The 65,527-nt window shown below is 41.8% G+C and overlaps 2 protein-coding genes and 1 pseudogene across 3 annotated transcripts; 1 reads left to right on the top strand and 2 right to left on the bottom strand.

The window, feature by feature from the left end:
- Positions 1 to 3,257: 3,257 nt before the first annotated feature.
- Positions 3,258 to 4,196, top strand: LOC112816501 (olfactory receptor 7D4-like). The gene has a single exon (XM_025863020.1). The coding sequence runs from the start codon at positions 3,258 to 3,260 to the stop codon at positions 4,194 to 4,196; it is 939 nt and encodes a 312-aa protein (XP_025718805.1).
- A 12,187-nt stretch (positions 4,197 to 16,383) lies between these two features.
- On the bottom strand, positions 16,384 to 33,679 carry ZNF317 (zinc finger protein 317). 2 transcript variants are annotated; one of them, XM_073887737.1, is made up of 8 exons: positions 33,501 to 33,679; positions 31,517 to 31,577; positions 23,305 to 23,415; positions 22,483 to 22,622; positions 21,893 to 22,019; positions 21,354 to 21,449; positions 19,998 to 20,080; positions 16,384 to 19,495 (listed from the first exon to the last, which is right to left on the bottom strand). In XM_073887737.1, the coding sequence occupies exons 3-8, from the start codon at positions 23,333 to 23,335 to the stop codon at positions 18,176 to 18,178; spliced, it is 1,797 nt and encodes a 598-aa protein (XP_073743838.1). In that variant the 5' UTR covers positions 23,336 to 23,415; positions 31,517 to 31,577; positions 33,501 to 33,679; the 3' UTR covers positions 16,384 to 18,175. The 2 variants fall into 2 exon arrangements, with proteins under 2 accessions (XP_073743838.1, XP_025718733.1); XM_025862948.2 differs by lacking the exon at positions 31,517 to 31,577.
- Positions 33,680 to 41,016: 7,337 nt separating this feature from the next.
- On the bottom strand, positions 41,017 to 41,996 carry LOC112816465 (olfactory receptor 7G3-like; annotated as a pseudogene).
- Between the last annotated feature and the right edge of the window lie 23,531 nt (positions 41,997 to 65,527).

The following is a 65,527-nucleotide window of genomic DNA, read 5'->3' as shown; positions in this document are numbered from 1 at the left end:
ACATCTTCTTTATCCATTCATCAGCCAATGGACATTTGGGCTCTTTCCGTAATTTGGCTATTGTTGATAATGCTGTTACAAACATCAGGGTGCATGTGTCCCTTTGAATCAGTATTTTTGTATCCTTTGGGTAAATACCTGGTGGTGCAACTGCTGGATCATAGGGTAGCTCTATTTTAAACTTAAAAAAAAAAAGATTATTTATTTATTTGACAGAGAGAGACACAGCAAGAGAGGGAACACAAGCAGGGGGAGTGGGAGAGGGAGAAGCAGGCTTCCCGCAGAGCAGGGAGCCCAATGTGGGGCTCGATCCCAGGACCCTGGGATCATGACCTGAGCCGAAGACAGATGCTTAATGACTGAGCCACCCAGGTGCCCCTATTTTTAACTTTTTGAGGAACCTCCACACTGTTTTCCAGAGGGGCTGCACCAGTTTGCATTCCCACCAACAGTATAAGAGGGTTCCCCTTTCTCCACATCCTTGCCAACACCTGATGTTTCCTGTGTTGTTGATTTTACTCAGTCTGACAGGTGTGAGTGATCTCTCATTGCAATTTTGATTTGTATTTCCATGATGATGAGTGACGTTGAGCATCTTTTCATGTGTCTGTTGGCCATCTGGATGTCTTCTTTGGAAAAATGTCTATTCATTTTTTAACTGGGTTGTTTTTTGGGTGTTGAGTTTAATAAGTTCTTACTGTTTTTAAAAGCTTTCCAATATATTAAACTGCATTTTTATATTTCCTTATAAATTTTCCCTCTCTCAGACTCTAATTTGCCTTTTAATGTCATTTGGTATTATTTTTTTAAAGAAGATTTTATTTACTTGAGAGAGAGAGCATGAGTGGGGTGAGGGATGAGGGGCCGAGGGAGAAGCAGACTCCCCACTGAGCAGGGAGCCCAACACGGGGCTCGATCCTAGGACCCCAGGATCATGACCTGAGCTGAAGGCAGATGCTCAACCGACTGAGCCACCCAGGCACCCTGTCATTTGGTATTATTGATAAACACATAATTTATTGTATATACCTTAAACAACTGATCTAATTCTTTGTAATCTTTATTCTGCTTTCATACAGTGTAATATTAGTTTTAGGTTTAGAATTTAGTGGTTCATCTTTGCATACACTTCTTCTTAAATGTATATAAAATTGAAGACAACTGTCTCTGAGTTTAGAAACTCCCTCCTGGGGTGTTATGCTGAGTGAAGTAAGTCAATCAGAGAAAGACATGTATCATATGACCTCACTGATATGAGGAATTCTTAATCTCAGGAAACAAACTGGGGGTTGCTGGAGTGGTGGGGGGTGGGAGGGATGGGGTGGCTGGGTGATACACATTGGGGAGGGTATGTGCTATGGTGAGCGCTGTGAATTGTGTAAGACTGTTGAATCACAGATCTGTACTTCTGAAACAAATAATGCAATATACGTTAAGGAAAAAAAAAAGAAGAAGATAGCAGGAGGAGAAGAATGAAGGGGAGTAAGTCAGAGGGGGAAACGAACCATTAGAGATGATGGACTCTGAAAAACAAACTGAGGGTTCTAGAGGGGAGGGGCCGGGGGATGGGTTAGCCTGGTGATGGGTATTAAAGAGGGCACATTCTGCATGGAGCACTGGGTGTTATGAACAAACAATGAATCATGGAACACTACATCAAAAACTAATGATGTAATGTATGGTGATTAACATAACAATAAAAAATTATAAAAAAAAAAGAAACTCCCTCCTGTCACAGAGACCTAATATTCAAATGTAAACTAAGGCTTTTTTTTTTTTTTTTAACAGGGTGAAATAAAAGGTAGGGCTCTCATTCCCTTTATGCGAGTTGAAAAGCCTTCATGATAAATGGTGTCTCTTCCTGGTTAAAGGATTTTATGATAGGGAATTGTCTCTACTATACCCTGAAAATTTCTTCTGTCACTCTCTCAACCAAAATATAGAGAGAGCATCAGGTACTGTGTTAAGTGCTTGGGATATGAAATGAAAATGAAATAGAAAAGGCATAGTCGTCCTAACCTAAAGAAATGGAAGGAACTACAAAATGAACTTGCAGGATATAATTAGAATGTATGGTTTGGGGCAGGGGGAGGGTATCTTATTTAGTCTTTGGAACTGAAGCATATTATGGTACCTTGATCATTAGGATGGTGAGAGAGGGACAAATTGGGACAGCAATGGAGGAGTTACTATAATAACGAAAGAATTATCTATAAAATCTTTGCACAGCATCCTTCTCTGACTCAAACTTCAGACAGAGAATGTGCTGTTCCTAGATACTGATAAGATACCAGACAGACACTGGTGAGCGTCATGAGATCAAAAAATATCACTAAATTCTTCAAGTCCTAATGATCTCCCTCTTCTGTTTCCCTGGACTTGAAGAGACCACAGACACAAGGCAGAATGGAGGTGTTCATGAGGTTAGTGGTCCTCTTATAGGAATTATACAGCAGAGGTTGCACAACCATGAGTTGGGGATGATGCAGAGGAGACCCCCGCATGGTATGGGATATTCATTTTATTATTTTATTTTATTTTAAAAAGATTTTATTTATTTGAGAGAGAGAGAGAGAGAGCAGGGAAAGTGGCAGGCAGAGGGAGATGCAGGCTCCCCACTGAGCAGGGATCCCCATGCAGGGTGTGATCCCAGTACCCTGAGATCATGACCTGAGCCAAAGGCAGATTTTTTTTTTTAAAGATTTTATTTATTTATTTGACAGAGAGACAGAGAGAGAAAGCACAAGCAGGCAGAGCGGCAGGCAGAGGGAGAGGAAGAAGCAGGCTCCTGACTGAGCAGGGAGCCTGATGTGGGGCTTGATCCCAGAACCCTGGGATCATGACCCGAGCCGAAGTCAGCTGCCCAAGCAACCGAGCCACCCAGGCACCCCCCAGAGGCAGATTGTTAACCAACTGAGCCACCCAGGAGCCTCTTTATTTTTTTTAAGATTTTATTTTTAAGCAATCTCCACACCCAACATGGGGCTCGAACTCATAACCCCAAGATCAAGAGACCCATGTTCTGCTGACTAAGCCTACTGGGTGCCCTGGGCCATTCATTTTAAAGAGGTGATCCTGGTAATAGTGATACAAACAGGAAGGGGAGGGTGCTACTGAAGAGAGTTTGGTCGACTAAAGAAATCACGATTCTTAGGTAAGACATAAGACCTCATGAGTTTGAAATGTATGGCATGCTCTTGTTTTGTCATTGTTTTAACATTATTCTTGCCTCTTTCCAGGCAATTTCCATAAGTCATATGGAAGCAGGGAACCAAACAGGGGTTTTAAAATTCATCCTTTTGGGACTTTCAGAAGATACGGACTCGCAGCCCCTCCTCTTTGGGCTGTTCCTGTTCATGTTGCTGGTCACCGTGCTTGGGAACCTGCTCATCATCCTGGCAGTCAGCTCTGACTCTCACCTCCACACCCCCATGTACTTCTTCCTCTCCAACCTGTCCCTCAGTGACATAGGTTTCACTTCTACCACTGTCCTCAAGATGCTAGTGAACATCCAGACACGGAGCAACACCATCACGTATGAAGGCTGCCTTACCCAGATGTATTTTTTCATGATTTTTGCTGGACTAGATAATTTGCTCCTGACAGTGATGGCCTATGATCGGTTTGTGGCCATCTGTCACCCCCTGCGCTACACGGTCATTATGAACCCTCACCTTTGTGGTCTCCTGCTTCTGCTTTCTTGGTTAATCTGCCTGACATATTCTTTGTTGCAAAGCTTGATGTTTTTGAGGGTGTCCTTCTGCAAAGGGACAGAAATCCCCCACTTCTTCTGTGAACTTACTCAGATCCTCAAGCTTGCCTGCTCTGACACCCTTGCCAATGACATCCTGCTGTATTTTGTAACTGGCCTGCTGGGTGTTATTCCCCTGACTGGGATCCTTTTTTCTTATTCCAGAATTATCTCCTGCATAATGGGCATTTCCTCTATTGCAGGGAAGTATAAAGCCTTTTCCACCTGTGGGTCTCACCTCTTCGTTGTCTCCTTGTTCTATGGTGTAGGCCTTGGGGTCTACCTCACTTCTGGAACAACTCATCCCTCCAGAAAGGGCTCAATAGCCTCAGTGATATACACAGTGGTCACCCCCATGCTGAATCCTTTCATCTACAGTCTGAAGAACAGGGACATGAAAAGGGCTCTGAGGAGACTTTTCAGGAGAGGAGCTTACTCTCAGTGAGATAACCAAAGCTAAGGACAGACAACAGAGATCCAAGGTGCTGATAACTGGTGTTCCTGAATATGTAATCTGAAGACAGAACATAAATAATATTCATGATTTACTAGAAGAAAAACATCCCTGAACCGAAGACAGACTTGAGGCAGCACACCAAAAGTCTTATCGTCCATCCAAGAAAAAGAATGGTCAACCAATAACTAAACTTCTCATGAAAATACACTATTTCAAGGACACAGACTCCTGTAAGCATCAAGGGAGAAGGCAAATCGAGGAGTGCATTGGGGAAAACGGGAGCAGGAGTGACAAGTGTTTCACGTTACTGACTCAACTTTACCCTTCTCAGTTATGTTCTAGCTTCTAGCACTGTGAGTGCTGGACCATGGGTTTCCCTGGTCTCAGTGTGGAAACCATTACCTATCTGGATGGGGTCATACTGACCTCCCTCACCCCATAAAATTTTACTTACTAAATCTTGTTTTGGTGGTGGCCATTGACCTATACTTAGGATGTTAATAAGAAGCTTCCTTAGGAAACTCATTGTAGTGTCTATTTTAACTGAAAGAAAATCCTGGGCTTCGTTGATCCATATAAGAAGCAATCTACTTGCTATCTTCCTTGCCTGGCATACACTTTGCCAAATCTTCACATGCCTGGCTCCTTCTCAAAACCAGGCTTCAAATCAAAACCGTCAGCTCTTAAGAGGCCTACCCTGACCACCAACCCCCTACCAGTCCAGATTTCATAGCACTTGCCATATTTTGAGGGGCAGCAGAGCACAGTGACTAAGAGGGTTCTGAGTGCAAATCTGCCATTATTCACAGTGGTGTGATCTTACACAAGTTACTTCTCTGTGCCTCTTTGCCCTTATCTGTAATAATGATAATACATTTCTTGAAGAGTTCTGGTGGGGATAAAATATTACGCATAATGGCACTCAGAACAGTGTCTGGCATAAGCACTCAGACGTGTCAGCCATCATGATCCATGAGGGCCACCAAGGTCTATGTTGGCCACTAAAAAGTGCAGAGACTGTGAACAGTCGCCATCCCTTTAACCATATTAACTACAATAGCTTGCACTGCCATGGAGCGAGAGGGGAGGGGACAGTACAGGGGAGGGATCCATTACCAGCAGGACAGATTTGGAAAAACTGACTAGAGAGGATTGAACAGGCTATGGGTTAAGATGGAGCTGAGTCCATCTCCAGAGCTGACTCAGGGCACCAAGGAAGCCACATAGGAGAGGGGTTCTGTTCAAAGCTGAGCCCTCTGAACAGCCCCAGGAGTACCACCACTGGAGGTCAGATCCGCACAGACCAGGAGAGAACTTTCCTGAACCTAGAGATTAAGGATTAGAACAGAAAGTGGCCCCAGACAGAGACTCCCCATAATCGGGAACTGAGAGGGCAAAGCATCCTTTATACTGGTTGAGCTAGATTGGGTAGAATGGGTAGATCTCTTGAACTGAGAGCAAAAAATGTCTAAGGCCGATTTGAGGACTGTTGAACCCTCTTGGTGATCACTAGATTTGGACTCAGGCAGTTTCCAATGTTTGAATCCTAACTTTACCATTTACTAGGCTATTTACTCTCTGCCTCTAAGCAACCTCAAATTCTTCATTTGTAAATAACTGTTGGGGTGATTATAGAAAACTAGTGTTAATTCTCTTTATATAGGGATTCTCACAAAGTAGTGGGCACCATATTTATAAACACAGCATTTATTTATTTGTGTCCCTATCTTGTGCCAAAAAGTTAGACCTATTGGCAGGATCCTGCCCCCTGGAAAGCTATGCCCAGCTGCGTTCTTCCCAGCAGGTGTCTGAGGGTGTAATACAAACTGACTGCCTCTCAAACAAAAATCACTTTATTCAGTGCAATAAGGTCTTAGCTTCCAACCTTTCCATGAAACTCCTTCCCTGGGGACCTGGGCAGAATTAGATGAAGCCAAGAAGACAGGACCATCCTAATGAGCCTGGAACAGTATCTGATTGCCTTCTGTCTCTCACTTAGTGCTTATTATAGAAATTATTACTCTAACACTGGGTTTTTCAACCTGGGTACTGTTGACATTTGGGTCCAGATTATTCTTTGTGGTGGAGGCTGTCCTATGTGTTGCAGGATGCTTAGCAGCATCTGTGGCCTCTATACACTAGACGCTAGCGGCATCCTCCCCAACCCTAGTCATAAAGATAAAAAATGTCTCCAGACATTGCTAAATGTCCCCTAGGGGCAAAATCACTCCTGGATGAGAACCATCTGGTCTGTCATGACACAAAGGAGTCAAAGAAAGGAAAAATGCGGGAAATATAAAGTGAGGGGGGAAGACGCTAGCTTTCCTAAGGCCCAGGATAGAATGGACTCAAGATACTGGCCTCTAGTCAAGAGTGTTTGCATGCAGGAGGCCATAGGTCAGGAATGGAAGCACCAGGGCAGATTTGTTGAGTAAACAGATGAACACTTTCCGTGATCTCAAAACCCCAGGGGAAAAGAACCTTGTCTGTTCTTATTATCTGCTTTAACTCCAATGTCAAGTGTGTGGAACATCTCAGTAAATACTTGTTTAAATTGACTGTTTGGTGCTCACAGTATGCCAGGCCATTAGTCCAGCACCTACATGTATTAACTCAGTTCATCTTTACAACCACCTTAAGGAGGCAGATGCTAAAAGTGGAAGAGCAGCAGAGACTGCTGATTCACAGAAATCACTGTAACTGTATTATCTGAAAATGTCCTCTGCTGATCTCTGAGGTGAGACATTCCTATGAGTTCTGTCTCCAAGTGGATTCCTTTGGGGGAAGGCATTATCTCTCCACCTGCTGACCTCCCTTCTTGGAGGAGCTCTGACCTCCTTAGGTCTGAGGCAGGACGGATGTCCCGACAGCCAATAAGGTGCACTTTCTCCCACCAGCTGAAGGGCTAAGAGGTTCTTTTGTACAAAGTTGCCTGAGTCTCTATGGCCTTGTCTCAGGGATATGGACACCACCCCCGCTTTTGTCCTATCTAGTGGCCAAACCCAACTCCATCAAGAACTATTGCCTAAACTTATCATAAATCCCATTGCAAATGACTGGAGACACACCCAGGAAAAGAAAACATAGGATCAAAGGCTGCTCTCATCCAACTGATTCATACTTCTCTACTAAAAAGGGACTTCTATCAACCAACCAGATAGGATGCCATCCATAGACAACACCTACCATTTCCAATGCCCAGAAAAGAGATATAAAGGCTCTTATGTCTCTAAAAACACAAATGAATGGCGGGCCTCCGGGAGAACCTGGCTGGAAAGTGCTGCTTTCACCTGCCTCCATCAAGACTTCAAGGTACAGAAACATAGAGCCAGTGATCAGAGCTTGCAGGGTTTACTCTGCACCAGAAGTTCACAGGAGACAAGGGAATTAGCCAGATTTATGGTTTTTGAGGCCCTTCAGATAGGAGCTGCTTATTGCCAGGGTCTTAGCGGCTGTACAAAGAATTTCAGTCTCATAAAAGACTGTGCTTTGGTCTCCTGAGGTGATCAGCTTCTCACTGGTAAGCCGAATTTTCTCCTGTTCCAGCAGTTTGTTTCCCTGCCTATATACCACGAGCTGTTTCCACATGTGACTCTAAGGCACTCCAACCAAGTGCCTGCTCAGATCTCTGCATCTTCCACCAGAGGGCATGAGCACCTCCACCTTGAGTTCTGTACCCAAGGCCAAAACAGCAAATTGTTTAAGCATGTGCAGTTCATTATATGTCAGTTACATCTCTATAAAGCTGTTCTCTCATTTGGACTTTTTTTTTTTTTTAAGATTTTATTTATTTAAGGGCGCCTGGGTGGCTCAGATGGTTAAGTGTCTGCCTTCGGCTCAGGTCATCCCAGGGTCCTGGGATCAAGTCCCGCATCGGGCTCCCTGCTCCTTGGGAGCCTGTTTCTCCCTCTGCCTCTCTCTCTCTCTCCCTCTCTTTCTGTCTCTCATGAATAAATAAAATCTTTTTTTTAAAGATTATTTATTTAAGAGTGAGAGACAGAAAGAGAGAGAATGAGCAGGGGGTGGGGTAGAGGGAGAGGCAGACCCCCCACTGAGCAGGGAGCCCGCCCTGGGACTCCATCCCAGAACCCTGGGATCATGACCCGAGCTGGAGGCAGATGCTTAACTGAATAAGCCACCCAGGCTCCCTCTCATTTGGACTCTTGCAATTAAAACACTGGCTCTGTGGAGACTCCAGAAATGGCCACCACCCCTTCTAGGTGACTGATTCCCCCTCCCCCTCCCCTCTGGGCCCAGCCATGTGATTGCACTGGTCAATGGAGTGCAAAGATGACACAAACAGGGACTTGACCAAAACTTGCACAGGGGAGCTCTTGATCTTCTGGAATGCTATGGCAGGGCAGGTCCAGGCCTTGTCTGGATTGTAGGAGGAGGATGTCTTGAGTGAAGGTGCTGACAAGCCAAACTGGCAGGCCATGGCAGACATGAGGGAGCCTCGCCAGGGACAGCCAAAAACTGTCAACCAACAATAAACCATATGGTGGTGGTTTTAAACCACTGTTTTGGGTAGTTTATTATGCAGCAAATATAAATATATTCTACTAAAGGGCCCAGGTTACCTTTCTAAACTGCAGATCTCATCAAACATCAGTGGATTTCCATCAACTTCCAATTAATGTTTGAGACTGATACATAAAATGTTGATGCATACGTTGTGTATTATATAATCCATCCCACGTTACCCCTCCAGCTTTATCTACCATTTCAAAGAGAATTCTGTTACCTGTCAGAGAATGTGATTTCTGTCTGTGCCTTTGCACCTGGGATTGGCATGTTTAATCAATTCTGATCACGAACACTATACATAAGCCATCTACACTTAGCTTACATCACCTCTATGTGGCTTTCATTGTCAATATACCCTCCTTGGGACTTCCTGAATGGACTAACTGCCCACACGAGTGATCTGTTTACATTATCTCTCTTCCTAGACCTTTATTTCCTTGAAGACAGTACCTTTTCTTATTGTCTCCCTTCTCAAAGTCGAATTCAGTGTAAGGCACTTCACTGATATTCGTTGGCTCCCTGGAGGGTAACCTGAGTGGACTGGAGTTACCCAAACATTAGAGAATAGAGCTAGTTCCTATTGGAAAAACCCAAAGCACAGAAAGCTAGAGTGAGACATGAAGACTGGATAAGAGTGATTACAGGGCCCCTCCAGAGAGATCATGTACAAGACGATGTTTGTCCTGACAATGGCAAGGAAGTGCAATGAGATGCAAGAGTTCCAGGCCGCTTAGGTGTCACTGGGAATTGAGTTTCCTTCTACTCTTTTAATTGATGTGATGGAGGGACTGCACAGAGTGTAGCTGAGCTGAACTCCCAAGGTTCCTAATTAAAGACACAGCCCCATTTTCATCAATGCAGAGAAAGTGCTCTCCTCTCCCGTGGCCTGGCCTCTAGGGTATGCATTTTTTCTTCCCCCAGACCTAGGCAAATGCCAATGACTGCTCTTCTCTAATGAGCCTGGGAAAACTTTCACCAAGGCCTGTGGGACGATGAGCACCTCTGCTCACAGATGTGCAAGTGCCACCACTGCTCACACACTCATCGGCATGGAGGCACTACAAGTGGAATGGAAGGGTGCAGGGATTTCAGGAAGGCAAATGGAGGACGCAAACCCATGACCACGCACCCCTCTGCATCATGCACCGTCAGCCAAACTGATCCACCAGTGTAAGCACCTGACACAATGGTCTGTTTCCAGCAAGTGAGCACTCTTCTCCCCTGGGTCTCCTGTAGGCAAATGACAACCTGGTGTGTGGAAGACAGCAGGTTAATCTGTGTAAAGTATTCAAATCTGCCCTCTTCTTGGATAAGGTAGAGAAACTTTAAAAAAATTACACCAAATATTACGTCAAAACAACTGTCAAAGGCCCAAGGCTGGAACTTATTTTTAGGAAGTGTATCTATTTATTTTATTCTCAAGGAATAATTGGTAGGCTTAAAAAAAATCAGCTTTTATCCTGAATTCAGAAAAGTAGCAGTGGGCTAAAAACAAACATAAAGGAACTCTTGTTGCTTAAAACTGAAGAATGAGAAGGATCTTCTTGGATCCTGTATAAAGGAGACTCCAATTAAGAGTTGCTAATCAGGGCGCCTGGGTGGCTCAGTCGTTGAGCATCTGCCTTTGGTTCGGGTCATGGTCCCAGAGTCCTGGGATCGAGCCCCGCATTGTGCTCCCTGCTCAGTGGGGAGCCTGCTTCTCCCTCTCCCACTCCCCCTGCTTGTGTTCCCTCTCTCGCTGTGTCTCTCTGTGTCAAATAAATAAATAAAAATCTTTAAAAAAATAAAAGAGTTGCTAATCTTAGCCCAGATTTAAGGAATCTCTAGAAGAACTCAAAGGAAACAGGGACACCAGAGGAAACTCTGGCCTCTCACACACAGCACCCCATAAACACAGGCTAACCTCTAGCCAAAAAAACTAAAACACAGTGAGGGCCTATTACTGCTGATCCTTTTACCTAACACATCATGTCAAACTTTCAAAAAAAACCCCAAAATTGCAAGGCTTGTTAAAAGGCAAGTAAGAATAGTCTAACATGAGATAAGCAAGCATCGGAACCAGACTCAGTTACGGCAGAGATTCTGGAATGCTCAGACCAGGAATCTAAAATAACTACAGTTAATATGCTACATGTTCTAATGGAAAAAGCAAACATGCAAGAACAAATGAGTAATGTAAGCTGAAAATGAAAACTAAGAATCAAAAGGAAATGCCAGAAATAAGAAACACTGCAACAGAAATGAAGATTGTCCTTGATGGGTGTGGCAGACTGGACCTGGCTGAGAAAAGAACTTGATGATGCTTCAACAGAAACTTCTAAAACAGAAATGCAAAGAGAGAGAGAGAGAGAGAGAGAGAGAGAGAGAGAGAGAGAGAGAGGAGAATGAAAAAGACAAACAAAATATCCAAGAACCATGGGACAATTTACAAAAAGTGTAACATATGTGTTATGGGAATACCAAGGGAGGAGGGAGAATAAGAGAAAACAACAGAATATTTTAAGTAATAACAGATGAGAATTTTCCAAAATTAGACACCAAACCACAGATCCAGAAAACTGAGAGATCATCGAGCAGGATTAATACCCCCCCCAAAAAAACACCTCCATCTAGGCCTATAATATTCAAACTGCAGAAACTCAACATACAATAAACCTAGAATTTACGAACAAAAATGAAAGAAAAAAAAACCTCTTGTACCAGAATTTAAAAACCTCTACTAACTCCTGAATGAAAGGGGAAATACAAACTGAAATTATAGAATTTCAAAGAAATAGTGAAACTATTATTAGATCGAAACTACATATTAGAATCCATGAAATGCACTTTAAAGCAGTAATCAGAGGAAAATTCAAGATAGGAAGCACTTGTCTATAAAATGAAAGATTAAGAATAAATTAACTGCTGGTCAAGAAAAAAAGTGGAAAAAGAAAAATAAACCAAAACAAAGCATAAGGAAGGAGTGGAGATAAAAGCAGAAATTAATGAGGAAAACAGAAAAATAATAGATCTAATTAGTCAAAATTCCATTTTTTAAAAAAACAAGCAGACAAACCTGTAGCTCACTTGATCCAGGAAAAGAGAAAGCAAATATATAAAAAGTTAAGAGGTGATGACCACTGAATCAGAAAACATTTAAAATCATAAGACTACTTTGCTGATCTCCATGCTGAATGAAATAGACAATTTCCTAGGAAAACAGATTACCAACACTGATTCAAGTTAGAAAGCCCAAGAAAGACCATTTCTAAGGAAGGAAAATTCCTAAAGAAATATACCACTAAAAAGCACTTGACTCAGATGGTTTCACAGGGAATTCGACCAAATCTTCCAGAACCACACAGTCCTAATGCCATATAAATGATCCCTGAGCACTGCAAAGGAAAAATTCCCAATACCTTTTATGAAACACGTATAATACTAATACCTAACCAGACAGAGACAGCAGAAACTACAGACGAATCATCATACATGAATACCAATGAGAAATGCTAAACAAAATACTAGCAAAAAGGATCCAGCACCACATTGAGAAAATAATACATCATGAACAAGTGAAATTCACTCCAGAAATGCAAGATTTGTTGAATATTGAGATATTTATTAATATCATATACTTTATTAATAAGTCAGAAGAATCATGATCCTCTTCATAGATGTTCAAAAAAAATGACAAAATTCAATACCCATTCATGACAGAACATTCAAGAATATAGGATATTTTCTCAATATGATAAAATAAATATAATACCTTAGTTCTAAAAGACATTATCCTAATTAATGGGAAAATAACAGGGGCACCTCCTCTAGAACAAAGCAAGGATGCCCACGATCTCTGCTACTATTTGTCATTGTACTAGAGGTTATTAGCCAACGCAATTAGACAAGCAAAAACAATTAGAGGCGTAAAAACTGGTAAACAAGTAGAGATATCTCAATTTGCAGGTGATACGGCAGTATACCTGGAAAGCCCAGAAAACCAGTAATACAGCTAACTCAAAAAATAATTCAGTGAAGTAGCCAACTTACAAAATTAGTAGCTTTCATGTACAAAAACTGTGAACAGGAAACATAAAGGTAGAGAAAAGCTCATTTATAATAAATGACTAAATACTTAGAGAAAACTTAACAAGAATGTATAAAACTTGTATATGGAAAACTTTTACACATTCCAAACACGAAAATAGACCCGAACAAATGGAAAGACATCCTCTGTTCTTGGATAAGATGACTTTACATTATAGAACAGTTCTCAAGTTAACTTATAAATTCAAGGGAATGACAATAAAAATACCAACAAGCTAATTTTATGGAGTTGGACAAGCTAAAAGGAAAGTGCGTATAAAAAACAAACAGGGCACCTGGCTGGCTCAGTCAGTAGAGCATGTGACTCTTGATCTCAGGGTTGTAAATTTGAGCCCCATGTTGGGTATAGAGGTTAAAAGAAAAAAAATCTTAAAAAAAAAAAGAACCAAGCAAGAATACCTAGGAAGACACTGAAAAATAACAACCATGAGAAGGAACTAGACGTTCCAGACATTAAAGCTTATTATAAAGCTTCTTATAATTTAAACACTGTGGTATGGTACATGAACAAATAAATCAGCAGAATAAAAAGCTCAGAATTGTCAATATATGACAAAGGTGACATCTCAAATTCCTAGAGCCAAGATGTACTTTTTGTATAAATAATGCCGGGTCAATATGGAAAAAATAAAAGATTTTAAGCTCACCCAACACATACAAAAATCAGTTTCACATGGACTGTAGATCTAAATATAGATCTATAGGTACATACTAAAACCAAAAACCAAAACCAAAACCAGCTTGTAGAAGAAATCATAGAATGTCTTGCCTTCTGGATGGCAAATATTTCTGGGGCGCCTGGGTGACTCAGTCGTTAAACATCTGCCTTCGGCTCAGGTCATGATCCCGGGGTCCTCTGCTCAGCGGGAAGCCTGCCTCTCCCTCCCCTACTCCCCCACTCCCCCTGCTTGTGTTCCCTTTCTCACTGTCTCTCTCCATCAAATAAATAAATCTTTAAAAAAAATAGTGGGTGGCAAATATTTCTTACACAGGAACAGAAGAGTGCTGTCCATAAAATTAAAATTAGGAACTCATTTCAATAATAATGCTGGGTCAATATGGAAAAAATAAAACTAACAGCTCACACAATACATACAAAAATCAATTTCACATGGACTGTAGATCTAGATATAGATCTACAGGTATATACTAAAACCAAAATCCAGAACCAAAACCGACTTGTAGAAGAAACCATACAATGTCTTCTTGCCTTCTGGGTGGCAAATATTTCTTAAACAGGAACAGAAGAGTGCTGTCCACAAAATTAAAATTAGGAACTCATTTCAACCAAAAGCACCATTTAAAACACTGGAGACAAGCCACAGAATGGGAGAAAACATGCAAAACATCCATCCAGAGGGCTCATAATGGAATATGTAAATCACAGTAAGAAAAAGGCAGGCAACTTTAGTATCTTTTCCAACTCTATAAAATAGCTTGTTGGGAAACAAATTTGCACAACCACTTTGGAAATTTGGCATCATCTACAAAATGAACATATGCACCCCATATGACCCAGCAATTTCAGTCCAGGGTATACACCCAAGAGAAATACATGCACTTGTGCACTATCAGAAATGTTAAAGGATGTCCATAGCAGCATTATTCACAATAGCCCCCAACTGAAAAGTGAAATGTCAAGCGACACAAACTGCTTAAATAATTGTGGAATAGTCAGACAGAACACACACAAAAATGTACTAGCTAGAGATACTCTAAATAATAAGGATCAATTTCACAGAAATAATGGGTCAAGTCAGACAAACACAAAAGAACATACTGTATGGTTCAGAGCTCAAAGACAAAAAAACCAAAAAACCCAAAACCCAAGCCATGTGGTCAGTCAGAATTCTGGTTCCCCATGCAGAGTAGGGCAGGATTTGTCGTGGGCATGAGGCAAAGAAGGGATGTCAGCTACGCTGGTAGGATTTCTTCTTGCCTGCTGATTACATGGATTTGTTCAAAGAATTAAGCTGTACATGTGTGAATTAAGCAGTTTTGTGTTTCAGTCAAACCTGTTTTAAACGGTAACACACACATCACTGCAGAAATGGTTTTGGCATCAATACTGTTAAGTTGAACGTGCACAGACCTTACACCAGCAATTCACACTCCTGGAATAACTCATGGACACTCTAGAAAGTATGCACACCATCTCTTTAAGTAGCAGCGTTTGTAACTGGGGAAAACGGAAACAACTAACTCTAAGTCATGTCTGGCAATATGAAAGGTACACTGCAGGGAACAAATGATCGCTGTCTGGAAGTGAAAATTACAGCTACATTCATCCATGTGCTTCTCAAACCTCCCCTACTACCACCAATCTGGCCCCCAGTGTATCTAACTGTAATTCTGCAACTACTTTCTAACAGGCTTGTTTGTACATTGCCCTTCCTTAGCCTGTCAACCTGGAAGCCAGTGATTCAAAGAGAAATTGGACAGTTGCCACCCTTCTGTTCAAATCCCTCCACCGACTTCCTACCACATGGAGAATAAAAGGCAAAGTCCTTCCAGTAAACCCACAAGATCGGGATCCTGACCCAGCTCTAGCCTCATCTTCTGTGAGTCCCAGGCTTGCTCCACTCTAGCCACACCGGCCCCTTGGCTACTGCACGGCGGTCCCAAGCAGTTTTCTTTTTCACGGCCTCTGAACTGCCAAGGGTGCGCTTCCCCAGAATACAATATGGCGCACTCAAAGTTCATGGACATCTCTGCTCAAATGCTCCCTTAAAGGCGGGCTTTCCCTGCCCACCCAACAGGTCTGCTGAATCCCTGCATACCCTCTCAGCAGCACCATGCTCAATTTTTCCTCCACTGTGTGTACCACCATTTGATATACAACATATTTATTTACTCATTTGTTCTTCAGGTGCCTTACCCTAAGCAGAACATAAGCACCATGAGGGCAAAAATCCCAATTCACTGTTATAGATGTAGGGCATAGACAGAACAGGACCTGACCTAAGAGAAGGGGGACTAAAATACAAGCACTACTGGGGCGCCTGGGTGGCTCAGTTGTTAAGTGTCTGCCTTCGGCTCAGGTCATGATCCCAGGGTCCTGGGATCAAGCCCCGCATCAGGCTCCCTGCTCGGCAGGAGGCCTGCTTCTCCCTCTCCCACTCCCCCTGCTTGTGTTCCTGCTCTCGCTATCTCTCTCTCTGTCAAATAAACAAATAAAATCTTTAAAAAAAAAATATGGGTTGACCTCAGACAAGCAACCTAAACTTGCTTGCCTTTGATTCTCCACATGCAAAAGGGAGATAGTGATGGTACTTGCTTCTTAGGGCTTTTGTAAAAACTGATACACTTACTTTAAGTCAAGAAAATAAATACTCATGTCAAAGACTTGAAATACAATTTTAAAACATGGCTTAAAGATGTAAAAAAAACCCATATCCAACGGTTAAAAGTATAAGCAGATTCTATCCACACACAAGGCAGTTATAAAACCTCACTAATGAACGAGTGTATGTATTACAGACGGCAACCACTTGGGAGTAGCAGAACCCTCCCCCAACCAAAAAATTATTAAACTGATCAACAACGAAATATCCAAAACCACTTACGCCAATAATGTTTTATTTTTTTCCTCCTGTGATAGGAAGGCTGGAAATAACAAATCCATGGCTAGTGTAGACAAAGAAGCTACTGGGGAGGCCGGGATCATTGCGACTTTTCTGCAGGATCCTCTTTAGCCTGCAGCTTGCATCCTCATGGTCACAAGATGGATCTTTGAACACTAGGTACCTGATCTCCTTGCAAGGTGAGAAGTAGGGCAAACAGCAAAAACAAAACACGTAGAAGAATCCAGGTAAGAATAATCCCTTTTCTAGCTCTTTCTCATCTGTTTATCGGTCAACGGCCAGGCTGAGACAAGGACTGTACTGGCTGCAGAAAACTGGTGAGAGACTTTTAAAAATAGCATATGTTAGTAATTGGACAAAAGCTGGATTTTCTTGACATGAAAGAGGAGACACTGGGAGAGCAATGAGATGTGTACGTCACTCTTGGTTGGACAGGAGACGAAGAACATTCCAGAGGATCCATCTAATGGAAGACACCGTGCGCTGAGCCAAGGCATTTGAATCAGACACTCGTAACAAACAGGTATTAAATATACCCACGTTACATGGTATTTTTAACACAATTCCAAATAGTCCACTGGTCCAGTAAGTTATCCAGAAGGAAATTAACACGTATCAGGAATGAAATTATAATAAAAATACTATATACAAACCTTGTGGGATGAAGCCTAAGCGTTAGAGGAGCAAAATCTTAAAAACAGAGACTACGAATTAATGAGTATGGGTCTGTTTTCATGATTAAAGACTGATAAATTTCATATTCACTAGAAAATTCCATCAGGGTATGAATTCTCATAAGCACAAGTGAGGGAGCTGTGGTTAAAATCATTTCCGCGTGGGGATTGTCTACAGTGTGGGTTCTCATGTTTCCTGAAAGAATTACACGGATTATATTTTTGAAGTTTTAAACAGAAACCTCTCCTAGCATGAGTAACATTTCACAAAAACTGAGGGGCTATCTCAGGCTAAGTTTCTCAACCTCAGCAATACTGACATTTTGGGCCACATACTTCTTTGCTGCGGGGGCTCCTGTGCGTCATGTGCCAGAAGCATCTCCCCCCACCCCCGAGCTTTAACAACTTAAAATGTCTCCGGACAAGCAAAATCACCCCCAGTTAGGAACTGCTGCTGTAGACCAAGCGGTGGGCAAGTTTTTCTGTAAAGGACCAGAAAGTAAGGATTTTAGGCTTTGTGAGTTGCATGTGGTGTATGTCACACATTTTTCTTCTTTAAAAACGGAACAACTATTCTTAGCTTGCAAGCCATAGAAAAATAGACAGTTGGCCAATTTGCTGACCTGTTACAGACCTTCCCACACTCCTACTTTACAGAATTTATCTCTTTAGTATGATTTCTTTCATGAAGAATACAGGGTGAGACCAGTAAAGGTTTGCCCAGAGAGTGAATTTACAGATTCTCCCTAGTGTGCTTACTCGTATGCCCACAAGGTGCCGGGTGGTGCTAAAGTCATTTTGACATTAAATACCAAGCTACGGTTTCTCTCCCTAGAGTTCTCCTTTCCTTTGAAGAGCTGAATGTACACTGATGGCTTCTGCACACCATAGGTATGTTTTTGCCCCCAGCGTGTTCTCACAAAGCCCCATAGTAATGAGAAAAAACAGGTCTTCCCCAGCCAGGACACAAATGGATTTCTCCTGTTACAGGAACTCTTTTGTGCCCAGGTGAGTGCATCAAAGTGCTCCTGCCTTCCTTACACCAACGAGGCTGTCTCCCAGTCTGAGCTCTCGTGCTTCCCCTAAAGGAGACCCATCACTGGAGCCTCTTCCACACGGATGACACGAAGAGCTTCTCTCCCCGGTGAGTTTTCACATGGCTCCGAAGGGATGAATGGTCACTGAAGGCTTTCCCACAGGCCAGGCATTCGTAGGGCTTCTCCCCAGTGTGTATCCTTCTGTGCACATTAAGGTTGGAGCCGATGCTGAAGGCTTTCCCGCAATGATCGCACTCGTACGGCTTCTCTCCTGTGTGACTTCTCATGTGTGTCTTGAGGGTCGACTGGTTTCTGAAGGCTTTCCCACACTGCCTACATTCAACACGTTTCTTTACCAGATGAATGCTCATGTGCCTCCTCCGGGATAAATAGTCCCCAAACACTTTCCCACAGGCGGCACATTCATAGCGTCTCTCTTGAGTGTGGATTTTCCTGTGTGTGGTCAGGTTTGAGCTCGCACTGAAGGCTTTCCCACACAGATCACACCCATAGGGTTTCTCTCCAGTGTGAGAATTCATGTGTGTCTTAAGGATGGATTGGTTCCGGAACGCTTTCCCACACTGTCTACATTCAATGGGTTTTTTTACAATATGAATTCTCATGTGTTTTCTCCGTGACAAGAGATCACCAAAGGATTTCCCACATTCTTTACATTCGTATGTTTTCTCTACCATGTGGTTCTTCTTGTGCAAGTTGAAGTTCGACTTCCATCGGAAGGCTTTTCCACACTGTGTGCATTCATAGGGTTTCTCTCCGGTGTGATTGCGGACATGCTCTTTGAGATGGGAGGGATGCTGGAACGCCTTCCCACAGTCGTGGCATGCGTAGGGTCTCTCTCCGGTGTGTGTTCGTTTGTGTGCAATGAGGTGGCAGCTCCTGCCATACGCCTTCCCACACTCGTCACACTTGTAAGGTCTCTCCCCAGTGTGAACTCTCATATGTATCTTCAGTGAGGAGAGGGTTCGGAAGGCATTTCCACACTGACTGCAGTCAAAGGGCTTCTCTGTGAGGTGAGTTCTTGCGTGACTCCTGAGGGCGGAGGGATCGTTGAAGGCTTTCCCACAGGCACTGCATTCGTAGGGCTTCTCCCCTGTGTGTATTCTCCTGTGCCGCGTAAGGGACGCGCTCGTGGTGAAAGCTTTTTGGCACTGGTGACATTCATGCATTTTCCTCCCATTGTAAATGCTCACATGTTGGGCGAGATGTGACCTGTTCTTGAAAGCTGCCCCACAGTCCCGGCGGTGATAGGGCCTCTTGCCAGCGTGCCTTCCCATCTGCTGAGTAAGATGAGTGCCCATGCTGAAGACTTCAAACAGGTGAGTGTACTCGGTGGATTTCTCTCCGAGACGTGTTCTTTCCTGTTAAGAGAGGAGCGCTGACTAAGGCATTTCCCACAACTCATCACATACCTACAAATCATCTACAGTAATCCCCACACGAATTACCGGAAGTAGAAGCACATCACTGTGACGAATGACGTCATGATGTGCAGTGCCAAAACCCTGCTCCTGCCCCATCTGGGCTCTAACAAATAAAAAGGTGGACGCCATCCCCTAAGGCTCCATGGCTGTAACTTCCCCAAAGCTTTTTGCATATGTACCTTGTTAACTGTTTAAATCTGAATTGAGCCCCAACACTCACTAGCTGAGGCACAGTTACAGAAAGATTTGGTTGCCACAACTCTTAAGTTAAGAAATTGAGGCTCGGTTTACAGTTTTCCCCCCAAAGCTGTGATATTCAGTGTCTGAAACAGCTGCCTCTCAGGGAAGGCCACTCGCTTGGTTCTTGAGCTGCTTTTCTGAGACTGCCCCTGTCTCCTCCCAGCATGGGAGACCTGGGATTATCCCAAGGAACTCTTACCACTGTCACACCACTGGATGTTTCCTTCCCAAAAATGCCTTCCATGAGAATGGACCATTTGCTTTTAGATGGAGTCTCCCAATCTGAAACAAATTGGTAAAATATTAACCTGAGGAGAGAAATATTAGCTGGAGAAAGATGGTGAGATGGTAGTGACAAAGATGGGGTGGTGTGTGGGGTGGAGAGGAGGAAATTTCTTTGCGATACTAACCCTAAAGAAGGAAAGGTGATGTTAAAGGGGAGAAACACACATGTAGGTTAAAATGTCCGTGAACTGTGGCTGTGTGAGGCATCTGGCAGTGACAGGGGAGACGTTTAACTTGATTCACTAAGGAATAAATTCTTCGAAGACTGACACTGATAACAACAGAAACAGTATGCCCAGGAATGCTGAGTGGAATGAAAGGATGGCACAGAGTTCATGTGGACATGTTGGATTTAAAGAGGACATCAAGCAATTCTGCTTCTGGGTATATATTCAAGGGAAACAAAAACACTACCTTGAAAAGATAGCCACACACCCCCCATTCACAGTGGCATTATTTATAATAGCCAAGGCAATGGAAGCAATCTAAGAGTCCCTCGAGAGATGAACGGATAAAGAAAATGTGGTATATACACACAATGGGGTATTATTCGGCCATAAGAAAGGGACTCTTCCCATTTTAGACAAGGAGAGAGGGCACAATGCTAAGTGAGATAAGACAGAGGAAAACATACCATAGCTCACTGAAGTGTGGAATCTAAAAACAAAAACCAAACCACCCCCCCCAAAAAAAAAACAGAACAACTGAGCTCGTGGATACAGACTGGTGGTGGTTGTCAGAGGTGGTGGGTGGACAAATGGGTGTGAAGGAGGTCAAAATGTACACAGAAGGTACAAACTCCCAGTTACGAAATAAGTTCAGTCCTGGGGATGTAACGCACAGCATGGTGACTACAGTTAATGATACTCTAATGCACTGAAAGCTGCTAATAAGACAGTAAGTCTTAAAAGTTCTCATCACAAGGAAAAAACATTTTTCTAACTGTGTGGTAATGGATGTTAATGAGATTTACTGTGGTGATCATTTTGCAATAGATACAAATACTAAATCATTATGTTGTACACCTGAAACTAACAGTGTCATGTCAGTTTATCTCAACAAAAACTAAGTAGATAGACAAAGGCAACAGAAGAACAAATACACACACACACACGCACACAGGAGAGGACATTGGGACCAAAGGACTTGCGAGAGAACAGAGAAGGCTCATTCTCAATTTCCCTGGGTGACATTTCCGAATGGATCTCCCTCCATCCCATCACTGAATACGGCAGGTACCCAGAAGTGCCTGAGTCTGCCTGGTGCTTACCGGGAGATGTGGCTTGGTGAAGTGCCCTCTCCTCTGTCCTCAGCTCCTCTTCTTGCTCCAAGTGGGAGATGAGGCTGGGTTTGCCCACCTGATACCCTACTCACGGGGAAAGACACATGTTGAGGGAGGATCGTGCAGAGGACAACCCCTTCCGTTAGGCTGGGGTCAATGTTTTGGTCTTCAGTGTTCTGAAGATGGACAAGTCTGACTTAGGAGCAGCAAAATGATGGTGCCAAATTTCTAAGGAACACAGCGAAAGACTTTCATAAAACACAAAACCACAAAGACCCACACGCTTCGCCCTTCAAAGGAATGAGGATTTCTTAACTCAGAAACCTATGCCCAAACTCAGAAACACGTGACAATGTCCAAGGTCAAGGCATTGAACAGGTCTCAACAACCACTAGGAGACACTGTGAGCGGGGCACCAGGTTGGCTTGGTCACAATTACGTTCCAAAACCCCACAGTCCCTGGGTCACAGCAAGTACTCAAAACAAAAACATCTGATACTCAAATAGAAAAATGATTCCAGCCTTACCCACTGAGGCGAGGTTGCTGTAGTTCTCCAACATCACATCTTTGTACAGTTTTCTCTGAGAAGAATCCAGCAAAGGCCACTCCTTCTCAGTGAAGTCCACAGCAACATCCTGGAAAGTCACTGACTCCTGAATCACCACACACATTTGGGGTCAGTAAGAAACCAGCCTATCCGTGTTCACAGAAAGATGGCTGGGGCGGAAGCCTGGGCACTAGACTCCAAACACAGGATTTTCAGATGGGGTTCTGGGGTCTCAAATGTGTTCCAGAAGCCAGTCCTCAAGGCTCTTCACTATGAGGTGATCCCATCTCTTCAAATTCAAACTCTGCTAACACAGGACCAAAGCTCTCTAGCTTTGAGCTGAGCATTCTGAGCTCTGTTATGAGAGAAGCACCTGCGACACAAGTTCATTTCCCCTAACCGTGTCCCTGATACCAGGAGAGCCTTACAACAGTCTCTGGCTTTTTCTCCTGTGCCCTGTTCAGGCACTGATCGGCCTAGGGGAGGCTCTCAAAGAACTCTAACAAGTGGTGCTGAGGGCATTCTAGGGAAGTGCCTCTCCCACCCCCAGGGGCCCAGAGATCTCATACCTGAGAACCAACACCTGCCAGCATAGGGGGTTCTAGGCCACTGCAAGCAAACAGGTCCACATCCTGAGAACAGGAATGGTCTTTTGAAGAAGGAGAAACTTCTGACTCCTGGATATAGGCAGGGTCCTGGGTAGACACAGCTGGAGAAGAGCAGATCCATGAGGATTAGAGCCTGCCCGACACTCAGAGATCAGGAAAATGCCCCACACCCACTGTAAGTGTGCAGTGCCTATCCCTGTTTCTCTTTCACACATGCAACGTCTTGTAACGAGCCAGAGCAGCCCTGCTCCACTCATGGACGGAAAAAGGACGGTGGGCTTTCATACCCACAAAGTGACATATGTTCTCAATCAATGAGTGAAGAAATTAAAGCTCTAAGAGGCAGACCTGTCACTCTGCTCAGATTTATCACAATAATAAATGGATAAAAAAAATAATAGGGGCACCTGGCCGACTCAGTTGGTGGAAGCTGCAACTCTTGATCTCAGGATTGTGAGTTTGAACCCCACGCTGGGTGAAGAAATTACTTAAAAATGAAACCTTTAATAATGGTAATAATAAAAACTAACAGAGAGTTACCCATTACAGTTCTTCCTTATATACCAACCACACACAATCCCTACTTCACCCAAATTCACAAAGACCCCAAATCAGACAGTCACTGGGAGGCTACCAAGACTTTGCTCCCACCTCTTTCCAGTTGCTCCATCCTCTCTGGCAGCCCTCCCTCTGGCCATGCACACCCTTGACCTCCGTGAAGTCCAGGGGCCACTTAATAAGCTGGACTTCTGAGGGCATCCATTCATCACCCCAAGAACTTACCACATGTGGGAGACAGACCAAGAGCTGCCATCCCGTGAGAATGAAGTCGATTTGTCCGAACAACAGGGCACTGGCAGCAGGAAGCTGTCACGGGACTCCTGGAGCAGGCATCTGTAGTGAATGAGAAAAGGACTAGCAGCAGCAGTCCTGCCTCTCGGGCTCACAGGAGAATTCTGACTTCTGCTTTCCTGCATCTCCTCTTTGGAGCAGCAAGTTCTATCTTGGGCCCTGTCACGGGCCTTTGTCTTCCCAGGAAATCCTCCAGGCAATGTGGGGAAGGTCCCTGATGCGCCTCAAGTAAGATTCAGATCCATTATCCCAGGTAACCTGTCCCCAAACACAACTTGTCTGACTCTCTTACTCGATAAACACTTGGGCTGCAGACTTCTCTTCTTCCTTCCAACTTTAAGGCTCACCATGACTTAGGATGGTTCTAGTAGCCACGAGGATGGTCCACTTAGAACCACGTGTTCCAATCTCCAGTGCCTTTTGGCCGCACACTCCACACCAACACATACACCTTGGCCACAGACCAGCCCTTGTCATCACTGGAATCAGCTTCACCTTGCAGATAATGATTCAGAAATCTTGCTCTCTACAAAATCTCCTCTGTAACACTTCACACAAACTCTCCCACTTGAGAGAGGATTCCAGGCCACCCATGCTGTTACCATCTTGCTCCCTAACAGAAAATTCATTTTTTCACCACCCCACCTACCCAGCTGGAAGTCATTATGGATCTATAACATCTACTACTCTCTGCGCATTATAACACCTACTGACCAAAAGAGCGGCCTTGGATGGCTCCAACCATTTACCTCCTCTCTTGAAGGTACCTGGCAAGACCACTCTGCACACAACCCCTAACCTTCAGCTGCGAAAGGAGCACCTACATTCGAGAAAAGCATACTATGAAACCTGACCTTCCAATCTCCCCAAAACCATGTACAAATCTTGCCAGTTTTTCCTGAATCAAAAACTGTTTTACCATTATTCTTACTTTTACCAAATAATCTTATTTGCATTTCACAGTAATCTCAACTAAAAAAACATACCTCAGCAAAAGAACTGGAAAATGAAACTTTAAAAAAAAAGCCATTTATGATAGCCTAAGACATATAAAATATCTAGGAATAAGTTAGAAGCTGTGTAAGACCTTGACAACAAAAAATGTGAAACATTGCTGAAAAAAAATTAAAGACCTAAATAATATCCCCTAGGCAGGGATATCACTTTCAGAGACTACAAGAATCATTATTATTAAGGTAGCATTTATTCTCCCTGAATTCACCTGCCAATACAATGCAATCCCTATCAAAATCCCAGCAGGCTTTTTCTCTAGAAGTTTCAAGCCAAATCTAAAATGTACACCACGGGTGCCTGGATGGATCAGTTGGTTAAGCATCCAACTCTTGGTTTCAATTCAGGTCTTGATCTCAGGGTCGTGAGTTCAAGCCCTGCATTGAAAAAAAAAAAAAAGATAAAAAATAAATAAATAAAATGTATAACAAAATGCAAAAGATCTAGAGGAGCCGGAACAATGTTAAGAAAGAAAAACAAATTTGGAGGATTCACACTACTAAGTTCACCACAGTAATGAAGAGTTACTGGAATAAGTAACAAATAGGTCAATGGAATAGAACAGAGTTAGAAACAAACCTACATGTGCACAAATTATATTCAGTAAGAGAACAAAGAGATTCAGTAGGGAAAGCAGTCTTCTTAATAAATGAAGAATAAACTGAAAGAACTCAATGGGTAAAAAGGAACTGCATTTTCTATTATCACTGCATAAGCAAAAATTTAAATTAAAAACTTTTGAAATCAATCAGAAAACAAAAAATAAAACCCACAGAAAATATTTTAACCATCTCTACTTACACAACTGTATTTTAGACTAGATACAAGTAGAATATTTTAAAAATATCAATAAATCGACTTTCCCCAAATTGAACACCTTTAGTCAAATAACATCAAGAAAATGAAGTCTAGCATAAAACACATAGATCAATGCAACAAAAATGAGACCAGAAGTCACACATACAGTCAATTACTTTATGACAAAAAAATCTAATAATATACAATGACAGTCACTTTAATAAATAATGTTGGCACAAGTACATGGCCACATGCAAAAGAAGGAATCTGGATCACTATCTTACACCACACACAAAAGTTAACTCAAAATGGATTAAAGACATGAATGAATATAAGACCTGAAACCACAAAACTCCTAAAAGGAAACCTAAGCAGTAAGCTTCTTGACATTGGTCTCAGCAATTATTTTTTGACTTGAAACCAAAAGCAAAGGAAACAAAAGCAAAAATAAGTGGGACTACACCAAACTAAAAAGCTTCTGAACAGTAAAGGAAACCATCAACAAAATGAAAAGGCAACCTACCTAACAGAAAAAAATATTTGCAATATCTGATAAGGAGTTAATGTCCAAATATATAAAAGACTCATACAACTCAACAGCAAAAAACCAATCCAATAAAAAAATGAGCAGAGGATCTGAAGAGACATTTTCCCAAAAAAGAAATACAGATGGCCAACAGAACCCGAGAAGATGCTCAACATCACTGAACATTAGGGAAAAGAAAGTCAAACCACAATGAGATAGCACCTCACACCTGTTAGAATGACTATTATCAAAAAAGACAAGAAAATGGGGTGCCTGGCTGGCTTAGTCAATAGAGCACACAACTCTTTTTTTTTTTTTTTTTAGAGCACACAACTCTTGATCTTGGGGTTGTGAGTTTAAACCCCACACTGAGTGTAGAGATTACTCAAAAAAGAAATTAAAAATTAAAAAAAAAAAAAAAAAAGGAAGACAAGAGGGGCACCTGGGTGGCTCAGTAGGTTAGGTGTCTATTGATTTCAGCTCATATCCTGATCTCAGGAATGTGAGATCGAGCCTGCTTGGGGTTCTCTTTCCTTCTCCCTCTGCCCCTCCCCCCACTAGCACTCGTGCTCTCTCTCTAAAATAAATAAGATCTTAAAAAAAAGACAAGATATAACAAGTGTTAGCGAGGATGTGGAAGAAAGGGAACCTTATGCACTGTTGGTGGGAATGTAAATTGGCACAACCACTATGGTAAACAGAACAGAGGTTCCTCAAAAAATTAAAACAGAACTACCATATGATCCAGCAATTCCACTTGTGGGTATTTACCTGAATGAAACAGTAATTTGGAAAATACATCTGCAGCCCTATGTTCATTGCAGCATTATTTACAATAGCCAAGATATGGAAACAACCAAAGTGTCCACCGATGGATTAACAGGCAAAGAAAATGCACATGCACCTGAATATTGCTCAACCATTAAAAAAATGAAATCTAGCCACTTGCCACATGGATACACTTTGAGGGCATTGTGCAAAGTGAAATAAGCAGTCTTATAATAAGTGGACAGAGAAAGAGATAAATATTATATGTTTTTACTTCTATGTGGAATCTGTAAGAAAAACCAGAAAACAAGATTGTGGATAAGAGAACAGATTGGTGATTTCCTGAGGCAGGGGGTGCGTTAAATGGGTGAAGGGGGTTAAAAGGTACAAATTTCCAGTTATAAAATGAGTAAGTCATTGGGATATAATGTACAGCATGGTGACTACAGTTAAAAATATTGTAGTGCATATTTAAAAGTAGGTAGGGCAGGGTACAACATAGGGAATAATATAGCCCAAGGTATTGTAATAACATTGCACGGTGATAAATGGTAGCTACACTTGTGGTGAGCACAGCATGAAGTTTTTACACCTGAAACTACTGTAACACTGTGAGTTAACTATACTTGTTTAAGAAAACTGAGAGGAGGGCGCCTGGGTGGTTCAGATGGTTAAGCGTCTGCCTTCGGCTCAGGTCACGATCCCAGAGTCCTGGGATCGAGTCCCACATCGGGCTCCCTGCTCCTTGGGAGCCTGCTTCTCCCTCTGCCTCTCTCTCTCTCTCATGAATAAATAAATAAATAAATAAATCTTTAAAAAAAAAAAAGAAAAGAAAACTGAGGGGAAATCCACTAGGAGAGTGGATCTTGAAAGTTCTCATCACAAGGTAAAAAAATCTGTAACTACGTACAGTGATGATATTAACTATACACTTACTGTAGTGATCAACTTTGCACACTTTGCAATACATACAAATATTGAATCATTACACTATACACCTGAAACTAATTGATATAACATAATGCTATATCAATTATACCTCAATTCAAAAAAAAAAAAAAATGAACAGGCAAGCCACAGATTGAGAAAAAATATTTGGAGTACATATACTTAACAAAGAGCTCATATTCAAAGTACATAAAGAACTCTTACCAAAAACAAAACAAAAACAAAAACAACTCAACAAAAAAGGCTAAAGACACTTCACAAAATATAATGAATGACCAATATAATAAGTTTGTCAGAAGGTACTCAACATCATTAGTCAACAGATGAATGCAAAACAAAACTGAAGATACTGGATTTCAACCCAGTAGAGTGGCCAAAATAAAAGACTACCAACATCAAATGTTGGCAAGTATGGATGGCTGCGGTTTTAACAGTTCAACTACCATGGACAACAGTGTGCCAGTTTCTTAAAAGTACACTTACCATTTGACTCAGCCATTCCACCCATCGAATTTACCCAAGAGAAATTTTTAAAAACATGTTACAAAGACTCATACAAAAATGTTCATAACAATCTGATTTCATAATAACCCCAAACTGTAAACAATCTAAATATCCATCAACAGAATGGATAAACAAATGGTGGTGTGTACAATGGAATACTACTGAAGAATAAAAACTACTGAAACACACAACACGGTTGAATGTCTACAATGTTGATCAACAGAAACCAGACACAAAAAATGTTCTGATTCCAGTTATATGACATCCACAAAATAGCAAACTTATTTAGGTTAGCAAAACTTGTTTATTTCGGTCAATAGAAGTAAAAAAGTGGCTGTCTCAGTGGAAGAGTATGAGATGAAGAGACTGAGAAGAGGAACTTTCTAGAGCAACTAAAATATTCTTCATATTTTTATTTATTTTTTTAAGTTAGCGGTTACACAATGTACACAACTGTCAAAAAAATTCATCAACCTGGATCTAAGATCTGTAAATTGTCTTCAATATAAGTTATACTTTACCTTAAAAAGTTAAAAGGAGCTATTTCTAATTTTTTGGTCTCAGTTCTACCAAAATTCCTCCCAAAACGGATCTCTGATACTCTCCTCCACTCCTATTACAAACAAGGACAGAGATGTCTGCCCTCCCTTCTAATCCAACCTCTTCAGGGTAAATAAATACATAAATAAATTCAAAAAGTAAGGAGAAAGGGGTGCCTGGGTGGCTCAGTTGGTTAAGCATCTGAGTCTAGATTTCAGCTCAGGTCATGATCTCAGGGTCCTGGGGTCGAGCGGAGCCCTGTGTCAGGCTCTGCACTCAGCATGGAGTCTGCTTGTCCTTCTCCCTCCCACTGGTTGCATGCTCTATAAAATAACTAACTAAAATCTTAAAAAAAAAAAAAAAAGTACAGAAAAGGGTGCCTGGGTGGCTCAGTTGGTTAAGCGTCTCTCTTTGGCTCAGGTCATGATCCCAGGGTTCTGGGTTCAAGCCTGGCACCGGGCTCCCTGCTCAGCGGGGAGCCTGCTTCTGCCCCTTCCTGCTGCTCCCCCTGCTTGTGTTCTCTGTCAAATAAATAAATAAAATTTTTTTTTTAAAGCTGGTTTAAATATGTTAGTACCAGACAGAAAGGATTAAGGTAGAAAGGTTCTTAGAGAAAACTGAGGTATTCCAGAATGAATTCAAGAAAAAGCTGTATGTATGTTTTCACATCCTCAAACACATGAAAAAAATAAAGAAGGACAGAACTCTGAGGAGAATGGACAAAGCCACCACCAGAGATCTCACTAATATAGTTCAAGCAGACAAGTCAATAATTACATGCAGACTGAACAAGATGAAATCACATCCCCTAGCTACTATAAAACCCAACCACAAAGGCACACTGTGTCTCAGAAAATGGCATCTCTCTCTGAAAACAGGGCCAGGAAATTACCAAACAATGCCCAAAAGATAACCAGAAAAATGTCACAGGAATGGATAGTAAAGAAAAAAAAAAAGAAAGAAAAAACAACCCTAAATAATTCACGTGTCAAAGAAGTCATAATATTCAATATTTAGAACTGAAATATAACAAGATACCACATTCTTTGGAATGTGACAGGTGCCCAATGTAAGAAACTGGAAAGAGACATCCCAAAAAAGTAAAAGGAGGAAAACTATAAAGAACAGAGTTACAAAACAGAAGAAGACATTCATATTGTGAAGTGGCTCAATCAAACCAAAAGTTCTCTAAGAAAAACAAAACTGACAAAATTTTGGCAGAATTTATTTTATTTTTTTATAAGTTGTCTTTTTTTTTTTAAGATTATTTATTTATTTATTTGAGAGAGAGAGAATGAGAGATAGAGAGCACGAGAGGGAAGAGGGTCAGAGGGAGAAGCAGACTCCCCGCCGAGCAGGGAGCCCGATGAGGGACCCGATCCTGGGACTCCAGGATCATGACCTGAGCCGAAGGCAGTCGCTTAACCAACTGAGCCACCCAGGAGCCCTATTTTATTTTATTTTATTTTATTTTATTTTTTTAAGATTTTTTATTTATTTATTTGAGAGAGAGAGAGAACGAGAGATAGAAAGCACGAGAGGGAAGAGGGTCAGAGGGAGAAGCAGACTCCCCGCTGAGCAGGAAGCCCGATGTGGGACTCGATCCCGGGACTCCAGGATCATGACCTGAGCCGAAGGCAGTCGCCTAACCAACCGAGCCACCCAGGCGCCCCCCTATTTTATTTTTTTTAAAAAGGAAAATATAAGAATGAAAAACCAGATTACAATACAGATGTGACAGGCATTGAAAATATAAGAACTTTATTAACTTTGACTATACAATTTAAACCCTAGAAGGAATGAATTAAGTTCCTAAAGAAATTTTACTCACCATAATGAAATAAAGAACTTAGATGCCCTATTGATATGGGAAACAAAGGCAGAAGAAAAAAATTATTAAATTTCCCTACAATTACAGCCCCTTGACAAGACCTTGAAACTCAGCTGTCTTGATGTTAATACTTTGCTTAGGGCAAAAGGCAATCTCAGGCCTGACCGCCAGGATCCTGTTAAGTCTACTTCAACATATAAAAATTCCTTTGGGGGCGCCTGGGTGGCTCAGTCGGTTGGGCGACTGCCTTCGGCTCAGGTCATGATCCTGGAGTCCCGGGATCGAGTCCTGCATCAGGCTCCCTGCTCGGCGGGGAGTCGGCTTCTCCCTCTGACTCTCCTCCCTCTCGTGCTCTCTCTCTTTCTCTCTCTCTCAAATAAATAAAATCTTAAAAATAAATAAATAAAAATAAAAATTCCCTTGGAAATTTCCTTTATCTCCTTTATTCCCCAAGATACATGTTGGCAATCATCCTCCAAGCATATGACCCACCAATACACATTTGAAGGGTCTCATGACTGAGGGTTTACTAAACAATAATAAATGACCTTTTCCTAACGATAGGTAGACACCTCAGGATCCTGGAAACAAGGTTTCCACAATACCCGGGAGGCTTACGCTATCCAACCTGAAAGTAGATCATGGCCCACTCCTCATGACCCCAGTGCAGCTCTCTCTGTCCGGGGGTCCTGTCCCCATGCTTCAGTAAAACTACCTCTTTGCACCAAAGACGTCTCAAGAATTCTTTCTTGGCCACTGGCTTCAAACCCTAACATCTTTCTCACATCACTGTGACCCTTAAAGGAACTGAAACAACAGCTCAAAAAATTTCCACAAAGAAAACTCCAGACCCAAATGGTTCTGGCACAACTCCCTTTTAAGGAAAAAGTGATTCTATTCTTAGGCAAAATATTCCAGAGTTTAGAAAACAGAGAGAACATTCCCACCCCATTTTATGAGGCTGGCATAAATTTGAAACAGAAAAGGAAGATCGCAAGCCAATTTTACTCAAACACAGATCCAAATAACCAACGCACTAGCAGATAAAAGCCAAAAATGACACAATAGTGCCTTATCCTTTTCAAGTTAGTTATTTACCAAAGCAAATGTAGTGAGTCATTAGAAAATCAATTGGTTTAGTTTGCAACAATATCAGATAAACAAGAAAAGCATATTATTCACCCATTCATTCAATGCACAACAGTAGTAGCACCTACCATAAGCCAGCCATTGTTTACAGAGCTTGAGATACACAAAAGAAACATATCACAGTAGATGCTGAAAGGAAAAAAAAAATCACTTGTTAAAAACCTGAACTGTTCAAGAGGAAAAACTCTTTAAAACTAGGACAAGAAGGGAGCTTCCTTTACTATCTTAAAAAAAGAGCCTCCAGCAAACATAAGGTCAATTCCCTTAAAGGCAAAGAAAAAAAAAAAAAAAGGACTGCCTAAAGTTTGCCATCCAAACTCCATTCAATGCTACCAGGAGGCCCCAGCCTGTCCAGTGAAGTTAAGTAAATAAAACATGAAAGATGCAAATGGAAAATAAAAAAATTTACCTATTTATTCTCTACAGATGATAACACTGTCTCTGAAGAACATTCAAAATACTACACAAAAACTAACCCAAATTCAATACACCAAGCCGTTGGGGAAAAAAAATTCCTAAACACTAAAAAAAAGTTCCTAGGAATAAATCTAACAACAACAAAACTCTCAAAACTTTCTCTCTCTTTCTCTCACACTCACTCTCACTCACACACACACACACACACACACACACACACACACACCCTAGGGGCACCAAGGTAGCTCAGTTGGTTAAGCGTCCGCCTTCGGCTCAGGTCATGATCCTGAGGTCCTGGGCTCAAGCCATCTTCGGGAGCGCCCTGCTCAGCCCGGAGTTGTCTTTTCCCTCTCCCTCTGCCCCTCCCCCAACTCATGGGCACGCTGCCAATCAAATAAATAAAATCTCAAAAAAAAAACAACACCCTAAATCTTTTAAAACTTTACTCAAAGGCATTACAAAATATATAAGTACATAGACATAATATTCATTATAAGATACAATGGAATTATGCCAATATTATCCAAGTTCATATACAGATTCAACACAACTTCAAAATAAAACTCCAGTAGGTGGAACTTTGTAAACTGACTCTAAAATTTAAGCCATGAAGTGCCTGAAAAATGGCTAAGTGTATGTACTTCAACTACAAGATATTTAGAAATCTCTAAATATCAAAGTGTGCTTGCATTAACGGAAAAAAGGATGTCTCTGAAAGTACTGAAGAGTGTGAGTCCATTCACAAATAATTACCCAGACTAGGATATAAATTTTGGGGAAAAACGTATAAGCAGTAAAGTCCATAAAAGAATTCATGGGGAAAGCGGAGGATGCAGGAAAGACCACGTAGTTTCTAGTGATTTCGTAGGATCTTTCTGGGCCTGGTTTGCAGATTCGCTTTATTGCTGTCCTTTTAAGAGTGTGTGTGTTTCCATACTTTTTTTGCAAAGAGAATGCGTGTGTGTTCCCGTATCTTTTTTGGCATGTTTTATATTCCAATTAAAAAATACTTGAAATTTAAAGGATAAATAACCAAGCACAGTAAGATGGTAAAAACTGCAAAATTTTAGTAATCACAATAAATATTAATGGGCTAACTCTCAAGTTAAATTAACAGAAGGTTGAAGTGAACTTTTTTTTGAAGTGAACTATCAAATCTAGTTATAGGCTGTTTACACGAGTCAACTAAACTAACAGGTAAGTGCACCGAAAACTTTAAATATAAAATTTAAAATTCAATACAAATGTTAACAGAAAGCCAGTGTGCCTCCACTAATGTTGGAGAAAATGGACCGCAGAGCAAAAGGTATTATCCTCGCGGTCTCCCATTCCTGACCCCACCATGTCCTGAATTCACCTCGGCCCGGCTTTCCCCTCCCACCCCAAGAGTCCATTTTTTAAAAAACCAGATCACCATTGCCTTCCCCTTGTCCTCAACACAGTGGTCCTAAATTTCACTCCTCGCGTACCAGCGTTTCATATCGCCGATCACAGAGTCTAAAGCAGACTCCTCGCCTGGCTGCCTGGCTTCCCGGTCCCAGGTCCCTGTCCCCATTTACTCCTCCCTGCCTGTGGGCCTTTCGTGTCCTCGGGAAGACCGAGGGTAAAGGGTTAAGTGAGGAGAGCAGGGCTTACAAGGCTGAAGGTAGAACCGGGTGGAATGGAGGTCACGGAAGCTGCCGCTGAAGGGACACCAAATTCATGCAGCACGTCCGGTCTGCGGCAGGAAAGCGAAGGGTCCCCAACAGTCCAGAGGAAGCCGCACCCCTCCCCTGCCCATGTGTATAGCCGCAATCACCTCCCGGGAGCAATGGCTTCCGCTTCACTTCCGCCTTCTAAATCTCGCGGGGCTTCATTGGCGGCCTCTAACTCGGAAGCACGGGGCGGAAAGGATTCTGGGAAATGTAGTTCTCGAGTTTAGACGGTCATGGGGTGGCTCCCCGGTGGAGTCTGGCGAGCCACATTTCCCGACTTCCAATTGTTGCAGGTCCCCAGGACTCAGTTCTCAGGTTTCTTTTCGTCTTCTCATCGTTCTCTCTGTGGTAGCGGCGAGTCTCACCGTTTTAAGTATTGTTTATGTACTCAAGGCTCAAATTTCCATCCACAGCCCCACAGGTCTACCCTGGATTCCAGGCGGTATGAGACTTGCTCTCTCCACTTGGCTATTTTATAGACACTTTAAAATGCCACAAATCAAACAACTGACTTCACCCTCTCAACCTCAAGTAATAGCAACCCCATCTTTCCACTTGTCCACTGTAAAGCCTGACGACACCCTCAACTCTTTGGTTTGTCGCATCTATCCAACAGGGAATATTCAGTTCTACTTTGACCGTCAACCCAGTCTGATCACTTTGCCAAAAAAAAAAAAAAAAAAAAAAAAATGTTTTCCTTGCTCCTGAGTCAAGAGAGGTTATGGCGGGGCTTGGAAAAATCCGGGTCAGCGTTTTGTGGTCCTCTTTTACAATACCTCAGCCAAAAAGTTAGGAGGCCCAGCTTCCAAGTGAAGGCGTTTATCTGGGCAAGGTGAGCACAGGAAGAATGCAGGAGCCATCCATTCCTCCTTCCTAGCACGAGTTCTAATTCCAACTCCACCAAGACAGGCAACTTCAGTATATTGCTTATAGCCTGTCCCTTCTGTATAAATGAGCTACCTCCTAAATTGTTGTGAGACTCAAATGGGAAAAGTAAGTAATTCTAATTACTCTTTACAGGGACAAGAAGCGGACAGAACAAGCCCACTGCAGAGAGGTGAGCAAAAACGGAAAGACCTAGGGCAGTGGGTGCTTGGGGTCAAGACTGGGAAACTCCAGAGAGGGGAAAGGGTCACATCTTAAAGATCTGGAGCCAGCACAGAGGAGGAAAAGAGGGAAAAGACTGACTTAGTACTCAGGCAGGACCCGGGGGGGCATAAAAACAGAAATTGAGTATTTAAAATTAGTAAACAATGCTGGGTCAGGATCAGAGTTTGTCTAATCAATGCTGAATCCCAGTAAATTCACAAGGATTAATTGGTGGAATGAATGAAAGGGAAAAATATCACTCAGTTAACTCTTCAAAATTAAGAGTAGGAAAATTCTGCAATACTCCTCAGTGGGAAGTTGTTAAGGAGAATAGTACTCTGAAGGTTGGAAAAACTTCATGCACATTGTATTTCTATATAAAGATATGCTTATTGTAGAGAGATAAAATATTATGTTAACCTTAAAAATGAAACTGCCAGTTATTTTGCCAGCAAAATAAATAAAAAAAAGATTTATGTGGGAATAGCAGAGAATTGCAACCCAGGACAAGCAAGCTAAGGAGTCCACAGAACAAAGGAGACGAATGCTCTTTGATAAAAGAAAGCAGCAGTTGAGAAGGCTGTCGTAAACAAAAAGTCCGTTGGAATAAACTGGTAGATTGAAGTATAGTGGCTTTTCATTGGCTGAATGGTGACAGTCTCTCATTGGCTGGGCTGTTGCCAAGAGAGGAGAAAACATTTCATCCTCTTGCTGGGGTAGTAAAGTGGTATCTACTTGCAAGATGCCTGTCTTCCAGTTTGGTCTGCAATTGGCAACCAGTGGTAGGGCTGAGAGCACCCCCCGCCCCTCGTCCCCCGGTTCCTCACCTTCCAGACTCCATTCTGACGAGATTTCCTTTTATTAATCTTCACAAATGATGAGTTTATACTGGTAAACATCCCCTTATTTCTGTAAATGGCTTTTAGTCAGTCATTCACACTGCCTAGACAAGCTGGAAAGCAATAAAGTGGACTTTTATATATTTATTTTCAAACTGTTTGTTGAAATATAACAAACATGCAGAGTCTGTGAATAAATTTTATTTTATTTTTTATTTTTTTTTGTGAATAAATTTTAAAAGTGATCACATCTATGCACAAATCATCAAAATGTCCATAAAGGGTACATGCCCATGCAATTGCTACTCAGTTTTTTTATTTTTTATTTTGTTTTTATTTATTTTTTACTTTTTAATTTTTTTGCTACCCAGGTTTTTTACAAAGAAAATTACCAGGAACCCGGAAGCCTCTTTCATGGTTCTCCTGGTCACTACAACCTCTCATCCTCCAAGAAAAAGCTTATGAATTCTTGTAACATCTGACAGGGTTCAGAATTCAGCTGCCCTAAAATATGGCACCTTAGCATATTGAATATGTTAAGTTGAAGGAGTTTGAGAAATGGCAGGTTCTGGAAGAACTCTCTTACCTTCCCCTGAAGCAGGCCCTAAGATGCTCAGGTGATAGATGTCCTTTCTATACCCAAAGGAAAGAAGCATCCTTATCTCTGAAGGTGGAGGGACACAGAGAGGAATCCAAATGAATGGAATCGCTAAATTTCCCTCAGTTTACGACACTTAAACTCATATCCCATTGTCCTATCACATTTTCCCACTACTTTCTACTCTTCATCAAACCTAGCATAAAAATGTCTAGGTTAACAACTTTGTGTTTTCCTTTCCTTATAAAGGGTCCGGTGCCAAGTAAAACTTAAATACGTTTGCATGTTTTTTCCTGTTAATCTGCCTTTTGTTACAGAACCCCAACCAAAAACCTAGAAGGGTAGAAGGGAAGATTTTTTTCACCCTCTCCTACACATCATAGGAGAGTTTTCCTGGTTTCTGAACTTTGTGTAAATAGCATTCAACCCCTCCTTTGGGACTGATGCAAGAGTAAAACCCTGAACGATGCAGAACAGCGCCACCTAGTGTATTATGGCAATGACTGCAGTGGGGCAAGGGACACTCTTTTCAGTAAAGGGGTATCCATTCTCATACTACACATAAAAATCAAAATCAATCGGGGCGCCTGGGTGGCTCAGTTGGTTAAGCGACTGCCTTCAGCTCAGGTCATGATCCCGGAGTCCCGGGATCGAGTCCCGCATCGGGCTCCCTGCTCGGCGGGGAGTCTGCTTCTCCCTCTGACCCTCTTCCCTCTCGTGCTCTCTATCTCTCATTCTCTCTCTCAAATAAATAAATAAAATCTTTAAAAAAAAAATCAAAATCAATCTAGAACGAATGTAGAAATAAATGTGAGAGGTGAAACAAAAAACATAGAGAAAAATGTGACTTCATATTTTGGAATAGGCAGCTATTTCTTAAATAGGAGGCAAAAGAAAGAAAGATTTGATAAACTGGAATGCATTACAATTAAGAACGGCTCAAAAAAAATTGAGAACTGCTCATCAAAAGACATGATTGGGTGGGGACGCCTTGGTGGCTCAGTCGTTAAGCGTCTGCCTTTGGCTCAGGTCATGATCCCAGGGTGCTGGGATCGAGTCCCACATCGGGCTCCTTGCTCAGTGAGGAGCCAGCTTCTCCCTCTCCCTTTGCTGCTCCCCCTGCTTGTGCTCTCTCTCTCTCTCTGACAAATAAATAAATAAAAATCTTTAAAAAAAGTTTAAAAGACATGATTGGGTGAACATAAAAAAAATCATTGGGGTGCCTGGGTGGCTCAGTCGGTTTAGTGTCTGACTCTTGATCTTAGCTCAGGTCTTGATCTCAGGGTTGTGAGTTTAAGCCCCACATTGGGCTCCACATGGAGCCTACTTAAAAAACAAACAAACAAACAAACATCATTGATAGTGAAAAAGCAACCCATGAAGTGGAAGAAAAACATATATCTACAAAATAATTGATATGTAGACTATGTAAAGAACTTTTACAAATTGACAAGAAAAAGTCAACTCAATTTAAAAATAGGCAAAAAAATAAATCTGGACACATCACAAAACAGGATATCCGAATGGCCAATAAATGTAGGAAAAGGTTCTCGACTCTGTTAGGGAAGTGCTAAGTAGGTTACCACAATGAGATACCACTACTCCCTCAACAGAATGGGTATAAGAAGACTGAAAATACTAAGCATTAGTGAGGCTATGGAAGAAGTAGAACTCATGTTGCTGATGGGAGGGCGATTTGGTCTAGTCATATTGGAAAACTAGTAGAATCTGCTACAGCTGTACAAATGCATATCCTATAACCTAGAAAGAAATTCCACTTCTCAACAAAAGACAGGTGCAAAAATATTCACAGCAGCATTGTTATTAGTAGCCCAAATTTGGAAACTATACCAGTGCCCATTAACAGAAGAATGAATAAATTGTAACATATTCACACACCATGAATGAACAAAGTGCCACTATACGTAACATTCTGGATGGACTATCACAAACATAATGAGTTGGGTAAAAAAGCCAGACACAAATGAGGACATAGTGTATTCCCTGATACACAAAGTACAAAGCAAGCCAAGAAAGGTGTACTGTTAGATATCAGACTGTGATTACCCAGGGACCCAGGGGGCTGGGAGACCTTGATTGCTAGGGAAACAGAGGGCTTCCTGGATGCTGATAGAGTTCTAGTTCTTGATCTGGATGGATGCTGATAACGTGGGTGTGACCAGTTTGTGAAAACTCATCCAGTTATATGTATACTATAGTTCACTAAAAAATTTTAACTAAGTCCACTCCCAGCTCTTAAGCTCCACAATTTCCTCATCTCAGAAAATGGCGACTCTTCTTTTTTTTTAAGATTTTATTTATTTATTTGACAGAGAGAGAGACAGCGAGAGAGGGAACACAAGCAGGGGGTGTGGGAGAGGGAGAAGCAGGGGCTTCCTGCTGAACAGAGAGCCCGATGTGGGGCTCGATCCCAGAACCCTGGGATCATGACCTGAGCGAAAGGCAGATGCTTAACGACAGAGCCACCCAGGTGCCTGAAAATGGCAACTCTTAACAAACAATTCAAGTCAAAAAACTTTTGAGTCCTTCTTGACTCCTTTCTTTCTCTCACACCCCAAACCTCAGCAAATATCAATGGTCTACTTAAAAAATATATCCAGAATCAGCCCAGTTCTCACCATCTACACTACTATCTTTTTGGTTCAAGCCTCCTTCAACTCTACCAGATTGTAATATCTCCTGTCTGGTCTGCCTGTGGATAAGAAACCCTTATCCATACTGAACCCAACCATCAGAGCAATCCTTTGGAAAGCTTAAATTGGATGATGTCAGTCCTCTGCTCAAATCTCTCCCATGGGGTGCCTGGGTGGCTCAGTTGGTTGAGTGTCTACCTTCAGCTCAGGTCATGATCTTGGGGTCCTGGGATCGAGCCCCATGTTGGGTTCCTCGCTCAGTGAAGAGTCTGCTTCTTCCTCTCCCTCTCCTTTGGGTTTTCTGGCAGCAAAGGTGAAGTTCAATATTTTCATTCTCCTGTACACGTTGATGTTTGAACCATGGGCGTAAATAACTGGTTTTCTCTCAGACGCCTTACCTGTCTTCAATTAATTTTTTTTTTTTTTTTTTTGAGCAGGGGTTCTCAATGAATGATCGGATGTCATAGCTGAGTTTGGGTGGGGTGCTACTGGCATCTAGTGGTGGAAGCAAGGATGCAGCTAAACACCCCTCAATGTTCAAGCCACTCCCATATCACTGACCTTCTCTCTTTCGAGAACCCGGGCTTTACATGCCGGGCAACCGTGTTAGAAAACCTATACTTCTTCTGAGATGCAGAAAACAAACAGGATCTGAGGACTTTGAAGTGCATCTTGATTTTCCTTGGAGTTACTGATCATTATCTACGTGTTTGTTAACTTGCATTTGAAACACAGCAGCTCAAACTTGTAGGATTATTTTATTTTATTTTATTTTATTTTATTTTATTTTATTTTATTTTATTTTATTTTATTTATTTGACAGAAAGAGACACACAGCGAGAGAGGGAACATAAGCAGGGGGAGTGGGAGAGGGAGAAGCAGGCTTCCCGCGCGCGGAGCAGGGAGCCCGATGTGGGGCTGGATCCCAGGACGCTGGGATCATGACCTGAGCCGAAGGCCGACACTTAATGACTGAGCCACCCAGGCGCCCCGCCATATAGTAAATATTTTAGGCTTTGTGGGTCTAAAGAAAATCTCACTCCCCCCTATGCATCTCCCCTTTAACCTCACACAACATTTAAAACTATTTCTGATACCTCTGGCCTCCAAATGTGCTTCTGTGTGTTCCCTCACACTAAATGATTCTCACATTTTCTGGCTACCAGCTGGATGTCCTGCAATTCAACTTAGTTCTGATACTATCTACCTGGATATAGTGTCAGATCCCACAGGTTAAGGGTTCAGTCCCACAAGACCACCCCTGTCCCACTTCAGAAACCAATTGCAAGTCCAGATTGTCTCCTATGCTTCTGACTGACTGGCTATAAATCAGAGGGGCTCCCTTGGCCCTCTCCTCAGTTTCAATGAATTTTCTAGAGCAGCTCACAGAATTCAGGAAAACAGGTTACTTACTAGATTACCCCCCCTCCTTTTAACAAAGGATAAGAATGAACAGCTAGATGAAGAAGTATATAGGGCCAGGGCCAGAAGGGTCCTGAGCACAGGAGCTGCTGTCCCTGGGGAGTCTGGGGTGCTTCACCCTCCTGGAACACGGATGTGTTCTTGTTCACCAACCCCAAAGCTCTCTGAACCCTGTCTTTTTAGTTTTTTTTTTTTATGGGGGTTTCATTACATAGGTTGGATTAATTGAATCATTGGTCATTGGTGATTGGTTCAACCTCCAACACCTGGAGGATGGGGGGTTGGGGCGGGGCTAAAAGTTCCCATTTTCTAATCACTGCTTGGTCTTTCTGGCAACTAGCCCTGAAGCTATCTAGGAGTCCCTGAGCCAAGAGTTGTCTCATTAGCATACCAAAGACACTCTTATCGCTCAGGAGATTCCAAGGAGTTCTGTGCCAGGAACTGGGGACAAAGACCAAATATTTTTCCATAGAGACAAAAGCCAGCCTTCCATCTACAAAAATATTCTCCCCATGTCACTCTCAGAGAGCACACAGAACACACCCCAGAAAGTAAGTTCTGCTTAAAAACACTCCATAGAGCCTGCTTAGTACAGAAATTTAACTTCAAACCTAAGATAGCATTGATTTAATAGTCAAGTGTAATATTACTCTGCCCATTTTATAGATGTTGAAGTGAACTCAGAGTTAAGTTAGTTAATAAATGACAGGAACTAAAACACAGGACAGTAGGACTTAATACAAAAGCTATTTGACTTGAAAGCCATGATTAACCACTTTCTTAGACATGAATTAGGGAGGAGTCAGGATTTCTAGTATACCCAGTATTTCATTCCCTTTCAGTCATTGCAGAAGCCTAGACCCAAGGCAGACGACAGAATCCTGAAAAGGAAGGTGTTCCAGAGATGAGTTTCCTCAAGGCTCACTTCATGTCCCTGTTCCGTAGGCTGTAGATGAAGGGGTTAATCATGGGAGTGACCACCGTGTACATTACTGAGGCTACTGCTCTCCTCCTGGAGGAAAGAGAAGCTGCTGAGCTAAGGTAGACTTCAACATAAGTCCCATAGAATAAGAAAACAACGGACAGGTGAGACCCACAGGTGGAAAAGGCTTTGAACGTTCTACCAGTTGATGGGATTCTCAGGATGGAGAAGAAAATTCGAGTGTAAGAGAAAATTATCCCTGAGAGTAGACCAACCCCCAGCAGGCTGGTCACTAAATACACCAGAATGTTATTGATGAGTATCAGAACAGGCAAGTTTGAGGATCTGAGCAAGCTCACAGAAGTGGGAGATTTTCATCTGTGTAGGACAGTTGCAACACCATCAGACTGTGGAGCAGGGCGTTCTTAATGCTAATGAGCAAGGAGAGAGGAAGCAGCAGGCCACAGAGGTGGGGGTTCATGATGACCACGTAATACAGAGGATGGCAGATGGCCACATGGTGGTCATAAGCCATCACCATTAGCAGGAAATTGTCCATACATAGAAAAACCATGAAAAAATATACCTGAGTGAGGCAGGCTGCATAGGTGATGGCTTTGCTCTCTGTCTGGATGTTCACCAGCATCTTGGGGACTATAGTGGTGCTGAAACAGATGTCTACAAAGGACAGGTTGAAGAGGAAGAAGTACATGGGGGTGTGGAGGTAGGAGTCAGACCTGACTGCCAGGATGTTGAGCAGGTTCCCCAGCACGGTGACCAGGTACAGGGTCAGGAACAGCCCAAAGAGAAGAGGCAGCCATTCTGGATCCTCTGAGAGACCCAGGAGGATGATTTTTCCAAATGTATAACCTGTCTGGTTATACATTTCTTCTGTCTGGTTTTCGGATTCCATGTTGTTGATGTGTCTGCTGAGTTAGAGACCGTGAGTTAGTTACAGTGAAACAGACACACAGACATCCCTTGTTGGAAAGAAGTCTTTTATCTTTTGCTTTAAAATCTTGTAATATTTACACAATTCTTCCCATCAGATTCCTTTACTCCAAGTAAATTTTGAGTGACTTCTATGTATCACTCATTTTTCTAATGCTAAAATTAAGAATGAAAACAAGTGCTGTTTTATTTATTTATTTATTTATTTATTTATTTATTTATTTATTTTTAAGAACTCTCATGCCTCCATGCCATTTTAAAATCTAGGGTTAAATTCTGGTAGTTTCTTCAAACTATTAAACTTTGTTAGATGACTTTACTTTCTCAGAAAATTTTAATTGTGTAGTTAACTCTGTACTGGGTCTGCTCATAATTACAAATCTCAGGTAATCCTGGAAATTATCATCTGACATTTTCTACTGCCTCCATGTGAGAAAAACACTATTAACTCATTTCTTTAAATATTCTGTATCTTACAATTACATCAAATCATTCTATTAGGACCTGCGTTTCAAAGGAATTGCTTTTGCCGGACTTGTGATTTGTCATTTGTCATCAGCCTACAGTGAATGAGAGACATTCTAAGAAAAGGCTGAATGAGTCTCTCTCTTGTGTCTGTTGAAGAAATGTCACATCCAGAGGGGAAATTCTTGTCTGTTCCTTAAAACAAGAACAGCTAATGCTTTTTATGAACAACTGGTTATTTTCTCTAATAATCACATTTTTTTCTTTTCTCTTTTCTCCCTCTCTCCCTCCCTCTGTCTCTTCCTTCCTTCCTTCCTTCCTTCCTCTCTTTCTTTCTTCCTTCCTTCCTCTCTTTCTTTCTTTCTTTCTTTCTTTCTTTCTTTCTTTCTTTCTTTCTTTCTTTCTTTCTTTCTTTCTTTCTTTCTTTCTTTCTTTTTGCTTGTAAGCTTATAGCCAGATATATGGGCCATGTCTAGAAACTGAGAAAGTGATTTTATAGCATATTTCTTTTTTAAAAAAGATTTTATTTTAAAGTAATCTCTACTCCCAATGTGGGGTTCAAATCCACAAACCCAAGATCAAAGGTTGCATGCTCCACCAGGTGCCCATATAGCATATTTTTTTGACTGATTATTTCTTTTTTCTTTTTTTTAAGATTTTATTTATTTATTTGAGAGAGAAAGAATGAGAGACAGAGAACATGAGAGGTAGGAGGGTCAGAGGGAGAAGCAGGCTCCCTGTGGAGCAGGGAACCTGATGTGGGACTCGATCCCAGGACTCCAGGATCATGACCTGAGCCAAAGGCAGTCACTTAACCAACTGAGCCACCCAGGTGCCCGACCGACTTTTTCTTAATAGCCACCCTCTAGGATATGTCCAAATAGCAATGATTTTGTAATTATCCCCCACCTTTCAAGTACTCTTTAGTGCATTGATTTTGTGCATCTTTACAGAGCAGTCTTCCCATGGGTGCCAGCACGGGTCCAGTACATCCTTGTAGGATACTTCAATGGCATTCTACCCATGAAACTACAAAGTCCTCAGTGGCATTCAAGTTCCTTCATTATCTGGCCCCTGTAATAATTACATATGGGATGATGTACTCTCAGCAATTGCCACCTCATAAAAGTGACACTCCACATCATGGTTGAGTCAAGAAATCTTGAAAAGTGAATAATTCTAGGAGCTGGTATGCAAATACATTATTGATAAAAATGTATCATTTCCTGCTTTAACCAAAACCAAACTATCTTAGGAAGGATACATATTCATAGCAGAAGTAGAGGGAGGATGGAATGCATGGAGTCTTGAGAGAACAAAATGTGTAAGTGAGCATTTTTTTCCTTGGCCCCCTTCCTGCCTAAGTGGGGGAGAGAACTGTCCAACCAGCCAATGCTAACATCCAGGCCACTTGATAGAATCGCAATCCACAGGATGGTTTATAAAGCAAGGGTGGGAGGACGTTAGTTTATTCATGAAAGAGAGAAGTTGAGCATAGTTCAAAGGACATTTATATCCTTCAAATGAATAAGATGGTATGTGCATTAAACAAGAAAAGATCTCAGTGCTAGGGACATAGTGAATAGTCTAGACATATTGGCTATAATTATTGCTGTTGTTACTACTCTGATTAATAACAGTATAGTGATTATACTAATCTTTACACTTGATCTTAGCCAAAAGGCCAAGGAGCAATGTAGTAGTCTTTACAGAAGAGAAAATGTTGAGCTTGGTTTAGGATATTCCCTTTCCCCTCGATTTCCTGACACACAGACTGTTACCTTTCTCAATAGTCACTATTGCAGAAACATGAATGGAGGTTATACATTTGGAAAATTTTAAAATTCACGAAAGAGAAGGAGTCTTTATAATTATTTTGTGTTAAAATGTTGAAGGGTTTCATAAAAATATTAAAAATAGAATTGCCATATGATTCAGCAATTCCTCATCTGAGTATATTCTCAAAAGAATTGAAATGAGGGTCTCAAAGATATATTTGTTTACCCACGTTCATAGGAGCATTATTCACAATAGCCAAAATATGGGAGCAATCCAAGTGTCCACTGACAAATGAATGGATAAACAAAATGTGGTGTATCTATACAATGAAATATTAAATACTATTCAGGGTCAGAAAGAGATGACATTCTGATACCTGCTACAACATGGATGAACCTTGAGGACATTATGTTAAGTGAAATAAGCCAGTCTCAGAAAGATAAATACTATAGGATTCCACTTCTATGAGGTTCCCAGAGGAGTCACATTTACAGAGACAGAAAGTGGAATTATGGGTGATGGAGCTGGGAGAAGGGGATGGAGAGTTAGTGTTTAAGGGGGACAGAGTTTCAGTTTTGCAAGTTAAAAGAATTTCTGGAAATGGATGGTGGGGATGGCTGTACAACAATGTGGATGTACTTAACACTACTGAATTGGACACTGAAAAATGGTTAAAATGGTATTTTTTATGTCCTGTGTATTTGACTATGATTAAATAATTAAATTACTATGATTAAAAATAAATTAATAAAAAGTGTTGAAGAAACTTTTTTCTGATTTGCTTTATTATGCTCCTGTCCTTCATGGTGCTTTGAGAAATCAATTGCGGGCGCCTGGGTGGCTCAGTTGGTTGGGCGACTGCCTTCGGCTCGGGTCGTGATCCTGGAGTCCTGGGATCGAGTCCCACATCGGGCTCCCTGCTCAGCGGGGAGTCTGCTTCTCCCTCTGACCCTCTTCCCTCTCGTGCTCTCTGGCTCTCATTCTCTCTCTCTCAAATAAATAAATAAAATCTTTAAAAAAAAAAAAAAAGAAATCAATTGCCCCTCATTTCTCACACTTCATGGATGTTCTTGGGGAACACAGCCCCGGCAGGTGGATGAAATAGGCAAAGGGGAGGAGTGCATGGGTGGTGCAGTCAGTTAAGCATCCAACTCTTGGTTTTGGCTCAGGTTATGATCTCAGGGTCATGGATTGAGCCTGAGTCAGGCTCTGCACTCAGCAGGGAGTCTGCTTGCAATTCTCTCTCTCCCTTTCCCTCTGCCCCTCCCCACACTCGCATGCACTGTCTCTAAATAAATAAATATTTTAAAAAAAAGAAATAGGCAAAGGGGATTACGAAGTACAAACTTCCATTTATAAAAGAAGTAAGTCACGAGGATGAGAAGTACAGTATAGGGATTATAGTCAATAATATTGTAATAACTTTGCATGATGAAAGATGGTGACTGTATTTACCATGGTGAGCATTTTTTAATGTATGTAATTGTCAAATCACTATGTCATACACCTGAAACCAATGTAATATTGTAGGTTGACTATACTTCAATTAAAAAAAACCCACACAGTTCTCTGTTTCCTACCCAAGAATTTCCAGTTGACTAGGTCTGGGGTGGGGTCCTAGTATTTGCATTTCTAATAAATTCCAAGGTGATGCTGATACAGCTGGGTGGAGTGGGGGACCACACTTGGAAAACTGTTGCTGTAGAAGTTTCTAAAGCATGGTATAGAATGAGCCCATCTGTTGGATTCAATCCAATCAAAGCCAATGAAGGAAACCCATGAACATGCTTGAGTTTTTTTAAGATTTTATTTATTTATTTGTCAGAGAGACAGAGAGAAAGCACAAGCAGGGGGAGCGGCAGGCAGAGGGAGAAACAGACTCCCTGCTCAGCAAGGAGCCTGGATGCGGGACTCAATCCCAGGACCGTGGGATCATGACCTGAGCCAAAGGCAGATGCTTAACCGACTGAGCCACCCAGGCATCCAGAGCTTTTGTTTCTTATGTGGGTAATAGAAATGAGAATATAGTATCTACATTCCAGGAATGCACATGAGAAAGAAAAAGCAAAGCACACGGCAGAATGTTTATTCATTTGCTCATATTATTTATATTACTATCACTGGAACTTGAGAAGATCTTGACATGATTCCTCACTTTGAGTGGCATGTATTGGAGGGTGTAGGGGAAAAGGAAAAGAAGATAAAGGAGGAGGAGGAGGAGGAGGAGGAGGAGAGAGAGAACAGCTATGGGGCAACACCCGTGAGTTGTGAGGGAAGATCATTTTGAAAATTCTACTAGGAGCCTTGACTACATGAAGGGGCAAGTCGCCTGGGGAGACTGGTCTCCTTCCCTTGAATTTCAGTGCTTCCCTCAAAGGATTGGATTTAAAACTAGCAAGGTGAGGCTAGAGCAGAGAGGTCCCCTCCTGTTCTACCTGGGAAATAAAGTGGTACATCGGAGCAGCCTGGAATCCTTAGAGAAGTTTAGAAAGTACTGATTCATTTGAGTAGGGAATCAGTCCTTGCCAACTTAGGTGAGAAAAAGATGTCAGCAGAATCAGGAGCAATTGTGAATCTAGGGCCAGGGGACTTGGAAATATGCCAAATAGTTCATGAAAAATCGGGAGTGCCTTTAGACAGCTCTTCTCAATCTGACCATGCATCAGACTCACCTGAAGGGGTTCTTAAAAACTGGTTTGGTGGGTGCCACCCCAGAGTTTCAGCATGTCTAGGTGAAGACCGAGAAAAGTGTATTTCAAAGAACACCCCAGGGAATGATACTTCAGGTGAAACCAGCTGCATCATTTTCAGGTCCTGGGGCAAAATGAAAATATGGGGCCCCCAGTTCAAAAATTTCAAGACAGTGACAGCAAAGCATTAAACCAAGAGTGGGGTTCTCTGCGACTGTCCATGTTGTACACATATTAACCCAGCCCAGGCTGCTGGTCTGGGGACATTTTAAGAACCACTGCTTTAGACTTCCTACTTAATTAACCTAAGACTACCCCTACATGGGAATAATAATAATAATAATAATAATAATAATAATAGTAGTAAATTACTCCTTTTCTCCAGAACTTACAAGGGATTTCTGTATCTCCAGGTTGGGCCCACAGAAGGCCACAGGTGTTGAGTTTCTCCCCAGGATGTGGATGTTGAAGACAAATTGGACTTTGGCAATTTCAAGGAGACGGTCTTGTGTGGAGTTTCTGGACAAGACACATTCTCTAAGAAGTGACACAGTGTCTTCCTTCCTGGTCTGGTAGGTGTGACATTGTGTTGATAGGGGACAGGCAGTCTATTCACATTTTTTCTGTCCCTAGAGGCCTCATTTCCAAAGCTCCTCATTAGCCAAATTGTTCTCTCTCTTTTAAAGATTATATTTGAGAGAGAGAGAGAGCACGTGTGCACAAGTCGGGGGAGGGGCAGAGGGAGAGGGAGAAGCAGACTCCCTGCTGAGCTGGAAGCCTGGCGAGGGGCTCAATCCCAGGACCCTGGGATCATGACCTGAGACGCTTAACGACTGAGCCACCGAGGTACCCCTCCAGGAGGCAGTTTGCCAAACCCCAGTCATTCCTGATTGTCTTCATGGTTGTTGCCAATACTCTCATTGACTTGAAGGCAACTCTTAATTGGCAAAGTTTGACTCACCACAATCCTAAGCAATTTTTTTTCTAAGCCAATGTTTTTTGTGTGTGTGTTGGCAATATATTTTCTTATATGTATGAAAATATGTAGTATTTAAAATGCTCTCTGCATTCTATTTTGGAAACACTAATGATTGCATCTCTACAGCTTCCGGATTTTTGCCTTAGCAGCACCTGCTCAAGTAGGTCTGCTCTGACTCTGGTCCTGGGAAAGGGTTCTTGATTTGGGGCTCTCCTGCACCATGGCTAGTCATTGATGGCACTCATCTACAACTGTACTGAGATGCAGGATCCTGGCCATGGTTCAAATAAAGCCCTCTTCGTGCTGTAAGCTACAGCTCCAAGAAAACAAGGAGTTGTCAGTTTTTGCTCACCATGACCCAAATAAGAGCTGAATAAGTATTACTGGTATGAGCCAAGAAATTGTCTCAACCTATGAGGTAGGTGCCATTATTATACCCATAATAGAAATGAAGAGACCAGGGATTAGAGGCAATGGTTTGCTGAGAAGTTGGTAAAAGGTTCTGATTTGTGGCACTGGCAGGTTTCTGTAGTGTAAATTCTCCCACCATGATTTCACTCCACTAATGGGCAGTCATTGAAGGCAGAGTTGGAAGGAGACTGAGTGGTCAGCTGGGCAGAGGGGACTTGGCTCCCCACGGAGAGGGAGTCTCTCTTCTGCCAACTCTCCAAACTTGTTCATGCCTGGAGACCTCGGTACTGGCATTTCTCTTTGGAAATGTCTTCTCCCAGGTGTTCCAATAGTTGGCGCCTGTAATTCATGTTGGTGAATTTCTTTTTATTTATTTATTTTATTTATTTTTTTTTTCAAAGACTTTATTTATTTATTTGAGAGACAGAGAGAATGAGAGAGAAAGCACATGAGACGGGGGGAGGGTCAGAGGGAGAAGCAGACTCCCTGGTGAGCAGGGAGCCCGATGCGGGACTCGATCCCGGGACTCCAGGATCATGACCTGAGCCGAAGGCAGTCGCTTAACCAACTGAGCCACTCAGGCGCCCCGGTGAATTTCTTTTTAAAGGGCACTTCGAAATTAGTAAGGGAAGACTTTCTTAAGGGGGACTCTTGCAACAGGAAGATCTGCAAAGTGTATGGCAGAATAGGGGAGGGGTGGGTGAACAAAGCTTTAATATGCAGAGGCTGGTAGCTGGGGAAAGGGAAAGAGGGATGTATCTTGAAACTCAACAGCCTGCATTAAATATTGTACTAACAGGAAAGATGAGGCAGGAATGTTCACGTGTTGCAGACATATAGGGGGAGGGTGGGAATCTGGACCTGATGTGGAGCAAACAAGTTATAGTGGGGGAAGGTCACATAAAATTTAGGGCCCAGCTGTCTCCGTCAATTTAGCCTAAATTATGTCAAGCAGAAAATTTGATCAGTCTTGTCAAGGTCTCAGCTGGAACATTAGCTCCTCAAAGGGTGCCTGTGTTGCATCAAGTATCCCTTATTAAAAAAAACCCGAAAACCAAAAACCCACAGTTGCTAATTAGGGAAAAAAAGAGATCCTGTCTTCACCCACACCAATCACTCACTATCCCTTTACCATTTACTTCTTTTCTAACATTTGTCATCTTCCTTACTTGATTTTTCTGTATGTGTGTTGTTTCTTCTACATTCCTGATATTTAGAATCGTGCATGGTACAGAGTAGGCACCAATAAATATTTATTCAGTGAATGAATGAATGAATGAATTATAAAATACCCTGCAAATAGATGCTGCAATTTGGACTTTAATAGGCAGTGAATCACCCTGTTGAGATTTCTGAGTCCTTTTTCTTTCTGGATATTCAGGAAATACCAGGTAAGTGGAATTAAGGTCATCAGGGCGTATTTTGGGTTATCAATAATCCGATACAAAGTGCACGATGTAAGTCTAATTGAGGAGACCAGGGTGTGTCTTTTAATCCCTTTGTCCTTTCAATCGCATTGCTAGATAAAAGTCAGTGACCTTGTGTGTTTCTCCAGACCAAAAGCATCCTGTAGCTCGGAAATATGTGAATAGCCTCCTGGCTCAAACTCTGACCTCGCTGACCTACGGATTTCTGTGTGTCTTGGTGAGTAATTGTGGCAGGGGGTTCCCCTCTTCCCTTCATTTTGTAAGAGAATTTTTAATTTACAGAATGTTTGCTCTTTTTAAGATTTTATTTATTTACTTGAGAGAGAAAAAGCATGAGTGGGGGGAGGGGCAGAGAGAGAGAAGCAGGCTCCCCACTGAGCAGGGAGCCCTGTGTGGGACTCCTGGCATCATGACCTGAGCTGAAGGCAGATGCTTAACCGACTGAGCCACCCAGGTGCCCCACAAAGATTTTTTTCAGAGAGGGGGGCGGGAGAGGCAGAGGTAGAGGGAGAGAGAGAAGCTGAAGCAGGGTTAGAGCCGAGCACAGAGCCAGATGTGGGGCTCAATCTCAGGACCCTGAGACCATGACGTGAACTGAAATCAAGAGTTGGATGCTCAACCAGTTGAGCCACCCAGGCGCCCCATCTCCCCCATTTAAAAACAGTCCTCACCCACTGCCTCATTGGACAGTCTCTCCTCTGCTGCCCTCCTCCTGCTGCCTTGCAGTGTATTCAGTAAGCTTCTATCTCCTTTGTTCTGCATCTGGTGAATCCTTTCACCACCCATGCCATCGACTTCTGCCCGATCGTCCCCCATATTTGGGGGGCCCCCATCTGATCAAGATACCCCATTTAGGCACCACACTAGAGTACAACTAGGCATTTAGCTGGGCTGTGGTGGGGCCAGGCATGGGGAGAGCATTTTTTTTTAAAGATTTTGTTTATTTATTTGAGAGAGAAAGAGAATGAGAGAGAGCACGAGAGGGAAGAGGGTCAGAGGGAGAAGCAGACTCCCTGCTGAGCAGGGAGCCCGATGTGGGACTCGATCCTGGGACTCCAGGATCATGCATGACCTGAGCCGAAGGCAGTTGCCCAACCAACTGAGCCACCCAGGTGCCCATGGGGAGAGCATTTTAGCAGGATGGCTCTGCCCATTGCAGAACTCCGGGGCAGCAAAGAGCTCAGTGTTCTGGGAACTGAGCAAGACAGGACAGGGCTGAAAACAAAGCAAGAGAGGAGGAAGGTGAGCTGGATGGTAAGATCTTTGAACCTAGATAAAGATTTGATTCTAAGGCTGGTGGGAAGCCATTGTGAGTTGGGGTGGCCCACAGTTAGATTGGTTTAGCTTAGAAGAGCTGGATGCATAGTGAGGTTGGAGGGCAGGAAGGACAAGCTTGAGGGAATGGAGACAAGGTTAAGGATTAGTAGTGGGGTTTAGGAATGGATGATGGCACTCTAGACTCTTGGTTTCATTTTTTTTTAAATGATTTTATTTATTTTGGGGGGAGAGAGAAAGAGTGCATGAGCACAAGCAGGGGGAGCGGCGGAGGGAGAGGGAGAAGCAGACTCAATGCAGGACTCATCCCAGGACCCTGAGATCATGACCGGAGCTGAAGGCAGACGCTTAACCTGAGCCACCCAGGCGCCCCCAGACTCTTGGTTTCAAAGTGGAATGAGCGAGGATGTCGGGGACAGATGGAAGGTGGAATGGATTCTTTGGAGACTCATTTCTTTTTTTTTTTTTTTTAAGATTTTATTTATTTATTTGAGAGAGAGAGAATGAGAGATAGAGAGCACGAGAGGGATCTTAGAGGGTCAGAGGGAGAAGCAGACTCCCCGCTGAGCAGGGAGCCCGATGCGGGACCCGATCCCGGGACTCCAGGATCATGACCCGAGCCGAAGGCAGTCGCCCAACCAACTGAGCCACCCAGGTGCCCCATTTCTTCACCTGGAATTCTGGGCACTTGATGTGGCCAGAGATGTTCCAATGACAGGGTACAGTGTTACTAAGAAAAGGCCCCTCTTGTACTTTTGAACATTATAGTCTAGGGGAAGAGAAAGAATGTAAGCAAGCAAAGAACTAAATACATATTACAAATTGTGAAGAAGGCTACATAGGAGGAATAAGGGCTCTTAGGCAGTAAGAGGAAACTAGGTTTATATTGGATTTGGGGCTCACGATAAAGGGGATTCCAAGAAAGTGACATCAAAGAGACCAAAAAAACAGGAAGAATTATCCATGTGAGGCAGGGGATGGGGGCAGAGTTCAGTAGTTGGGGAGATTTTTCTCTGGAGAAGGCACCATTAAATGATAGGATTTGGGTGTTGAGAGAGAGAGAAATAGTTTGGATTGGTATGAATTTCAGTCAATTTTTGCTATGTGGTAGGGTGGAGGACCCCATCAGAGAATAGTTTTAGATTTCAAGTGATTGTGGCTGCCGTCTGGGGGTGGGGGAGAGCGTGTGCCTATATTTTAAGTTTTCAATTGGCTGTTGTGGCCTGAGGGAGAGGAATCAAGGATTCTGTTCGGTTTTGATTCCAGCCCCTAGGAGGCCAGAAACCCTTGTCAAATGGTTAATCTTGTTTCAATTAATTATAGCTGTGGGGTGGGACGAAGGGTGGGGTACCAATAATCCTTTCTGCCTATTTTGAATAGCCAGGGAACTCCTATGCCTTACCAAGAATGCAAATGTTTGAAGTAAAACAATTTATTTTTGGAAGAGATAAGTTCAGTTTTTAAGTTTCATTAGGGGAATCTATGAAAATTTTAGATGACAAGTAGTTGAAAAGCAGCAGGATATGGTTTTTTTAAAGATTTATTTATTCGTCAGAGGGAGAGAGAGAGCACGAACAGGGGGAAGGACAGAGGGAGAAGCAGGCTTCCCGCTGAGCAGGGAGCCCGACGCGGGACTCAATCCCACGACCCTGAGATCATGACCTGAGCCGAAGGCAGACACTTAACCGACTGAGCCACTTAGGCACCCCACGATATGGGTCTTAATCATAAATCTGATCCCTAACTGGAGGTTTGGGTGTTACCAGCATAGAGATGAAAATTAAGTTCAAGGGAATGTATAGGTAGAGAAGGCACAGAATGAGGCAAGAAATAGGGCCAAGACTGATCCTGGAGGACAGTCAGCAATGGGAGAAAAGCTTGCCAAGATGAGAGTAGCCAGAGCAGTAAGATGTGGTCACAAAAGCCCAGGGAAGAGAATAACTTAAGAGAGTAGTGATAGAATTTCTCTGAGGGACCAACTTAGTCAAAGACAGAAGTGCATTTACTGGATTAACTCTCATTAATTCTCTCAAATCCTTGGCAATCTTGGCACGGTGAAGGGGGGTGGTGGCCTGGAAGCCTTGCTGGAGTATATGAAGGGAGGTGAGGAAATAGGGACAGTGTGAGGGTAGACTACTCTCTCGAGAAGCTTGGTGGTGAAGAAGAGTGAGCAGTAACCAGAAGGACAAGTGGGACATGAGGCATAAATTTGTTCCAATATGAGAGAGATTTATTATGTTTATGTTATGTTTAAGTATTAAAGGTATGAGTACAATGAAGTAGAAGCTGGTGGTGTTCCCCCAAAACTGCATTCACCTTGTGGTGGGTGTTGGGTTAACGGACGCAATTAAACCAAAGAAGAGGAAAAGGAAGGGTTTTACTTACAACAAATAATGGAGAACTCGGGGGGGGGGGGATATTTCCCAAAGTGGTGTTGTCTCCAGCAACAAAACTGGGGAATTTTAAGCTAAGGGTGCATACACATACATGAAGGCGCTTGTGCAATGGGGAATTCAGCCTGGAATTGGGAAAAGTCATTTTAAGGTGACAGAGTCCAGGTCTTAGTTGATGGAAGTCACCAGGCTGGTAAGGGTCAACATCTGTCAGTTCTCAGGCTTGCCTGGTTTGTCTGGTGTTTTGAGTGATCAAACTGGATTTAAATCCAGCAAAGATAACTCAAGAATGTGCTTTGGGCAAGTAGTCCTGGTCAGGCACAGATCACAAGGTGACATGTGGCCTAAAATGAGACTTTTTTTTTTTTTTTTTAATGTCAAGAAAGCTATGTCTCACTTTTTCTGGGGACCCTTAACTCTGTGCTTACAGTGGTGATGGAAAAGAAGAACCAAGGAATAATAATAGATGTCTTCCGAGAGAAGATATGAAGGGATTAGACCAGTGGTTCTTAATTTTGCCCCCAAGGGGACACTTAGCAATATCTGGGGACAGTTTTAATTTTGCAACTGGAGAGGATACTACTGACATCTACTGGGTAGAGTCCAGAGATGCTGCAAAGCATATGGGTGCCCCCATAACAAAGATGTACCCAGTCCCAAATGTCAGTAGTGCCAAGAATGGGAAACCTTGCCATAGCAGTCAAAAAATCCTGGCTTTAGATAAGAAGGAAGAGGGGCACCTGGCTGGCTCAGTGGGACGAGCGTGTGACTCTTGATCTCAGGGTTGAGTTAGAGCCCCCCATTGGTTGTAGAGATTACTTGAAGATAAAAATCTAAAAAGCAAAACAAAACAAAACAGTGGGAAGACACTTCCTTGATAGCAAAGTGAAAGAAGAAAGAAACTATGATGGTGTCATACTACATTTGAACTAGTGGCAAGGAGAGGAAAAATCCTTTTTTTTCTCTCTCTCTCTTTTGTTTTGTTTTGTTTTGAAAAATCCTCATCATTGTTACTGTTTCTTTGTGAAGTAAGGTGTGAGATCATTTATTGTTGAAGAGGTAAAGTTGAGACCATGTGAGTCAAAAAGTCCTGGAGAAACTGTGAAAAGAGCTTTGGATAACTAAGGGATTAAATTGCTTGTGGGGCTTTTCCTTTAGTGTTGAAGGCCTGTTTAGATTAGATGGCCTCAAATTTTTAGTGCTTCCCATATAACTGGTTAGGTAGGAATCACCCAGGTGAGATGGACAGATGGCTGAAAATATCCAGAGCAGGTGTTGTAATAGGCCAGGGAGAGAGGAATTTGAGGTTTTGGAAAATGCATTATTGAAATAATGGGCCATGGCATTTTATATGTAGTGCCAAGGGAATAAGGGATTATAAATAGCAAAATAATGGGAGGATGGACAGCTTGGACGCCTCTTTGAGGGAAGAGAGCAGGTGCACTACAGATTCAAAAGTGAACAGGGTGGGAGTGTAGCTAGCTACTGTGTTCAGGGCAGGGTGGTCTGACTTTTGTCTTGGAGAGGGCAAGAGTCTAGGATGAGAAGTTCTAAGTATGTGACTGAGATGTGAAAGTCATGGATGTTTGCTAGCTTACTCCCTAGAACATAGAATCATCTTGAATCAAGGCAGAGAGAGTGGGAGTCAGATGCCAAAGACTTAATGAGTTAGGTCTATGCCTTGGTGCCATTGCAGATGAGAAACCAGGGAAATGCAGTGGAGATTGGAGTTTTGATAAGTGATGGGCAAGGTGGTTTGATAATACGGTAGATTTGCATTAGGGACGAAGAAGATCAAGAATACCTATCAGATTGCTTTGAGGTTGTCCATGGCAAGAAAACCAAAGACCCAGGATCAAAAGACTGCTTGAATCTGAAAGGAACACATGCTAGATGGGCTATGATGGAATTGTCCTCAGTGCAAAGGAGACACAGAAAGCTTGCAAATTCTCTTGTTATTCTTCATGTCAGAGCCAGGCCTGCAGTGGACCAGAGAAGCAAGAAGAGGAGCATCCTGGGCATATTTACTCACAGTCTTGCAAAATGGCAGCCACACATCTGTCTGCTATATTGGGTAAGTTCCTAGGGTAGATGCACTTCATCAGAATTAAGTGGTCTTTCCCGCTTAGAGTGGGCCCCGAAGGAGAAAGCCGAGTAGCCATGGAGGAGGCCTGGGAAGGAGAGGCCAACATGAGAGGAGATCGCGTGGAACTCTGCAAAACCCTTGGAGCCCCAGCATTTGCTCCTGTATGAGTCAGTGGTCTTTGGGATTTTGGAGGAAAGGCATTGGTGCATGGTGGGGAGAGAGGGAAGAATGTTTAGGGGTGGCACTTCATTATTCCATCCATTTGTTTTATAAAGTTGGAAGATCACAACTCTACCATTCTGAGTTTCGATTTCCCTGCCTAAGAAAATGGAGACTAAATCCGTTCCTCAAAGCACCCTATTTTCTGGCTCAGGGGCTGGGGGGCAGGGCAGGTTGCTCTGGCTAATATGCTTTGTGGGTGTGTGTATATGTATGGATGACTCAGTTGATACTGGGCAATTTCTAGGCTGTGCCTAGACTGTCATGTCACCTTGTCCTCTATCTCTGCTTGTTCTAGACCATGCTGGTATCCATAAGAGGAACACAAAGGTGGAAAACATCCACTCTGCATTACAGGTAATTTTCTCCTAAAATACACTTCTGCCCTGGAGTGAGTGTTTTTCCTGCCAACAGTGCACAGAGTGTTAACCTTAAAAATAAAACTTGTCACAGTGATTTTACCAGCAGAAATGGGTTTATTCGGGAATAGCAGAGAATTGCAATTTGGGGCAAGCAAGCTACAGCCAAACTGTAGGCAAGTCTGGAGAACAAAGGAGAGGAACCTCTTTCATAGAGGAAAGGAGGGAGTTGGAAGGCTGTTAGAAACAGAATGTCTATTGAATCAATTGGGAATTCAATGTCTTGTGGCTTTCCATTGGCTGAGTTGTGGCAGTCTCGCATTCCCTGGGTTGTTGCCTAAGGAGGAGAAAACCTTTCTTCCTCCTGCTGGGGTAGTGAGTAGTAGCTATTAAAGTAAGGACTTGGCAAGGTCTGTCTCTTCCGGTTGGGTCTGCAAGGACCACTGGTGGTGGGGGGCGAAAGCTCCCCCTGCTGACCTACTGGCTCCATTTCAGTGCAGTTTCCCTTTATTAATTTTCACAGGAGCCTTAAAACCCATTTTTTATCTTGAGACCTGATGGCGGTTCAGGGATTTCCAACAAAATCACTCCACTATTCTACTACCTACACATTTTTTCGGGCATCTTTTCTACTTAGTGATGTTAGGGAAAGTAAAAGGTTATAAAATATACGGTCATTCTGTGGGGGGAGAATGTATTTATTTAGCAAGCATTTTTCTCGCAGTGTTGTGTTCAGGTCTGTGTTGGATCCTGGAGTTAGAAAGAGTAAGACTGTAAAAACTCTCAGGCTAGAAGTGGGGCGATTCATCTCATCGTGTGTTAGAGATGCTTTAAATTCTGGGAAACTGAATGAGATCCTTAAGGAGTGAGAGGGGAGTGGACTGAAGGATCTTTTTTTAAAGATTTTATTTAGTCATTTGACAGAGACACAGCTAGAGAGGGAACACAAACAGGGGGAGTGGGAGAGGGAGAAGCAGGCTTCCCCCCAAGCAGGGAGCCCGATGCGGGGCTCGATCCCAGGACTCTAGGATCATGACCTGAGCCAAAGGCAGACGCTTAACGACTGAGCCACCCAGGCGCCCCCAGGACTGAAGGATCTTGAAATTACTATGAAAGAGGTCTTTCATCCCCAGTGAAGTCACCATGACTCTCTTCCCACGAATGTTGGTGGGGTTGGTTGCTGAATGATACAGAATGTGTTGATATTTTAGAACTCAATAACCTTTGAGGATGTGGCCATGGACTTCACCCAGGAGGAATGGGCGTTATTGAATTCACGTCAGAGAAAACTGTACAGAGATGTGATGCTGGAGAACTATAGAAACTTGGCATCTCTGGGTAAGGCTGACAATCCTTATTTACTGCGTTTGAGCATGGATTTCTGGGGCAAATAAGCCCCAGTTACCTTGTGGTTAACATGAATATTCCCATTAGTTTCTTGTAGGTTTTGTAGATTTTTACTTTTAAGAAAAATAGCTTGTATTAAGATATAATACACCTACCATAGTTTAGCCATTTAGAGAATACAAAGCAATCTGTTGTGTATGTCTTTTTTTTTTTTTTATTCCAGAACATTCTCAGTGCCCTGCCTACAGGGCATTTCATTCCTCCTTGGTCTCTAGGCCCTGGCAACAACTGATACACTTTGTGTTTCTATAGACTTGCCTGTTCTGAATATTCATATGAATGGAATCATACCACATGTGGTCTATTGTGACTGATTTCTTTCACATAGCATAATGTTTTCTAGGTTTATTCATGTTGTAGCATTTATCAGTACTTAATTCTTATTTATTGCTGGATAATATTCTGTTGTGTAGACATACAATTTTGGTTATCCATTCATTAGCTGATGGACATTTGTATTTTTGGCATTTGCTGCTATGAATAGTACTGCTACAAGCATTCATACAAGTTTTTGTGTGGACATAAGTTTTCATTTATCTTGGGTATTATGCCTTGGAGTGGAATTGCTGGGCCATTTAGTAACTCATGTTTAACATTTTGAGGAACTGCCAAACAGTTTTCCAAATTGGCTGTATTATTTTACACTCTCTCCAGCAATGATAAACGTTCCAACATCTCCACATTCTTGCTAACACTTAATACTGCCTGTCTTTTTGTTTATAGCTATCCTAATGTTTAAAATGGTATCTCATTGTGGTTTTGATTTGCATTTCCTTAATGATGAATGATGTTGAGCAACATTTCATGTACTTACTGGGCATTTGTATGTCTTTGGAGAAATGTCCATTTTAATCCTTTGCCCATTTGAGGAACCTGGCTGGCTCAGTTAAGGGTCCAACTTTCGATTTTGATTCAGGGCTTGATCTCAAGGGGGCTCTGTGCTCAGCCGGGAGTCTGAGATTCTCTCCCTCTTCCTCTGCCCCTCCCCCCACTCATGTATGCTCTTTCTCTCTTTAAAATCTTTATTTTTTTTAAAAGATTTCATTTATTTATTTGACAGAGACAGAGACAGCTGGAGAGGGAACACAAGCAGTGTGGGGAGTGGGAGAGGGAGAGAGAAGCAGGCTCCCTGCTGAGGCTGGACATGGGGCTTGATCCTAGGACCCTGGGATCATGACCTGAGCCAAAGGCAGACACTTAACCAGCTGAGCCATCCAGGTACCCCTAAAATAAATAAATCTTTAAAAATATTCTTTGCTCACTTAAAAATTGGATTGCCATTTTTTTTTCTATCGAGTGGTGAATGTTCTTTCTATATTCGGGATACAGATCCCTTATCAGATACATGATTTGCAAATATTTTCTTACATTCTGTGTATTGCCTTTTCACTTTCTCGGTGGTATCATTTGTGGCATAAAAGTTTAATTTTAATCCAGCTTTTCAATTTTCTGGACTCCCACTTCTATTCCAGTGGTTTATATTTCTATTCTTACACCAGTACCATACTGTTGATTAGTGTTGTAGCTTTGTAGTAAGATTTGAATTGGTAAGTGTGAATTTTCCAACTTTGTTTCTGTTTTTCAAGATTGTTTTGACTATTCTGGATCCCTTGCATTTTCATATGAATTTTAGACTAACTTTATCAATTTCTGCAAAGAATTAAGGTGGGATTTTGATAAAAGCCACATTGAATCTGTAGATCAATCTGGGGAGTGTTGCCAACTTAGCAATATTAATTATTCCAGTCTATGAACATGGGATGTCCTTTCATTCATAGAGGTCTTTATTTTTTATTTATTATTATTTTTAAAGATTTTATTTATTTATTTGACAGAGAGACACAGCGAGAGAGGGAACACAAGCAGGGGGAGTGGGAGAGGGAGAAGCAGGCTTCCCACTGAGCAGGGAGCCCGATGTGGGGCTCGATCCCAGGACCCTGGGATCATGACCCAAGCCTAAGGCAGACGCTTAACGACTGAGCCACCCAGGTGCCCTGAGGTCTTTATTTTTGTTAATGTATTTTTAATTAATTAAAATTTTAAATTAAAGTATAATTAACATACAGTGTTATATTAGTCTCAGGTGCACAATAGAATGATTTAACAGTTTTATACATTACTTAGTGCTCATCAAGGTAAGTGTATGCTTAATCTCCTTCACCTTTTTCAGGAGGTTTGTTCTCTGTAGTTTGTTCTCTATAGTTAAGAATTTTTTGGTTTTGTCTTTTCTTTGTTGGTTTGTTTTGTTTCTTAAATTCCACATATGGGTGAAATCATACAGTCGTTTTCTCCGACTGACTATTACTTAATGTTATACTCTAGATCTATCCATGTTGTTGCAAATGGCATTCTTTTTTATGGCTGAATAATATTCCATTGTATATATGTACCACATCTTATTTATACAATCATCTGTTGGATGGACACAAAACTGTTGTAAATAAGGCTGCAATAAACAGGGGTGGAGATATCTTTTTGAATTAGTGTTACCATTTTCTCTGGGTAAATACCCAGTAGTGGAATTACTGGATCATATGGTAATCCTAATTTAAATTTTTGAGGAACCTCCATATTGTTTTCCACAATGGCTGTACCAGTTTATGTTCATGTGTCTGTTGGCCATCTGGATGTCTTCGGAAAAATGTCTATTCATGTCCTCTGCCCACTTTTTAATTGGAATATCTTTTTTTTTGGTGTTTTATAAGTTTCATATATTTTGAATATTAACCCCTTATTGGATGCATTATTGGCAAATACCTTCTCCCATTTAGTAGGTTTTTTGTTGATTGTTTCCTTTACTGTGCAAAAGCTTTTTATTTTGTTGTAGTACCAATAGTTTAGTGTTGTTTTTGTTTCCCTTGCCAGAGGACTTGTATTTAGAATTCTACAGCTAATGTCGAAGAAATTACTGCCTATGTTTTCTTGTAGGAATTTAATGGTTTCACGTTTCACATTTAGGTCTTTAATCCATTTGAGTTTATTTTTGTGTATGGTGTAAGAAAGTGATCCAGTTTCATCCTTTTGCATGTTGCTGTACAGTTTTGCCAACACCATTTGCCAACACACTGGGATCATGACCTGAGCCAAAGGCAGATGCTTAACCAACTGAGCCACTCAGGAGCCCCTTGTAGAAAGAATTTGGAAATTTTCCTTTCTTCTTTTTTTGGGGGAATAGAGATGAGTAGGTATTAACTCTTCTTTAAATGTTTGGTAGAGTTCACCTGTGAGGCATCTGGTCCTGGACTTGTTTGTTAGGAGTTTGTTTTTTGTTTTGTTTTGTCTTACTGATTCAATGTCATTGTTAGTAATTGGTCTGTTCAAAAATTCCATTTCTTCCTGATTCAGTTTTGGGAGGTTATATGTTTGTAGGAATTTATCCATTTCTTCTAGGTTGTCCAATTTGTTGGCACATAACTTTTTATAATATTCTCTTATAATGCTTTGTATTTCTGTGGTGTTGGTTGCTATTTCACTGCCTTCATTTATGATTTTGAGTCCTCCCTCTTTTGATGAGTGTGGCTAAAGGTATATTGATTTTGTTGATCTTGTCAAAGAACCAATTCTGTTCTATTGTTTTTTAGTATCTCAATTTCATTTATTTTCTAATCTTCATTATTTCCTTCCTTATACTGGATTTGGGCTTTGTTCTTTTTGTAGCTCCTTTAGGTGGAAGGTTAGGTTGTTTATTTTGAGACTTTTCATGCTTCTTGAGGTACACCTGTATTGCTATAATCTTCCTCTTAGAAAAGTTTCTGCTGCATGCCAAAAGATTTTGGACAATTGTGATTTCATTTTTATTTGTCTCCATGTATTTTTAAACTTTGAATTCCTGGTTGACCCATTCTTTGTTTATTAGCATGTTGTTTAACTTCCATGTATTTGTATTATTTCCAGATTTTTTTCTTGTGGTTTATTTCTAGTTCTATACCACTGAGGTTGAAAAAGGATGCATGATATGATTTCAGTTTTTTTGTATTTGTTGAGACTTGTGAGCTTGTGACCCAATATGATAATCTTCTGTAGAATGTTTTGTGTGCACTGAAAAATATGTTGTCTTCTGCTGTTTTGGGATGGAATGTTTTGAATATCTGTAAGGTGCATCTGGTCCAGTGTGTTATTCAGATCCATGGTTTCCTTGTTGATTTTTAAAAAATATTTTATTTCTGTGAGAGAGAGTGAGCAAGCACGAGCAGGGGGGAGGGTCAGAGAGAGAAGCAGACTCCCTGCTGAGCAGGGAGCCCACCATGGGACTTAATCCCAGAACACTGGGATCATGACCTGAGCCAAAAGTAGATGCTTAACTGACTGAGCCACCCAGGCACGCTCCTTGTTTGTCTGGATGATCTATCCATTGACATAAGTAGGTGTTAAAAGTCCCCTGCTGTTATTGTATTACTATTGATTTCCTCTTTTTTTTTATAGTTTTATGTATTTGGGTGCTCCCAAGTTGGATGCATAAATATTTACAATTGTTACGTCTTCTTGTTGGGTTGTTCCCTTTATGATGATACAGTGTCCTTGTCTCTTGTTACAATCTTTATTTTAAAGTCTTATTTTGTGGGCGCCTGGGTGGCTCAGATGGTTAAGCGTCTGCCTTCGGCTCAGGTCATGATCCCGGGGTCGTGGGATCGAGTCCCGCATCGGGCTCCCTGCTGCTTGGGAGCCTGCTTCTCCCTCTGCTTCTCTCTCTCTCCCCCTGTCTCTCATGAATAAATAAATAAAATCTTAAATAAAATAAAATAAAATAAACTCCTTTAAACCTTTAAAAAATATTAAAAAAAAATAAAGTCTTATTTTGTTTCATGTAAGTATTGTTACTTCAGCTTTCTTTCACTTCCATTTGCATTGTAAATGTTTTCCCATCCCTTTACTTTCAATCTACATGTGTCTTAATGATTGTCTTGTAAGACAGCATATAGATGGGTCCTGCTTTTTAAAAAATTTTATCTATCTATCTATCTATCTATCTATCTATCTATCTATCTATCTATTTTATTATGTTCTGTTAATCACCATACATTACATCATTAATTTTTGACTGGTCCTGCCTTTTTTTTAATCCATTCAGTCACTCTGTCTTTTGGACTATTTAGTCTATTTACATTCATAGTTATTATTGATAGGTATGTACTTATTGCCATTTTGTTACTTGTTTTATGGTTGCTTTTGTAGTTTTTCTCTGTTCCTTTCTTCTCTTGCTCTCTTCCCTTGTGATTTTGTGGCTTTCTTTAGTGATATGCTTGAATCCCTTTCTTTTTATTTTTAAGGGTATCTATTATACGTTTTTGACTTGTGGTTACCACTCAGGCTTATATATAATGTCCTATGCATATAGCAAGTCTATATTAGGTTGGTCTCTTAAGTTTGAACCCATTCTAAAAGTACTAAATTTTTACCCTCCCCCACATTTTATGTATATTTTGTCATACTTTACATCCTTTCATTTTGTGAATCCCTTGACTGATTTTTTAAAAGATTTTATTTATTTGAGAGAGGGAAAGAGCAGGAGCAGGGGGAGAGGAGGGGCAGAGGGAGAGGGAGAAGCAGACTCCTTTTTTTTTTAAAGATTTTATTTATTTATTCATGAGCGACAGAGGGGGAGAGAGACAGAGAGAGAGAAGCAGAGGGAGAAGCAGGCTCCCAAGGAGCAGGGAGCCGGATGCAGGACTCAATCCCAGGACCCTGGGATCATGACCTGAGCCGAAGGCAGATGCTTAACCGACTGAGCCACCCAGGTGCCCCTATTCTTAATTTTTTAAAAGACTTATTTTTAAGTAGTCTCTACACCCAGTGTGGGCCTCAAACTCATAACCCCAAGATTAGGAGTCACTTGCTACACCAACTGAGCCAACCAGGTGACCCTGTATTGGGCTCCACACTGAGCATAGAGCCTACTTAAAAAAAAAAATAAGTAAAAGTGCTTATTTTAATTTTTAAGTCTGGTTTTCTGGTCATTGTAACTTAGCCAGTCCAATGCTTAGTAGCATTTTCTTAAATGCCTTGCCTATGTCTCTTCATCTCTTGCCAAGTAGACCTGTGTAAGAAGTCATGCCTTTAAGCTTCAGGCAACTTACAAGACCAGGTTATTTTTCATTTCCTGTTTGGGCAGGGTCTAAAAGTCAACCAAATCTGGATGACTTGGGACTTACCCTCTTTCCTGAGCATGTGCATAGCCTTGTTCATGCATAGAATTCTGGATCCCCAGGAACTGATTGGAGCTTTTCAAAGTCTCCAAGGTTATACCCTGGGGATAAGAGCTTTTTTTTCTGCTAAGCCGAGCCCTGAGTAAAATCTAATAGCCCAACACCCTGAGCATATAGATTTTCTAGGAAGCTGCAAGCTTAGATTAATAATATCTGTATCTATATCTATAATCATACATATATTCATGATAGATTATACACAGACACACACACAGTGGATTTTAATGTAAGAGTACAAAGGACTTACTGATACAGTTTCAGATTCTGCATTGCAACTAACCTAAAGAAACCTCCACTTGTTGAGTTTTCGTGCTTTATCAAGGAATATCCACAGTGATTTTTAAAGACTGTTAATATGTTCCTCTTCTTTTCAACTACTTATCTGTGTGAGTCTAGATTTTCTTCAAAATAACAGAAAACACTATGCAGAAGTAGATACGAGAATCCAGGAATCTTTTGAGCCATGCATTAATGAGGTGTACCATGTAAAAAAAATTATCACTCTTCTCAGTAACTTTTTAAATATGTAAGTATTTTAGAAAATATTGACTGTTTTGGGGCTGGTTCTTTTAACAATGCTCAGGTCTCTTTGTTGACTGCAAGGCTGCTGACTTTTTTTTTTTTTTTTTTTTTTTTTTTTTTTTTTTTCTTTTTTTTTTTTAAAGATTTTATTTATTTATTTGAGAGAGAGAGAGAGAATGAGAGATAGAAAGCACGAGAGGGAGGAGGGTCAGAGGGAGAAGCAGACTCCCTGCTGAGCAGGGGCCCGATGTGGGACTCGATCCCGGGACTCCAGGATCATGACCTGAGCCGAAGGCAGTTGCTTAACCAACTGAGCCACCCAGGCGCCCTAAGGCTGCTGACTTTTGACTACTATGCCGTAGAGCTATGGAGAGAAGAAGAATAGAAATAATCTGAAGTTAAATTGTCAAAGACCCTTTTCTTTTTCCAAGGTTCAGTGATTTTTCTTGGATAGATAATTTTCCATTTGTTCTGTGTCTTTGGTGAGTTTCTAGAGTTCTGAATTGATTGATTCTGTTTTGCCCATCATTTGTTGTTTTAGTGGGGGAGATAAGTTAAACAGGGCCCTCATTCTATCCTTCTGAAAGCTGATCTCCCAAGTGCTTTTACTTTTGCTTCGTCTGTTAGAAATTTGTCATAATCATTTTGTTGCTCCTAAAGCCATACTTGTCTTTCTTCAGAACCTCGAAGATAAAGTTTCCACAGTTTGATGATAGTTTGTTGTACACTACATGGTTCTCTCACATGCATTGTTCCCCATTGTAGAAAAGCAGCTCAGCAAACCCACTGTGATCACCCAGATGAAACAGGAAGATGAAATGAAAACAGGGACAGGAAATCACCAAGATACCTGTTCAAGTGAGCAATGGGCATATATAAATGTTTTGTACCACATCTGGTGGGGGTGAGGAAGAGCTACATTATGAGAAGTCAAACAGGGAACTTAAAAAAATACCCTTTAAATTTGAGTAGAAAGCAGAGACCATTTGGTATGAGCTTATTCATGTACTTTCAGAATTCCCAATCTTTGGCTTTTAACCTATCATTTCATAGTTTTTTTTTTTAATTACGTTATGTTAGTTACCATATAGTACATCATTAGTTTTTTATTTTTAAAGATTTTATTTATTTATTTGAGAGAATGAGAGAGAGAGAGCACTGAGGGAAGAGGGTCAGAGGGAGAAGCAGACTCCCTGCTGAGCAGGGAGCCCGATGTGGGACTCGATCCCGGGACTCCAGGATCGTGACCTGAGCCGAAGGCAGTCGCTTAACCAACTG

The sequence above is a fragment of the Callorhinus ursinus genome, unplaced genomic scaffold (genome assembly GCF_003265705.2).
Source record: "Callorhinus ursinus isolate GAN/ISIS: 27379988/994484 unplaced genomic scaffold, GSC_fseal_2.0 scaffold82, whole genome shotgun sequence".
NCBI lineage: Eukaryota > Metazoa > Chordata > Mammalia > Carnivora > Otariidae > Callorhinus > Callorhinus ursinus.
This window is presented reverse-complemented; position numbering and strand designations above follow the sequence as displayed.

What these genes read in the sequence shown, in the direction of transcription:
- LOC112816501 (XM_025863020.1), top strand. Translation starts at nt 3,258, where the DNA reads ATGGAAGCAGGGAACCAAACAGGGGTTTTAAAATTCATCCTTTTGGGA.
- ZNF317 (XM_073887737.1), bottom strand. Translation starts at nt 23,335, where the DNA reads ATGGCAGCTCTTGGTCTGTCTCCCACATGTG. An exon ending in TGGTCTGTCTCCCACATGTG is followed by an intron (nt 22,623 to 23,304) that starts GTAAGTTCTTGG and finishes GCTCTTCTCCAG; the next exon opens with CTGTGTCTACCCAGGACCCT. An exon ending in CATCCAGTGGTGTGACAGTG is followed by an intron (nt 19,496 to 19,997) that starts GTAAGAGTTCCT and finishes CTCTCTTAACAG; the next exon opens with GAAAGAACACGTCTCGGAGA.